General features: G+C 35.7%; 2 protein-coding genes across 4 annotated transcripts in view; both read right to left on the bottom strand.

The window, feature by feature from the left end:
• The window catches only part of LOC110450241 (axonemal 84 kDa protein-like), a 15,984-nt gene extending 4,784 nt beyond the window's left edge, over positions 1 to 11,200 (bottom strand). Inside the window, exons 1-15 of one of the 3 annotated variants that reach the window (XM_021497632.1) lie at positions 11,120 to 11,200; positions 10,260 to 10,347; positions 9,468 to 9,559; positions 9,004 to 9,108; positions 8,458 to 8,598; positions 7,022 to 7,102; positions 6,409 to 6,578; positions 5,812 to 5,966; positions 5,107 to 5,219; positions 2,184 to 2,304; positions 1,852 to 1,995; positions 1,230 to 1,392; positions 811 to 917; positions 413 to 579; positions 1 to 81 (exon numbers count right to left, since the gene is read on the bottom strand). The exon at positions 1 to 81 is cut by the window's left edge and continues 9 nt beyond it. In XM_021497632.1, coding sequence (XP_021353307.1) covers positions 1 to 81; positions 413 to 579; positions 811 to 917; positions 1,230 to 1,392; positions 1,852 to 1,995; positions 2,184 to 2,304; positions 5,107 to 5,219; positions 5,812 to 5,966; positions 6,409 to 6,578; positions 7,022 to 7,102; positions 8,458 to 8,598; positions 9,004 to 9,108; positions 9,468 to 9,559; positions 10,260 to 10,347; positions 11,120 to 11,122 — 1,731 coding nt within the window. In that variant the 5' untranslated portion in view covers positions 11,123 to 11,200. Of the gene's footprint in view, positions 82 to 412; positions 580 to 810; positions 918 to 1,229; positions 1,393 to 1,851; positions 1,996 to 2,183; positions 2,305 to 5,106; positions 5,220 to 5,811; positions 5,967 to 6,408; positions 6,579 to 7,021; positions 7,103 to 8,457; positions 8,599 to 9,003; positions 9,109 to 9,467; positions 9,560 to 10,259; positions 10,348 to 10,952; positions 10,982 to 11,119 lie in introns of those variants that run through there. The other 2 variants (XM_021497635.1, XM_021497633.1) reach the window with 2 other exon arrangements.
• A 6,163-nt stretch (positions 11,201 to 17,363) lies between these two features.
• LOC110450240 (kinesin-like protein KIF27) lies at positions 17,364 to 63,849 on the bottom strand. The gene is made up of 38 exons (XM_021497631.1): positions 63,698 to 63,849; positions 61,499 to 61,664; positions 60,851 to 60,988; positions 60,476 to 60,562; positions 60,089 to 60,190; positions 56,556 to 56,688; positions 56,106 to 56,252; positions 55,309 to 55,383; positions 54,715 to 54,732; positions 51,419 to 51,514; positions 51,091 to 51,212; positions 50,532 to 50,633; positions 49,778 to 49,858; positions 45,044 to 45,174; positions 44,352 to 44,487; positions 43,991 to 44,074; positions 42,792 to 42,878; positions 41,803 to 41,922; positions 41,080 to 41,085; positions 35,771 to 35,896; positions 33,277 to 33,476; positions 32,766 to 32,887; positions 32,157 to 32,325; positions 30,480 to 30,576; positions 29,990 to 30,093; positions 29,623 to 29,730; positions 28,613 to 28,712; positions 27,556 to 27,698; positions 26,100 to 26,196; positions 25,292 to 25,396; positions 23,706 to 23,920; positions 22,873 to 22,984; positions 21,738 to 21,875; positions 21,302 to 21,492; positions 20,078 to 20,172; positions 19,564 to 19,666; positions 19,171 to 19,352; positions 17,364 to 18,609 (listed from the first exon to the last, which is right to left on the bottom strand). The coding sequence occupies exons 2-38, from the start codon at positions 61,529 to 61,531 to the stop codon at positions 18,569 to 18,571; spliced, it is 4,146 nt and encodes a 1,381-aa protein (XP_021353306.1). The 5' UTR covers positions 61,532 to 61,664; positions 63,698 to 63,849; the 3' UTR covers positions 17,364 to 18,568.
• Between the last annotated feature and the right edge of the window lie 8,240 nt (positions 63,850 to 72,089).

The following is a 72,089-nucleotide window of genomic DNA, read 5'->3' as shown; positions in this document are numbered from 1 at the left end:
TTCCTGTGGTGTGACCCAAACATTCCTGATTTTATCAAGCTCCGGTCGGTCTTCAGGTTTACTCAGACAGCACACCGAATCCTGAAGTCATTATAGAAATAACCCATATGTTAAACATTGCATTTCCAAACAGTCAAAATAGATTCTTTTTATTTTTATCATTTCTACTTCTTTTTATGATTTATGAACACTGTCGAAACCATAATACGCAGTATATAGTGTTCTTTTTAAATTCCTGTTATATGAAGTAATTCCAGACCTCAGGGGTTCATTGTAATGAATATATTAATTACCCTGAAAATCATGTTTTGGATGGTTGATACACCTTCGAATCATAATGATAATATATCTGCTGATTTCTGAATTCTTGAAACAGATTTCTGGACATGGTTGATTGGAGTGACACTGGTACCTTAATTTCAATTTCTATCTCTACGATGGCAGCAATGATGGTGAGGACAGCCGAGTTGGTGTTGTGAGGACGGAGTTCCCAGGACTGGAACGGCATGTTTAAGTGAGAATCCTGCATCAAAGCAAATGTCCCAAAGTAGGCTGTCTTGAAAAAGAACTCTCTCTTGTCTGTAAAGCATTAAAGCAAAAAGAGAATGATATTTGTTTATGATACATGTGTACTGATAATGAAAATGTTCACATTTTTGCAAAAGATTTGAAAGCTGTATAATGGTCAATATAAACCAGAGATTCACCAAGAATTATCCTAAAGTTTAGTTTACAAATTTTCATGCCAATAAAATATTACATAATTAATAAACACAGAATTTATACAAATAGTATAACATGGGTGCAAACCTTCATCATATTTCATGTCGGAGAAGCCATCTTGCTTCCAGTGTTTCTTAGTGTAGTCCCATCTGGCAATGAGGGGCTCCTCGGAGAACAGCACCTCCGACGGGAGTCTGCGGCACAAATCAGGACTATCATACAGCACTTTCAACAGATATCATTGACTCTCTTATAAACGATCAGATGCTGTATTGTTTGAAGTATTACACACAAAGTTAGCAACAGTTCATTATTTTTTTATTAAATCATTCATGGATATACAAAGTGTTAACAATATAGGGAATTTCCATTTTTAATTTTATGGAATTAACATAATGAGATGATGAAGTAATTAGAACAATAAACATTTGATCTTAAGTGATATTCTGATGACAACGCTGAGATCTTTTTGATTACTTAAGACTGATTTTCTCCAGTAAACTTACTTCATAGTGACACCGATTGGCGGCTTTTCATCACGCTTGGTTTCTGGTGCCTGTTCCTTCTCCTTCTTTTCCTGAGTGGGTGTGTCATTCTCTGTGGCAGGGGGTGGGGCCAGAGCAATGTCTGCAATGTAGTCCATGTACTGGATCTCTGGTGGGTCTACCACTGTAAATGTCAAACACATACATCATTACACATTACGGGAAAACAAATGGGAGACTTTTCAATCTTGTCCTGTATTATAGTCATTTTTAATTCACAGTTATTCAATGTATGTTGTAACACCCTTTTAAAGGTTTGATCAGACAGATTGCTACAAACACATCAGGATATAAATTCTACAGATTCCTTCCTTTTACCACATGCTACATTTACATACTTTAATGTTGCTCAGGATCTCTTCACCTTGTTTTACCAAAAATGACAAGTGAGGGTGAATAAGCCAGCTGTTTATTGTTGGATTCACATTCAACGTCCGATACACATTAGTGAAGTACAAGGTAAACCAATCACTGGCTAAAGGCATAGGAAACACTGTTAAAAACTGGTGTATTTTAAGAAATGGTTGCCTGTGAGATCATACTTTTGGGCTGAGGAGACAGGTTAACTTAAATATGTACTTACACAGAGTGGTTGTCCACGAGGCCATACTTTTGGGCTGAGGAGGCAGGTGCATCAGGTCAAAGTGGAACACACCTCCTACGATGTCATTGGCTCTCAGGTCGACAATGTCATCATCCTCAGCAAAATCCTCCCACTCTTGAGGCTCTGTAAGTTACAAAAACAGTTCACAGCATTATTGCAAAAAGTAAAACTGTGGGTAAATTGAATTTATCCCGACAACCAACACAGTTTTCTACATAATGATGGTAAGTGCTTTGTTTATGTAAGCTAAAAAGGTCCAGTCTATAAGGTTTTATACAACTATAGGGCTTCATTTTAACTCAGCCTCTTACCAGGTGTTACTCTTTCCACAACCTCTTCTATTTCTTCTTCTTTTTCCTCCTCCTCCTCTTTTTTCTCCTCTTCATCTTCTTTTGGTCCATCTTCCAACTCCTTTAGAGCAGCCATTAAATCCTGCAAATTTATAAAAGGCAATTATGAAAAACCTATAATTTTTACGAAATCTTAATAATTCTTCTTTTCTTGACATTAGTTATTTAGTTGCTACATGTACTTTTAAGAAAATTGGGCACAACAAAATCCTGTACTAACAATATTTACCATTGAAACATCATTTTGAATTGTTTATATAACTCATCTTTTATTTTTTATCTATAATATTATATGTGATAATCTGAGAACTATATGCATGTTTGTTCATCAATAAATAAGTCTATAAGGTTCAATTAACACAAAAATGGCTAAATGCCAAGCACCCGTTATGACTTTTAATGATAAAGATGGTGATTCTGTTACAATAAAGAGATGAAAATTGTGAAAGTCTGGCAGCTTCATCCCGACTCACAAACTAATGGAGGACTGTTTGGTGGTGTCATACACATACCTGAGATCCATAAAAAATATAACATTTCCTGTGCATCTTGTTTATTATGTTCAATAACTTAATATATTACGTAGCTGGCAGACAAACCATATAATCACACATGTACATTTAGGGATTAAACACGATGTTAAGTTTCATATTAGTTAAAAAACATAATACTTCAAATTGTCAACAAATTAAATGGTTATAATCCTGTTATTATGAATCTATAATTTCCAGTTATACAGTATGAATGACCCAATGGACAATATATAGTCACATGGGAGCTACCCCATCCATGCTATAATTACATCAATATGTGACCTATATTGCATTCTAGCTCGCTCCTTATACTTCCTGAGTGCAGAGCCACTCAAAAGAGCCCCTGTTTAGACGAAGATTGATTTTAGGATCAGAATTGCTAGGTGCCCAGTTAAGACTTCAAATGTGTCATTTAAACTCAACAAACAATAATTTTTCAACAAAAACAGGCAAACCATTAAAAAACCCATATGGTGGCATTGTTTTTATATCCACAGTCAGTAACCCTGTGGAAGTGGATATTATCAGAAAAATGTCTGCCTAGATGTCCATAAAAACAGCTGGTGCACCTTCGGTCCTACTTTTTGTCAGTATGGACAGGTTTCTCTGTACATCCACTTTTTCAATTCCTCTAAATCTTGATTTTTTTTTATAAATCTTACTTTGTGATAAATCTAACTTTGTGAGCATTCCATGAAGTCTTCTGTGCGTAATCATGTTTGCAGACGATAAAAAAAAGGTTCATGGCTGCGTGAGTTTTCATGCTGAATGTACATATTGTGAATTTTTACCCTAATACCATTCTGTTAATAAATGTTACTGATTATATACATTCCAGTTCATATATTGAAGCATTAAACCCTTTCCGCATCAAACATGTACAAGTACTTCATGCTGACGTGTTTCTTCAGAATGTTTTCAATAAAAAGCTGCAAATATGTGTTACGGAGTAAATATAACCAAACTTATAATACCTCAAGTATTACGGTATACCCAGAAAACCTTGCCACAGCACTTCATCAGGATGTGAAATTCACCAAATTACCTAGGTAATGCTTAGCTCATTGTACAGGATATTTTCACTGTGAATGACATTCAACACTGGGAGAATATAGATTCAATGGGCAAGTTTTTCACTGGGTGATAGTTTTCTGGTATACAGTAAACATGCACAAACATTGAACGACATAATTAACATATCCAGTGGATACTTACACAGTTGGTAAACAAACAGGTGTTCATGGAGGAAAAGGTGAACAGTTTGTTAGAGTGAACAGGTAACAACAAAATCACTTCAGAAATAATCAGACTTTAATGCAGGGACCAATCAGTTTCATTCCAAACTTTGTTAACTCCCCCCTAATAACAATTTTCCATAACTTTTTTCATTTTCTGGGGATAAAATTCTTAACAAAAAGACTCACTGTCGTAACAATGTCATTATCATTAAACTAGTATTGACATTTTTTATTTATACTTTTACACAAATTAATGTAAATTTAAGGCAGAAAAATCATTTAGGGCCATGATTCTTACTTTTTTATTTTTCATGTCCATGATAAGAAATATTTCTCTTCGCATATACAAAAATGTATAACAAAAAGTGTGTATTCCCCATTATGCCAGAATAGATTGATCTCGGTAACAGTGTGAAGAATGGTTAAATGAGACTGTAGTGACAGGTAGAATGGGTGATACCTGTCCAGTTTAAAACATTTAAAGTGAAAGATTCAATTAGTAAAACAACAGATTTAGAATATTGAAATTTGATATCAAATACATATTGTATGGAATGATTAGAGGAAAATTTACTGTGTCAATGCAGAAATTTACTTCGGTCTATCATGATTATACTGAAACTAATTTATTTTTATTTATATAAGGTAAATCCAACAAGAAATAATTACAATTTTAGGATTATTTTTGTGTAAATTTTCCTCTGAATCTGAATGACTTTGGGATCCCTTTATTGTTGGTGTCATCAAAAATGATCAATCTTGTGACGTTTTTGGGTCCATCAAAGTAATTCTTATCAGCAACGATCGCTGTCAGGGCATCAAATACAAGTGACTATTTTGGAGACATTGTATTGTTGTGTTGTCAAAAGTTATTTCAAATGTCCCATTAAAAGCTGTGTTACCTTTCAACTGAATTAGAAAAATGCATAATTAAGATTTGATTTTTTCTCAATAATTTGACAAAAAACAGCCACCATCTGACTGTATAAAACTAAAACGATAAAAAAAATGTTTAGAATCAGATAGATTTATTCATTAGCTGTTGACATCTTTAAGATTAAAATCAGACAATTCCATAAAAAGATAGTTTTACTGTATAATTTACTAGCGTACCGTTTCCTCGCGCTCTACTGGTTGTTCCTCCTCCCCCTCCTCTTTCTTCTCCTCCTCTACAGGTGCTGCCTCCTCAGCTTGAGGAGCTTCCTCCTCCGGCACCACCTCTGGTTCTGTGGGGTTTACAATATATCATCAAAGGAAATCCTGGTCACTATTGATCTTGACTTACAGGTCAATCATTATTGATAGTAATATTATAAATAAACAGTTATTTACACTTGTTTTACCTGAATTCATTATTTATTTCCTTTTGGTGAAATTGAAATGACTTTTAACACGAAGATAAATATTTTTTACCTCATTTACAATAAAGAACCCTAAGGATCTTAAATGATCCTTATGGGAACATAATCAACATTATGATTTTCTCTGGTCCTTGTGTGTACAAACATCGAGATATCTGGGGTAAGAAAGAAGCAATATTAGGTGAAAGAAACATATATCTTATCTAGGTTCTGTTGTGTTGTCCTTATTGTGACTTTATAAAATAAAGTCAAGTTCGTGACATCATGATTTACAATTAAATCAAATGTCAATCAAGGAAGCTGGCTGGTAGGTTGACCATTTTCTCATAATAAACTGATGATTTTGTTTGTTTGTTAAGTCTGGATAGGAGAGAAAGTACTCCAAAACAGTCACTAAACTATGCTGAGTTAAAGAATAAAAACACCCTTCATCAAGGTTCTTGGACTTAAGACTTACCTGGCTGTTTCTTTGGTCTGGGGTTGAAGCTTTTACAGGTGGGAGAGTAGTGGTCATACTTAGGGTCCAGGACACGGATAGCACAGTCAGACAGGGTCAATAACCGAGGAATTTCAAACGTCAAACCTTGTTTTGTGAACTCAAAGGACTTAATTCTGACAAAAAATGAAGGTATGTAAGAAACTTTTGTATTTTAAAATTTTACAAGAATTTGTAAGAAATTATTAACGTGTGTTCTTATTTAGATAAAAATATATGAAGTTTCTGATTAGATTTATCAAAGACATGGAATTAAGCAATAGCAAGTTAGTACACCCTATTCTGTATATAAGAAGTCTTGTTCATTAGATTTTCTGAATTAAAAAGTTTATTTCTTGGATTTTGTACATAAGAAGAATTGTTATAGTATTTTGCATACACATTAAAAGTCAATTTGATTTTCTACATTAGAAAGTCTAGTTCATTCATGGATTTTAAATGTTTCAAGGAAGTAAAATCTCTGTTTCAACAGCTCATTTCCTTCACCTCAGTCAGTAAGAAATAAGAAGGATATACTGACTGTAACACATTATGTAATGATGACCTAGTTGTAAATACCTGGGATTTTTACTCAGGTTACCCCACACACTGAGACAGGTATCTTCATTTTTAATGGAGTATTGTAGGTTTAATGTTTCAGGGTCAGCTCGCACAGATGCTTCTTGTAATAGTTTCATCGTCGCAAAATCCAGTTTAGTCTTCATCAATGTCTGCAGGTCTTCCTTGGTCTGAGAAACAGAAAATGGGTGAAACTACACATCAGTCCTGTACAATTGTTGAAATAACAGAGAAATCACAATAAATAACACTGGTTAAGATACATGGTTATATCTTACACAGTATAAATCCAAATGTTCTCGTGAAAATTCAGCCATGTTATCTACACCGCTAATCTGTGTCAGTCAATTATTAAACATATTTCGTTAGATGTGTTTTATCCATTCGACTTATTTTCATCTTGTTTAGATGCGAGTTCAAATGGAGTTAAATCAAACTAGAAAATACTTAGGGATACCAGTCTGATCCTTAAAAAGTATCCATGAAATAAGTTATCAGTCCAGGAAAGAGATCAAAATAATCGTGTTTAAAGATACTTGAATGGATTTTTTTTTATAGGACTGCTGTCCGAGGACAGAAGTTCTCCTGTTTGTTGACTATAGCGTGTACGTACGTCTTTGTACCGCGCCACCTCCTGGTTTGTTAGTTCTCCTGGCGGTGTGTCCTCCATCAAAAAGTCAAGCTCATTACTTAACTGTTGAAAAAAAAAAAACATTTTATTATATAATATTTTTTTTATATACATATTAATAGTGCATATTGAAAATATATGAAAGAAATTGTTAATAGATCATATGAAATCAGATTTTGAGCAGAACTTATGAAGATTAATTTTGTACAAAATTGATAAAACAATATTTGCAAATTTACAGGTATTGATATAGTCCATTACTGTCTGAGGGAACTTAAAAACATATATGATTTTTAAGACATTCATGAGATATTCCTATATTTTCAATTTTTTAGTTCTGAAAATCTGGCCCAGTTCTACAAACAATTCCTCCCAGGCCAGCTGGGTTCTCTTGGGAACTGGGTATGGAACCTGCACCTCCACGAAATGACTCAAAAACAGGTTTTTCCATACTGTTTCACATTTATTTTCATTCTCTGAAATGGCATCTGAGTACGCCTGTGATGATGTAAAGTAATGGATTCAGTGTTTTTCCTTACGCTACAGACATTTAGTAACTGGCTTAATTATAATTCAACACAGAACTGCCTCTGGCAATCACAGGCAGCTGTGATAAGGTCTCCACAATGTCTATATTCAAAGATCAATATTATGCTTTGTATCAATTTTTTTAATGTATTTCCACACATAACAATGGTCATTAATTTGTCAAGAATAGGGTAAGACTCCCAGAACTAGAAGAAAGTACAATATAATGAGTGGCTGTGAACTTTGCCTGGCTAATAAATTAATCTTAGATACAAGTTAGGAGATAAAATTTCTAGGGTCCGCAAGAAATTCTAGGGTAGGTTGTGACACTTGAAACGCATATTTTGTAGGTAAAGAATGAGATAAGGCTGAGGTAGACCAGTGTGTAGAGTCTGTAATAGCCAGACTTAGTGATACTTACAGAATGTCTAGCTTACTGGCCTGTTACAGTGTAGTGTCTGTAATAGTCAAGACTTAGTGGTACTTACAGAAATGTCTAGCTTACCGGCCTGTTACAGTGTAGTGTCTGGAACACCCAGACTTAGTGGTACTTACAGAAATGTCTAGCTTACCGGCCTGTTACAGTGTAGTGTCTGGAACACCCAGACTTAGTGGTACTTACAGAAATGTATAGCTTACCGGCCTGTAACAGTGTAGTGTCTGTAACCCCCAGACTTAGTGGTACTTACAGAAATGTCAAGCTTCCCGGCCTGTAACAGTGTAGTGTCTGTAACACCCAAACTTAGTGGTACTTACAGAAATGTCTAGCTTACCGGCCTGTTACAGGGTAGTGTCTGTAACACCCAGACTTAGGGGTACTTACAGAAATGTCTAGCTTATTGACCTGTAACAGTGTAGTGTCTGTATCAGTCAGACTTAGTGGTACTTACAGAAATGTCTAGCTTACTGGCCTGTAACACAGACTCTACGTCATCATGTTCTCGATCCTCCATACGCAGGTTGATATATGTGTTGATTTCCCCAGCGATTAACGGATCTGGAGAACCATCACACCTCATATATCTGGCCCACTGCAAAATAACCAGGACTTAGAATTAATGATACCTTCCTAACTAGGTTACCATCCTGGAAACAGTAATAAGCTTATCAATGATTAATGGAGGTCATTCAGGATGTCCAGGACAATCATATGACCAGATAGCTTAATTTTAGTTGCAGTTTGAATTTTCAACAGCCTATTTTGTCCTTAAAAAAAGGACTATTCTTTTTTAATTCCAACTGATACTAATGTATCAAATTGATAAATTCTGCATCATTAGCAATCTTTGTGATGACAAGAAAATGCTGATTACTTTCATTTGAATCTTGACTACATTGGATCACTGGTTGAATGGGTTAATTATTTAATTACAGCTGAGTCGGACCTGTGTAGAACTAGATCACACCAGAATTTTACCTACAAGTTTATACCTTACCTTTGCTTTCTTTCTCCTGTTATTGTGTAGTTCGTCCAAAGCACCTTTGTTTCTCTCCAAAATCTGTGTCAATTCTTTCATTTCAATACCTCTGTTTTTCTTCTCCTGAAAATTTGTATGATGAATTAGAATTTTGGTCCAAATGATCCATGTAAGTTGGATTATAAATACAAACTGTGTTTTAAAATCACTTCACACTGAATGTGTGATATCTAACTGCCTGACACAAACTGCTGATTAGCAACACTGTGGTCAAGAAATACTGTTTTTCTGTTGTCAATAATGGGAAAATTTGATTATTTTTATGTTAAAATAGCGTTTCGTTGACGTTATTAAATTGAAAATCAGCATTACTGCTAACCCTGGGATTACAACACAAGTAATTAATAAATGTTTGTATCAGTCATTTGTGATGAAAATATTACAAACTATGTTTGTGTTTGGTAAACTTTGTAATATTTTACCTCATTCTCTAGCTTTTTCTTTTCAGCAGCAACTTGTTTTTCTTTTGCCTTTCGTTCCTTCTCTTCAATTGCAGCTTTCTCACGTGCCTCCTCTACAGAAAAATACAAAAAGGATTTATCATTAAAAAGCTCCACAAAGTCACTCAATATAGCTACATAGAATACCTCAATATCACTACATAAAGTACCTCAATATAGCTACAAAAAGTACCTCAATATATCTACATAAAGTACCTCAATATAGCTACATAGAATACCTAAATATAGCTACATGAAGTATCTCAATATAGCTCCATAAAGTACCTCAATATAGCTACATAAAGTACCTAAATATAGTTACATTAAGTATCTCAATATAGCTACACGAAGTATCTCAATATAGCTACACAAAGTATCTCAATATAGCTACATAGAATACCTAAATATAGCTACATGAAGTATCTCAATATAGCTCCATAAAGTACCTCAATATAACTACATAAAGTACCTAAATATAGTTACATTAAGTATCTCAATATAGCTACATGAAGTATCTCAATATAGCTACACAAAGTATCTCAATATAGCTTAAAAATGTACAGATTGTTTCTTACAAAGTAAACAAGTATGCCATATATAATAAATAAATTACCCAGTAATGATTCTCCTTCATATCTTATCTTTAAATATATGTCATTTGTATCTGATGTTTATATGATTACCTTTATATTTGATTATGTATATTTATTTTGGCCTCATACGTTTGTGTGTATATGGCACTCACAGTTTGGTAATTAAATTCAAAGTTTTTACCATCTTCAAGTGCTTTTCTCTCATCCTCTTCCTGTTGAAGCTTCTCTTTTTCTGCTTTGGACAGTTTAGGTGCTGCCTTCTTGGGAGGCTGCAGAAAAAGACATCTTCACTCAACTTGTAACATAATTTTCTCTTGCAAAATGTGAAATTGCTTTCATGTTAAATCTCATTTAATCGGGGGTCAACATACAGACAACTTGACAAAGACCTTATAAACACTGAGTTGCTATCGCCAATAAATCTGTCAAATAAGATATAGTTGGTTGATTGTGTTGAATGTTTAATGGAAAAATCACTCTTTGTCATGCCGGGCAGGTTGTTCCACAACAATTCTCATGGCTTTAATGCAATTTGTGATCGTTGATATTTCTGCGGTAAACTGTGTTATCTAAGGCTACAAGCACAACTATTCCACTAGTTTGGCAATCATATCAGTGAATCTAGATCAAATATGAAGCACGTTACAGTTTGTGAATGTGCTATGATGCTTGTCAAATGGTCATTTCATGTGAACTTAACAATGCACCAAACTAAAGTACAGCACACTTTCGTTGTAGGCCGATTGAAAATAAGCTAACTTCGATAATAACAAGAGTACGGCGTTAAGAGTATGCTTAACGGGTACCTGACTATCGGTAAGATAAATGTTAAGGAACAGTTTCAAGTTATAAATTAGCAAAAGTGACCATTTACCATGATTTCTCTTTAAGTCGGTGCGTTGTAGGCCGATTGAAAATAAGCTAACTTCAATAATAACAAGAGTACGGCGTTTAGAGTATGCTTAACGGGTACCTGACTATCGGTAAGATAAATGTTAAGGAACAGTTTCAAGTTATAAATTAGCAAAAGTGACCATTTACCATGATTTCTCTTTAAGTCGGTGCGTTGGGCCTTCTGTTGTTTTCTGTAGCAACCAACAATGGCGGCTAACGTAAAGTGGTTCCAAACACAATTACGACATACTATAAATAACAATTTAGATATCAAATACACGAACTCGAAATAAGTTTCAATTATTAAAAATAATACGATAGTTTACAAAGTGTAACAAATATTTTTAATTTTCTTATTAAACACAAAATATTATGACTTAATGCGCACCTACCATTGTGACGTCGAAGCGGTTAGATCAGTTTCGATATAATTTACAGTACAACCATTTATGAATAGATAGTCTCCCTTCTTATATAGTTTATGGTTAGATTATTCGTAATAAGTATTGAGTGTATGAAAAACACCAATACTTAAAAATCAAGAGATAGGAAACAAAATGGAACATTGTTTTAAAACTGTAAGTAAAGCATGTGCAAAACGTTATAACAACCTTATATACTCCACCTCTGGCATAAATCGCGTTTTATATTTTACATGCCCTTAATACGAACCCTAGCTGTTGCAATATAATCCGATCAAATTTATATTATGACCAAGGGATTAGTCCAGAGGCGCATGATCAGACCCTGGAGCTAATTCTGATAGCATGACTAAGTGTTTCTCTTTTTATACCCAGCTATTTAATATATGATTAAATGGTGCAAATTTCAACCATTTCTATGTTGTGATCTAGATCCCCTGAGAGCCAATTCGGATAGTATGATTGTGTTTTTATCCTCATCTTAGCAATTAGATGTATGGTTATGGGGTGAGGATCTCAAAAGTTATGGCCCAGAGACCTAGTCTTCAGGGGTGAGGTTGGACCCCAGAGCCAATCCTGATAGCATTGGTGTAATTTCAGCTCTTCATACTTAGCAATGGTAGCATATATGTATGTTTTTTGTATACCTGACAATTGCATATATGGTTGTAGGATGGGAATATCAACTGTTTTACTGTTGAAAACCAGGGACAAAGTCTCAAACCCAAGTCCTTCTGTTAACATGTTTTTTCATCTGTACATGTCAAACAAATCCTCCATTTGTACAATTTGGAATCTCTGCCACCTGTAGATATTAACAATTAAACAAGGTTGAGGCCAAATCTATAAAGAGGCATCAATCCAAAATTACAGTCAGGNGTAGATAATTAAAAATAATAAAAGGGGGTTAAAATAATAAAAGAGATAACGAATAGATGATATGGAATATGCGATATATATATAACGTCAAAAAGGATAAGGTGGGTTAAAAGACATCAGAGTCTATAAAATAGACCGATGTCTTTCAAATAGTTAAATAATGCCTTCGAATCCACGGAACTGAAAAGTGTTTTCATATCCGGGACTCGGAAGTAGTTATCACGAATGTGTTTAAAATCGGAACATTCTATTAAAAAATGCTCCACTGTAAATGGAGTGTCACATGCGTGGCATGAAGGTATATCTTCTCGTTTTAAAAGGTACGAATGAGTAGGATATGTGTGCCCAGTGCGGAGCCGAGCGAGGACAACTTCCTCTCTACGATCTTTCCGACTGGGAATAGATGTTTTAAGTTTCGGTTGTATCTTAAAAAGTTTGTTGTTGGTCTCCAGAGACCAGCGTTTCTGCCATTCATTTTGAATGGCTGTACGAATAGTAGGTTTAAAATCTGTGTATGGTAGTTTGATATTTGTTTGTTCGAGATTCAATGCTTTTTTTGCTTCCCTGTCAGCAAATTCGTTGTCTTTTATTCCGTCAGGTAATAGTGGTTTTCAAATTTGCCGAGAGATTTCATGAAAACTAACCTTGTCATAAAGTTAAAGAACTTCAAAGTCAACCTGTTGATATTTACTCAAGACATTGCGGTTACACTCTACAAACTATATGAAGGGCAATAACTTCAAATATTTTAGTCAGATATTGGTTATCTTACTTGTTCAAACTTTCGATGGTAATTGACATTCTTATAAAGTTTAAGTAAATCTGTCAATAATTACTCATGGTATTGAGCAGTCACTGTGCCCCCACCTGACCACTATCTCATGTGACAACGTTATATGTCCCCTCTTTAACAGGAACTAAAATTGCTTGGAAATTATAATATAAGTTCTTTCCATGATCATATTTCTTGCAGATAAGTCCATTTAAAAATACAAGCAATAAAAAACAAAAAAACATTTTATAGCTTATCCATTTTATTAATGTTTCCAGACATTTCCTTGGCAGAATCTACAGAAAGAAACAAGCAAGTGACACCTGATGAATAATACTGCTTACACAATGACACTTGTTGTTAAACACCACACAGAGAGTAACAGTCTGATCAGCATGTGACATCCCTATTGTTTCACTGGTACAACCACAACACACTACGTTTAATACTACCAATAGTAGCCAGTAATAACCACAGTAGGTAAACTTTCCATTTATTCCTACAATATTACATGTAACTGTTCCACACTTTTTCTACAACACAAGGTCTAGTAATTTTGATAACACGAGTGAACTAATGAAAATGAAATAAAATCAGGTCCATTTTTATAAGAGACTGTTTGATTGATTGATTTAAAACAGTCAAAAGTTTATCTGTATCAGTGTTAGAGATTTCTGGAATAGGTAGAATGTTTTACAACATACCAATATCTCGACAGACAAACGTGTACAGCGTAAATTTTATTATGTCGTGAATGAATTGAGATACCAAGCTGGATACACACAACTAAAGTTCATCATAGGCTGTAGGAATGACGTTCCTCTGTACAACTAGGTTATACTGACATACTATGTAGTTGTCAATTGCTGAATTTCTTATCACCGTTAATTAATTACCATATGCCTATTACTTACTGGAGGTTGCTAATATTGCCATTTCCTTTCTGCAAATTGTTATTTGCTAATTGACTTGATTGCTTATTGGCTTGCAAATTGTTTATTGTCATATTTGCTTATTGCCGACTGCCTTATAGCTTATGTAATACCAGTTATAACTGATTACAGGTAATCGTAGATCGTATATTTTAATCTTTGCATTTAAAATTTGAACTGAAATTTTACTCAGCTGATTCTTCAGTTCCAGGTCTTGACCTGTTCAGTAGTATAATGCATGAAGCAAGTCTGTTGTTTAATTGTTCCATCATACTCTGCAAGCAGTAAATACACATGGAATGAAAAGCAACTGGTAAATGGCAATAATAGAATAACAATTACCAATTTGAAAAAAGCTGCTGGCATATGGTAATTTACAAATGTATGGCAGTTAGTCAATGACAGTAACTAACTGGGATACTGCAGTCAACAAATACAATACGGCAATAAACAATCGGCAAATGGCAATTATCTCTATCACGTCAGCGCAGGAATTCCATAGTACAACACCAACAAGACAATGAATGATTTCGTAATAATATGACCCTGTTATATAAGCTTACTAGCCGATGAAATGAGTTAATAAATAGAGGTGAATATATTAATGATCACAGCCAAAATCTCAGCAGAGCTGTTCAAAACACATTCGTATCTAATGAAGCAATATTATTGTTTCCATGGACTGTCACATTAACATTGTGACTTTTTCAACCATCATCAATTCGAAATCTTTGAAAAACATCAATATTAACATCTCCTATATAATAGACCTTAATATTTTTGAATAGCTCTGTCCTCATTAACATTTATCAGGTTAGTTATGGATCAATTATTAGACAACGAGGATTTCCTTCTTTAACAGAAATAAACAAATACAGAATACATTTAACAACCTAGCTTACATCTGTAATTGGATTGGTGTATTTGTGTATGTATATATTTAATGACGCTTTGATAAAATAGCAATACGAACAGGTAATATTAAATTTCATTAAAATTCTTTACTTAGAAAGACAGTGATTTTCTCTTTCAATGGTAATATTTTATGAAATAGAGGATCACAAAGACCATTGATGGCAAGTACCTTTTTTATAACTCCAAAATAAGGAAATTACTAAACCATCAACACAACTTTTTGAGTCCAGATTCTGAAATGTAAAGATTTAGCTACACAACTATGAGATTGCCATACGTCAAGTATCACAGAAACCAGTACCTGTTATCAGGTCTAGAACATAAGATGTATAGCTAAGATTTTAGAACTCTGCAACAATGAGATTACACCAGATATTATATATCTACATAGTTGAAACACCAAATAGAAAATGTAGAAAAATAAATATTATGACAAAATGATCACAAATTGTATGCATGAACAGAAACTTTATGTTTTATCATATTTCATAGAATCATTCAACTGAGGTTACATTTGGTCCCGAGAAATAAGTCTATACATGTAGGTCACAATGGTAAATATCACAATGCCTAATTTAGAAAACTTTACATCGGTAACATGTCCGGCAGTTATTCTGGACAGGAATGCTGGTAGTAAAATTCATCTACTTTGGTTTTGTCCGGGTAAATCATTCTGGCGTTTAATCAGCTGATGATGAGACAGACTCCTGAAGCGGCACTACAGAATCATGTAATGTTGAAATAAATCATTCAAATACCTCACAACACTGCTGGTCTGACCATGTGAACCACCTCTTTATTTGTGATTATCTTGCTACCAAACCAAATAGCATACACAACATACTTTTACAATTTTCTTGTCAGTTTCATCTGATTTGAAAATCCAAACAAAAGAACAGTTAAGCACCTGTTTCAAAAGGCAATTTTATCTCAACAAGAAAGGGTCAAAAACCTGTATCAAAAGGACACCTGTATATAACGACCACTTTCAGACACCAGCTTCATTATTTGGTTTAAGGATTCTCCTATTTTTGACTGGAATATTAAGTTTGTTAGTGATTACTAGTGTAACAAGACAGGAATATAAAACAGTGCTCTTACGCCTAGTATGTTAAGGGTTAGTTCTGTCACCATACAACTCCTATTGTGTGGTTAGACATAGGTGCTTACTGGAATGTGTGCATTATATACTTAAATATATATATCTCAGGTGCAACAAACAAACAGGAATAAATAACATAATATGTAACAAAACATGATAAAACTTCTAATAATTAGCCTTGGGTACCACACAGGGGCCTGAAACATAGATATAAAGGTTGTAGAAATAACACTTCTCTCTATGATCACTATGTGTAAGGCTCCTATGGAGTACAATATGTGGCAGGAAAGTACAGAATCTCTATAATTTAAAGAAAATATGAAGTAATTTTCTATCAAGTAGGAGGCCATTTTTCTAGATTATGAGAGATTCTACAATAGAGGTAAAACATCATAAACAGTTTGTGACGGAATAGCAGATCAAAATATATAGACAATAACTCCACATCACTTCTACAGGGGACTGTGACCGCCCAGTGGTATACAGTCTAGAATAACACAACACGTATATATACTCAGGTATACTTCTGATAAATCAAATTATCAACTTGATGAGGCAGTGAACAACATGATACATTACTTCTGTATTACAACATACACATGTGATCACAATAAAGGGATGTTGTGTTGCCTATAACAGCATTATATTTCATTACCGCTGTACAGTACTTTAAATGCAAACATTTTAACAGTCCTTCTGGGAATGGTTTTGAGGAAACTTCTACCCGACAGAGATATGTCTGACACGTGGACGGAAAGTCATGTCATGATACAGTGCCACAACATTTAACTTATACAAACAAACAAATAAATCTATCCAGAAGGGACGGCATAGTGTGATGTTACCATATATAGCTGTATAGCTAAAACAGTCAGATATATCATACGAAAATAACACATGTAATGTGCTGCAGATTGTAATGAAGTACAGTAAAAAAAATGTCGTACATTGTAGTTATTTTTTGTTATATTATAATATACTATTATATAATGTTATATCACACTGTAATATAAATGTACATAATGTTACATATCATTTTACATTATGTACGATAAACAAAGTCATCAACTGTGTAATATACAAAGTTAAAAACAGATCTACAATTTATCGTAGCGTTAAAAAACCACAAACCTAGTTTATAACACACCACAAAATAATGTTTAACATGAACACATATCTCTTGACTGCATCTCCTACTATATGATCAAAATGTTCCCAAATATCACTGTGATACACCTACAATGTACCAAGGCAGTTCACATAGATACCACTCTTCAGTACCACATTGGTGATTCTCTAATTCCCTATATATATATATACCCACATAATCCCCTATATATATATACCCACATACTCCCCTATATATACATATATATATACCCACTCTTAAGTCATTTACAAATAAATGGCAAACATTTACAGCAAAATAAAAATAAAAATTTGATATCACTCTCCAGATACTTAAATGAAAAAGTAAGAATGCATCATCTACATATAATTTTGATTAAAAAGTATTCTATTTCTGTGTAAGTACTTGTTCTGCTGAGTGCGTTGGTGACGATATCAACCCTACTTTCTAAAATTGGTCCAATATACTTCATACAGGGTGCAAAAATCTGTCAGTCTTAAAGAATGGAAAGTTTGATTTAGGAATCTACATGTTATTGTGGGTTTATAGATACAGAACTATTTTTAATGGCAAGAACCAGATCAGCGTATTAATATAACTGGTATACTGTCATCTATAGTTACTACAAAAACTCTTGCATATTCAGACACTTTTAACAGCATTGATGAATAACCAGCAGTTCAAACACTGTGTAGAAGACACAGCTTTCTTTCTTATCAACTCAAATTACTAAGACATGTACCTCAGAATATCAATAAAGGAAGCAAATTGGCAGAATCTGAAACATTTTCAATTGTTTAGGATGTTAGAAAGTGTTATGCATTATACCTAGATATTACAGTCAGATATGGGATTTTCATTAGATGAAAGGTATGACTGTACTTCATATTACTCTAGGTTCATTGATTTACCTGTAAAAATGTCTTTTGTTCTACCTTTTTTCAGTGTGAACTGTTTTCCTATTTCAGACAGACATTTACAGTAGCTGTGTGTTTGGGCTGTATCCATCTGATTTAAAATATCCATAAAATACAGAAATATTGCAACAGTAGCAGGATCATGTATGGAGGTCGGTGATTGTTCCACTGGTAACATTCTCGTGTTATCAATTTGGCTTCCAATAAACTTTGTCCTATTAAAATAATATTAGGAGCATTCTCCTGATTTAATATTATACAATCATATCCAAGACCTCCTTAACGACACAACATCCTTTGTATGTTTTCAATCACAACCATTATTATTCTCATGTCACTCCCATGTTTTGTCCATATATGGATGTGCCATGCCCATTTTTGTCCATATATGGATATGCCATGACCATTTTTGTCCTTATTTGGTAGCACAAGCTGTAAATGGTAGTGTTATGCTTTTTTCTACCACACTGTTGACAGGCAGTATCAGTGGCTGCTGAACACATTGGTTTCCTTGAAGTAATATTTCCCTCAACTCCATGGATTGTTATCAGCATTAGAATCAAGGGAGTCTGAAATTTACAAAACAGGAGACCATGTCAACTTGTTCAGACACATGTGAAGTACATGGACTGTATTTCCTCAGATTTAAACCATACTTTTCAATATCCAAGCCACTGTGTTTTCATTTGTTAATATATTTTGTGGTCACCTTCTTTGTTTTTTTGGGCTAAAAAGACATAACAAAACTAATTTCTTCTGAACAATGTCAGATTTCGCTATCAGCCTATGATGACAGTTTTGTAATATACTGTTGCTACTACTCTGTGCTGTACTGGGTTGTACACTCTAAAAATAAAGTATTAATCATTATGTACTGGTTCAAAGAATATTGATCTTAAATGCTAAGTAAATGATGCTTCCTGATACATTACTACAGAAAAATCAATCATTCAAATATACTTCATTGACTAATAGCAATAAAAAGGATTTTGCACAACTTAATCACATCTTATAAGGCCCTTCCATAAAACCATTATCACTGGGTACCTCTATACCTCTAAGTTGCTGAGATCAAGTTACTACATGACAATACCTCTAAGTGCTGAGATCAAGTTACTACATGACAATACCTCTAAGTTGCTGAGATCCCCCACTGTGGCTAAGATTGGACCTCCGTAGTTTGACTTCGGTCTCAGACATCAGACGCAGGTCTTTTCTAGATATTTTGACAGGGGTTGCATTGGCAGGAATGTGTGGAACAGATCGTGCAGAATTAGGACGCGAACTTGACTTCTCTCCTTGGTGGGAATGGCTACACAAACGATAATAAATAACAACTTTACTTTATCATTATAACAAAATATTAGCATGGATAAACACTGTCTAAATGAACACGTTATCGTGAACTAAGTTTTTACCATTTTATAACCTAAGGAATAAATGCTGTTTTAACCAGTATCTATTCAGATTTATTAAGTCACATTTCTTGAATTTCAATATGTTATGAATATTGCGAGCCCTACCTGACGTTTTCTGTGTTTCTGTTATGTGACTGACTGTGGTTGACTTGTGCATCATCTCCCATGGAACTCTGGACGGAACCATGCACACTCATATGATCATCTCCTGTAATACAGACACTGTCACATCAACACCTAACCCACTGGACACTGCTATCACACACAATGAGATGTCAATGATTACATGTCAGCTACCAGACAGCCTGTCTTTACACAGTTGCAGTAGACATATATTTTACTGAATACCTAACAGTTTAATGTCACATCAACACCTAACCCACTGTACACTGCTATCACACACAATGAGATGTCGATGATTACATGTCAGCGACCAGACAGCCTGTCTTTACACAGTTGCTGTAGACATATATTTTACTGAATACCTAACAGTTTAAAATCATATTTGAATCAGACATTGCAAGATGTAGCAGTATTATTCAGGGAAAAGCACTTGAAAGATATATTGGAATTTTCAGTAAAATATTGATGGTTGAAATTGGAGAACATTGGTACCAACCTAAAGCACCTGAGGCATAAAGCTCCCGTAGCTTCCTCTTCAGATCTCGACTAGTTTTCTTGTAATAATATAATTCTTTTTCCAGCTGTAGATGCCTGTATCATAAAAAACATTGTGACAAAATATCTTCAATATAAAATATAATCAAGTTTCACTTTTGTATAAGTTACATCACCCTGAGACCCATCTCTTACTTGTCCCTCTCCCTTTAGCCATCAACCTCTGTTTATCTTTCTTAAGATTCTGTGTAGATGGCATGAAAACCATTCATCTACCCCACCCCACCTTGGTATAACTTACTTCAATTCTGTCAATCAGTTATAAATTAGAACCCTTTATACCTCTGTATAACTTACTTTGAGTCTTTGTCATCAGCCTGAGGTCCACCTCCAGCCCCACCCATCTCTGTATAACTTACTTGGAGTCTTTCTCATCAGCCTGGGGTCCACTTCCTGCCCCACCCATCTCTGTATAACTTACTTTGAGTCTTTGTCATCAGCCTGAGGTCCACTTCCTGCCCCACCCATCTCTGTATAACTTACTTGGAGTCTTTCTCATCAGCCTGAGGTCCACTTCCTGCCCCACCCATCTCTGTATAACTTACTTGGAGTCTTTGTCATCAGCCTGAGGTCCACCTCCTGCCCCACCCATCTCTGTATAACTTACTTTGAGTCTTTGTCATCAGCCTGAGGTCCACCTCCAGCCCCACCCATCTCTGTATAACTTACTTGGAGTCTTTCTCATCAGCCTGAGGTCCACTTCCTGCCCCACCCATCTCTGTATAACTTACTTTGAGTCTTTGTCATCAGCCTGAGGTCCACCTCCTGCCCCACCCATCTCTGTATAACTTACTTTGAGTCTTTGTCATCAGCCTGAGGTCCACCTCCTGCCCCACCCATCTCTGTATAACTTACTTTGAGTCTTTGTCATCAGCCTGAGGTCCACCTCCTGCCCCACCCATCTCTGTATAACTTACTTTGAGTCTTTGTCATCAGCCTGAGGTCCACCTCCTGCCCCACCCATCTCTGTATAACTTACTTTGAGTCTTTGTCATCAGCCTGAGGTCCACCTCCTGCCCCACCCATCTCTGTATAACTTACTTTGAGTCTTTGTCATCAGCCTGAGGTCCACCTCCTGCCCCACCCATCTCTGTATAACTTACTTTGAGTCTTTGTCATCAGCCTGAGGTCCACCTCCTGCCCCACCCATCTCTGTATAACTTACTTTGAGTCTTTGTCATCAGCCTGAGGTCCACCTCCTGCCCCACCCATCTCTGTGATCTGTCTCATCAGCAGCTGTATTTTCTGTTCATACTCTTTCTGCTGTTTGGTCAGTCTCCGGTCTATGTCTACCTGTGTCCGCTGCAGAGAAGACTCCATTTCCCGGATCAGTCTCTCCTGTTCATCTATCTTCACCTAGAGTTTACATCAGAAAGTCATTTTTCCTTTGTGAATTGCTATTATGGCACTCGTTATCAAACACAAATCATGCAGAATGTGTGAAAGCCATTCAATATGAAATTTATATTTTAATATTCCGTGATTAAAAAAGGGGGGCAATTTCACTTTGTCATTTTATTGAGCATTTACTAATTCCTAAAACAAATCCTGCTATAAATCTGAGACCATTGACTAAGCACTGTTGAATGTCCCACACTTACCTCCTGCTCACTGCTGTGAAGATTCATTTTGCGTTCCATTTCCCTCAGCTTGATGACCTTATCAAAGTAGCGAGACAGAAGTGTCCTTGTCTCTGCTGTAGACAGGGAGTTCAGACGGTTTATCATATTGTCTTCACTCTGCAAATACAGATACCGTATTTATCAGGCAATAAGCCCATGTCCAGTACTAAGCCCACCCATATCTATTGCAGTTCAGTAGAAATGTCAACAAATAATATTTCATTGTCCTGTAAAATGTACACTACAAACTCTGAAGTCTGAGATATGTGTCTATGCTTTCCAATAACATGCCTTAAATGAAGCTACAAATACTAAAAAGTTCACTTCCATGTGCAACTTTCAAGTTCTGTACTGAAAAAATAACCCTTCAAATTATAGTAAACATGAGGAATGAAATGAAAATGGCTATTCCAAAGCTAAATACATGAGGAGGGGGGTCCTGAAACTCACTATACAAATGTGAACAATTACTCAACAATCACAAGCCCCTTTATATCTAGAATAGCAGGTAGTCATTATTGTGATGGTAATGTAACAGTCAGACCGGGCTTCGAACCTGGGACCCTCAGAACTCTAGACAGATGCTCTAACAATTGAGCTACATGGTCTCAGACAATTGACCCAGTCAAGTTCCGCTAATAATAATAATAATAATTTGAGGTTCTTATATACCGCTTTATCACAACCTAGTTTGTAGGTCGTCTCAAAGCGTTACACAAATTATGATACATGGTTATAGGGCCCTTGCAACCAGCCAATAACTTTCTCAATTCCCTGGGGAGCATACAGCCAGTGCTGCCATTTCGGCGCTCACAGCTAGCATTCAACAATTCTAGCACTGCCCAACCATGTACACATTTACGGCTGAGTAGACTGGAACAAGCAGAGTAAAGTATCTTGCTCAAAGATACAACGCAGTGCCGTGCCGTGGCGTCCTACCACTAGACTTCTGTGCCTAACTACAGTAATACACCCTACAATCCACATGTATACAAATGGTAATGCTGTCCTGAGAATGTCTACCAATCCGTCTATTCAGAGATCAACCTATCAGAATTTCGATGAAAACATGTGGCAAGGATAACATTTTTGTTTTCAGATGTTGGTAGTGTACCTGTGATAACATCTGCGAGTGTCGGATCTCCAGCTGTTTGCTATTGATGTTCTCGTTTTTATAATCTATAGCTGCATCCAAGGCATCTATAGCCTCATCCAGCTCTATCATCCTACAACACAAAGAAGAGGAATTAATCAGAGGAACTTCTTAAAATGTCTCCAACATCAAAACACCAGTTACACCAATATAAAACATACCATTAAAATTTCAGTGTTACTGACACACAGCACTCCCACTGTCTGGCTGACAAAACACTTCACATTGATACTGACACACAGCACTCCCACCGTCTAGCTGACAAAACATTTCACATTGATACTGACACACAGCACTCCCACTGTCTAGCTGACAAAACACTTCACATTGATACTGACACACAGCACTCCCACCGTCTGGCTGACAAAACACTTCACATTGATACTGACACATACCACTCCCACTGTCTGGCTGACAAAACATTTCACATTGATACTGACACACGTTATTTTATCTACTGTTAGTAAATATATACCAATGTATGTCTAACTGAATTTAAAACAAAATCTCTGATTTACCTGGATACTGTTTAAACATAATTATCTTGTTTGAGTTTGAGTCTGTTGAGCTGTATACATAATTTTGCATGTGTTCTAATATTCATTATTCCACTATGACTACAAAATATGAGAAAAGAAACACGCAGCACGTTTCATGTTTTATAAGTATCACGCTAAAGTCAGATTTTGAAAAATGATTGAACAACTGAGATGACTATCTAGGGACCAGATATTTTATTAGATGACATTTGTAATAAAACACTTTTATCATAACCAGCTGGCTCTATAACAAACCTCCTCTCCTCCTGGCCTGACAGGATCCGTCCATCATGCAGTTTCTTCTCCAGTACAAGTCGCTGTTTGTTAAGTTTCTCACGACTATCCGACAACTTTTGGATTTCCTCCTTAACATGAGCCTGGTGTTCCTCGGGAGTCTGTGCCAGCTCCTTACTTTTCTCCTCTAACTTTTTGTCCATGGAATCCAGCTTGGTTGACATTGTCAGAAGGCTCTACCAATACCAAAAACAAATCATCTTTCTAATTGTTTTACAAATTCAATTGTAATTGTCAGTATGAAGTTGTCTTTACTTATGGAAACAATATCATAGACCATATAATGGTGCAATTCAAGTAATACTATTTATATCCTAAACACTCTGGAGTCATGCTACTGTGAGGGGGTAGCCTTGTTAGTGGAGAGCTACCTTATTGATGACTTGTTAGTGGAGAGCTCCCTTATTGATGATATGTTATAGGAGAGCTAACTTATAGATGGCATATGTTAGTGGAGAGCTAACTTATTGATGACATATGTTAGAGGAGAGCTACCTTATTGATGTCTTGTTAGTGGAGAGCTACCTTAATGATGACTTGTTAGTGGAGAGCTACCTCATTAATGACATATGTTAGTGGAAAACCACCTTATTGATGACATATGTTAGTGGAGAGCTACCTTATTGATGATATGTTAGTGGAGAGCTAACTTATTGATGACATATGTTAGTGGAGAGCTACCTTATTGATGACTTGTTAGTGGAGAGCTACCTTATTGATGACATATGTTAGTGGAGAGCTACCTTATTGATGACTTGTTAGTGGAGAGCTAACTTATTGATGACATATGTTAGTGGAGAGCTACCTTATTGATGACTTGTTAGTGGAGAGCTAACTTATTGATGACATATGTTAGTGGAGAGCTACCTTATTGATGACTTGTTAGTGGAGAGCTAACTTATTGATGACATATGTTAGTGGAGAGCTACCTTATTGATGACTTGTTAGTGGAGAGCTAACTTATTGATGACATATGTTAGTGGAGAGCTACCTTATTGATGACTTGTTAGTGGAGAGCTAACTTATTGATGACATATGTTAGTGGAGAGCTACCTTATTGATGACTTGTTAGTGGAGAGCTACCTTATTGATGACATATGTTAGTGGAGAGCTACCTTATTGATGACTTGTTAGTGGAGAGCTACCTTATTGATGACATATGTTAGTGGAGAGCTACCTTATTGATGACTTGTTAGTGGAGAGCTACCTTATTGATGACATATGTTAGTGGAGAGCTACCTTATTGATGACTTGTTAGTGGAGAGCTACCTTATTGATGACATATGTTAGTGGAGAGCTACCTTATTGATGACTTGTAAGTGGAGAGCTACCTTATTGATGACTTGTTAGTGGAGAGCTACCTTATTGATGACATATGTTAGTGGAGAGCTACCTTATTGATGACTTGTTAGTGGAGAGCTACCTTATTGATGACATATGTTAGTGGAGAGATACCTTATTGATGACTTGTAAGTGGAGAGCTACCTTATTAATGACTTGTTAGTGGACAGCTAACTTATTGATGACATATGTTAGTGGAGAGCTACCTTATTGATGACTTGACTCGACCGTAGTTTCTTCATCTCTAACTCGCTCTTCTCAGCAAAGATATTCTCCTTCTTGGCGACGATGGCCTCCCTTTTCTTCAGCTCCTGTTTGTTGAAAAAAAAAGAACCAAAACATGGATCACAAGTCAATAATACAATCACCAAACCTTAATTCTGATGGTACTTCTCACTACTGATCTGTGAATGTCATTATCAGCCTATATTACTTCACACTCTATACTCTGCAAACTGTTTTAGTAGCCACGTCGTATTTTTAGTAGCCAATTAAGAAAATAGACCTTTGGCTACCGACAGCGTGTGCCCTGTTAACGTACAGGACCTATTGACGTATTGACCCCTCACCTCTACACTCTCCATCAGACTGTTGAGTGGGAGACAAAGATATCACTGAAAATAAACATACAGGACCTACTGACCCCCCACCTCTACACTCTCCATCATACTGTTGAGTGGGTGACAAAGATATCACTGAAATTAAACATACAGGACCTATTGACGTGTTGACCCCTCACCTCTACACTCTCCATCAGACTGTTGAGTGGGTGACAAAGATATCACTGAAATTAAACATATAGGACCTTTTGACCTATTGACCCCTCACCTCTACACTCTCCATCAGACTGTTGAGTGGGTGACAAAGAGATATAATTTGTTGATTGATTGATTCACTATTGAGGATAAATACATGTCTAGCTATGGGCTAATCTTCTACATGGTCCTCTTGAATGATGGGGCTTTATGTCCTTGTTCTGGTTATAACTGAGCCTAGGACTTATTAACCACTCACCTCCTGTAGAGCCTCCATCTGACGTCTCTGTTCCACAACCTTCTCCACCTCGTTGTCAAGCCAACGTTTCTGTTCCTCAGTCTTGTCATGGTCCTCACTGACAACCAATCAAATTAAAACTAGAGTTAAGATGTGTACACTGTATTGTATATCCAATGTACCATTTGATCCATTTATATAAAGACATTATTGCTTCTGATATAATACAAAATACTTTTTATTTTTTTTATTTTTTTATTTTGTGCCCTCGAATAAGAGAGTAAATTGATCAGATGATGAACAATATTATGTAGATAGTTAGTAGTAGATACATTCTGGTGGTGCATGTTAGCTTTAGCTAGGTAAATTTGGATCAATTGAACACTGGGTAGAATTCTTTTAATGACACAAGAGGATAAACCTTTGGTAAAGTGCCCACATTTCAGTAATAACAGCAGCTTAGCAAAGGAAATCTAGGGATAATCAATAATACTGTGACAGAAAGTCTTATTAATATTGTGACAGACTTACATATTGATAGGGGGAAGGGAGCCACTCCTCAACTTTCTTTGTGACAGACTTACATATTGATAGGGTAAGGGAGCCACTCATTAACTTTCTTTGTGACAGACTTACATATTGATAGGTGGAAGGGAGCCACTCCTCAACTTTCTTTGTCACAGACTTACATATTGATAGGGGGAGGGAGCCACTCCTTAACTTTCTTTGTGACAGACTTACATATTGATAGGGGGAGGGAGCCATTCCTCAACTTTCTTTGTGACAGACTTACATATTGATAGGGGAAGGGAGCCACTCATTAACTTTCTTTGTGACAGACTTACATATTGATAGGGGGAAGGGAGCCGCTCCTCAACTTTCTTTGTGACAGACTTACATATTGATAGGAGGAAGGGAGCCACTCCTCAACTTTCTTTGTGACAGAGTTACATATTGATAGGGGGAGGGAGCCACTCCTCAACTTTCTTTGTGACAGACTTACATATTGAAAGGGGGAGGGAGCCACTCCTCAACTTTCTTTGTGACAGTCTTACATATTGATAGGGGGAAGGGAGCCACTCCTTAACTTTCTTTGTGACAGACTTACATATTGATAGGGGGGAGGGAGCCACTCCTTAACTTTCTTTGTGACAGAGTTACATATTGATAGGAGGAAGGGAGCCACTCCTCAACTTTCTTTGTGACAGAGTTACATATTGATAGGGGGAAGGGAGCCACTCCTTAACTTTCTTTGTGACAGAGTTACATATTGATAGGGGGAGGGAGCCACTCCTCAATTTTCTTTGTGACAGACTTACATATTGATAGGGGGAGGGAGCCACTCCTCAATTTTCTTTGTGACAGACTTACATATTGATAGGGGGGAGGGAGCCACTCCTTAACTTTCTTTGTGACAGACTTACATATTGATAGGGGGAAGGGAGCCACTCCTTAACTTTCTTTGTGACAGACTTACATATTGATAGGGGGAAGGGAGCCACTCCTCAACTTTCTTTGAGCTGCTGCTATCTCTTCATTTTTGCGCTTCAGAATTTTCTGCTGTTGTTCATTTTTTAACTGCAATTCCTTCACTCTATGAACTTCTTTCTGCATTTCTCTCTAAAATGGAACAGAAGTAAATGATCAGTTTGCATGCAGTACACATTTGTCGGGATATATCATTTTAGAAATATTATTGATAATATAATTGATATCATTCAAAGAAATTTTTCCATTTTTTTTTTTTTTTTTAAATTCAAAGTTTCAAAGCACAGCAATTTATTGAAATATTATACTGAAGATAAAATAATATGAACAACTTAATATATATGTAATAATAGTTTTGTACGGCAGAATGCACCAACATGCCATCCTACATAAAAAAAAATACAATTACAGGGAAATGTTAAATAAAGGAAAACAACAACGACAACAAACATGTATGTTGAAATTAATGTTCCAGATAGTTAATATCAAACCAGTGGTACAATGTTTTGTTTGTTTTTATAACTATGGCATGTGATAGCAGAACTTAGGTTTCCAATGGTTTGTTTGTTTTTATAACTATGGCATGTGATAGCAGAACTTAGGTTTCCATTTCAAGCTAGCCCCAACGGAATGTTAGCTGTGAATCAGAGGCAAAAACTCTTCAAAAACATATTTGCAGACATGTTAGATGATAGAACAACAAGAGGGTGACAATCAGGCACAGATTTCCACATACCTCATGGTGCAACCCCATCACCTTTAACACAGGCAATGTTCTTACTTTTTTATTTATCTAAATATAAAAACATCTTCCACACACTCTTTTAATTTCTAGAATTATTGGTAATCAAGTTTGATAAAATGATTATAAAACTTTTTCATCTCATATTTTATTTCTTTTTACTTACCGGTAATCATTAACACTACATTTACATGAATTAAAACACACAGTTTGACAGTTTAATTATGAAATATCCCTAAAGACTCAAAAACTTCCAGGCTCTTCTGTAAATATCCTACAGCTAAACTGAGACAAAACTACTGACCTCCAATTTGCTCTTCCTCTCCGTTTCCTCCTTGAGACGTTTATTCAGAGATTCCTGTTGTTGTTTCATCCTGTCTACATTCAGCTCCAGGTCCTGGATCCTGTTATTTATAGAAAACTTACTGTTAGCAACAATAGTATATACTTAATTTGCAGAAAACTGTTAGCTACAAAACCATGTACTTAATTTGCATAAAACTGTTAGCTACAAAACCATGTACTTAATTCACAGAAAACTGTTAGCTACAAAACCATGTACTTAATTCACAGAAAAGAAAAGTGTTAGCTACAAAACCATATACTTAATTCGAAGAAAACTGTTAGCTACAAAACCATATACTTAATTTGCAGAAAACTGTTAGCTACAAAACCATATACTTGATTCACAGAAAACTGTTAGCTACAAAACCATATACTTGATTCACAGAAAACTGTTAGCTACAAAACCATGTACTTAATTCACAGAAAACTGTTAGCTACAAAACCATATACTTGATTCACAGAAAACTGTTAGCTACAAAACCATGTACTTAATTCACAGAAAAGAAAAGTATTAGCTACAAAACCATATACTTAATTCGAAGAAAACTGTTAGCTACAAAACCATATACTTAATTTGCAGAAAACTGTTAGCTACAAAACCATGTACTTAATTTGCATAAAACTGTTAGCTACAAAACCATGTACTTAATTCACAGAAAACTGTTAGCTACAAAACCATGTACTTAATTTGCATAAAACTGTTAGCTACAAAACCATGTACTTAATTTGCATAAAACTGTTAGCTACAAAACCATGTACTTAATTCACAGAAAACTGTTAGCTACAAAACCATATACTTAATTCGGAGAAAAGTGTTAGCAACAAAACCATATACTTAATTATCAGAGTTGTAGAGTAGACACAATTGTGTCTACAAACAGATAGAACCTAGTTCTGTATTCCCCTTCCCAAACTTTGATGCAGATGGAGGTATAAAAAGTGTCTAGCACTGCCACAAGTAACCCTTACTTTTTATCGTTCTGCATTGTAAAGTTGGCAATTTTCTCTGTGTCTTTCTGTCGTTTATGCAGGGTTGATATCCTTGCTTTAGCACTTTCTATTTTTTTCCTGTATTCACTGCAATACAATAAGATCACAATCATAATATCAGACGAGTTCAATTTAGTTTTTTCTAGCAATGCTTTTGCAAAAAACACAACTTGCTGTTACACAATTGTCTCCTTACTTTATCAAAGCAAACAAATTATTGCAGAAGATAATAAAACGAACTTGTAACGAGGAAAAAAAAAAATAGTGGTTCTTTTCAAATATATCTCAGTCTTATCTAGAAACTAGCATGATGAATTTTATATAACCCAAAATAAAAGCTACATACGACTGTAGCTTTTGTTTTTCTGAGGATTCTTGTTGACCTTTGGCCTCAATTTCTGACAGAACCTTCTGTGTCTCTGACAGATCGCCCTTCACTTTTTCTTTTTCCTGGAAAATGGAAAATAAAAGATGTAAACAAATTCTCTCTAGTGACCCACAGAGTCAAAGCATGTCACAATTTCTGTTCTTTTATGCATGTTTCTCTATCGGTTTCAACATAATTATGCACGTTAACATGAACAAAATTTGACCAAACTAACCTGGAATACTTAACAGTAGGCCTATGTTGTACATTGGAAATAAAAGCAAGACATATGTAAACACATACATTTAACTTCATAATATCAAATCAAGAAAACACCAGTTAAGATCATCCTAATGTCACGGCCATTTTATCACTGTTATGTAAGTAACATGTTTTTGTTTACAAAATATGAAATCATGTCTCAAGATTTAGTCTAATATCAGATAAATATTATTATCCTTATGCAGACCTTTTCCAAGGCTCGGATTTTTTCAGCATATTGTTTATTCATGGTCTCAGAGTCTTTCCCAGTCTTCACTAGCTCTTTGATGAGTTGCTCCTTCATCCTGTCAAATTGAAAATATATCATTATTTTATTTCATGAAATATAGTAACGAATATGCATGGGACTGGTAGACCAGTAAATAATGATGAGCCTGTTGATTGGCTAGCATCACATTATCTACCCCAAAGTCCTAGTCTCCTCAGTGTTTTAATGACTGATTCACTCATTTATTCTTTGCTGCTGCTCAACACAAAAAACGTCAAGACAACTTGAATTCTTTTTAAAAGTGTTGGATATTTTACTGACAAGGGCGACCCACAAATTGTGCTTAACAGGTTACAAAGTCATGATAACAAGAGATCCCAGAGGGATCTTGGTGCCCACCTTTGTTACATCTTCATAAGTTCTTTGTCAGTTCGATCTTTTCTCTTCTTTCCTCTAATCTGTTTGATCGAGTCATGTTAACAGTAAATGCACCTTGAGGTAACTTTTGATCTGAACTTAATTCTGATGTGTATGAAAGCCAACCTTCAAAGAGAGTTTGTCATTTCACATATTTACTAGTACAGTACTTAATGTGAAAGAAATAGAATCGATCATTGCAATATGAGAAAGATCTGTTTAATTCTTCTTTTAATCCATTTTGTTCTTATGATCAGTCTCAAAATATAACATACACAACGAGGGATCAAGGGGAACCTACATTTAAAATTTGAGAAAGATCCCTCCCATACTTCCCGAGAAATAGCGATAACAAACTTTCACTATCAAAATCCAAGATGGCTGCCTATCGGCCATGTTGTTTATCCGATCAGTCTCTAAAATTGCCCTGCACAGCTAGGACCAAGGGGAACCTACATATAAAATTTAAGAAAGATCCCTCTGGTACTTCTTCAGAAATAGTGATAACAAACTTTCAATATCAAAATCCAAGATGGCTGCCTGTCCGCCATGTTGTTTATCCGATCAGTCTCAAAAGTTGCCCTGCACAGCTAAGGACCAAGGGGAACCTACATATAAAATTTGAGAAAGATCCCTCTGGTACTTCTTGAGAAATAGCGATAACAAACTTTCACTATCAAAATCCAAGATGGCTGCCTGTCGGCCATGTTGTTTATCCGATCAGTCTCAAAAGTTGCCCTGCAAAGCTAAGGACCAAGGGGAACCTACATATACAATTGAAGAAAGATCCCTTTGATACTTCCCGAGAAATAGCGATAACAAACTTTCAATATCAAAATCCAAGATGGCTGCCTGTCAGCCATGTTGTTTATCCGATCAGTCTCAAAAGTTGCCCTGCACAGCTAAGGACCAAGGGGAACCTACATATAAAATTGGAAAAAGACCCCTTTGATACTTCCCAAGATATAGCGATAACAAACTTTCAATATCAAAATCCAAGATGGCTGCCTGTCAGCCATGTTGTTTATCCGATCAGTCTCAAAAGTTGCCCTGCACAGCTCAGGACCAAGGGGAACCTACATATAAAATTTGAGAAAGATACCTCTGGTACTTCTTGAGAAATAGCGTTAACAAAGAATTGTTTACGGACGGACGACGGACGACAGACCACGGACGCAGGGTGATTTGAATAGCCCACCATCAGATGATGGTGGGCTAAAAACACCGGTAGATGCATACTTAATGTTGATGGAGAGATCCCTCATTTTCTGCTGGGACTCGACCATCTTCAGCTGCGATTCCTTAATCTGTCGCTGAGTGTTGGTGCTTTTTCTTACTTCTTCACTATGTCTGAGTAAATGGCCGTCCAGGTCTCCAGCTGATGAAGACAAGCTTGATCTTGCGGAATCTGACCATAGATACATACAAAAAAATCAAAACAAGGTAAAAAAAACTTATAGCAAAACCAATCAAAATACAAGTATTTTAAAACAGACTAGAGCATGAGAGAACAGAGCAACACTTAGATAATATGAAGACGTATTTTGAAAACAAAATTTTACGTGTTTGTTACCACTTTTTCCATTTCCTTTCCCTCAATGATTGCAAACCTATGGCTGACACATTACTCTATTAAGATTTTGTTGGCATTTAAAGGGATTTTAAAACAATGACTTCTATTAAATGTCAAGCGTCCAATCCTGGTTCCTGCTTCTGATTTAGTTTGAAATTAAAATGTGACAATCACTTAATTTGGAATTAAAATACGAAAGTCATTTAACAGTGTCAAATTAAAATGTGAGTGTCATTATACCTAAATCTTTAAGTTATAGAACCAACATGCATTACCTCCCCTGCTGAATCGGATCTCGGGAATGTTGACACTACTGGCATTGTTCTCTTTGTTCTCCTCCGTTTTCTTCTCCTTTCCAACTTTGAATGTCCCCCTTCTTGTGAGCCTTGTCCCAGACCTAGAAACACATACAAATCATAAATATTTCAATCTTATCGGAAATATTACACATGATTGAATTTTACAACATTATCTTATAGATCTCTAAATGTTGATTACAATAAATCTCTAAGACCTTTCACACAAATGTCATTACAATACATTTCATTACAACACATGCTATATAACTTGACCCAGTACATTTCTACCATAAATATAGGATAACTGTAGATCTAGCTTCCATCTAGAATTTCCATTAAGAACGCTGACTCTTACAAGGACTGTCTTTAGCTGGATAAACAAAGCAGCCTTGGTAAATGTGAAAAACATTTCATCTCATTATGACAGCAAGAGATCATTAACTTTTCACTCCATCTGCACCATACATATATCCTTGTATTTACTTACCTTGCGGATGCTCGTTCACTTTCGTTATTTCCCCCAGCAGCTGCCTCACCATATGTCGGGTGTAGGACCTCATCATTGTCCTCCAGGCGGCTCACCAACAGCTGACTCCGCGCCCGGAAACTCTTCATTACTCGCTCAAGTGTGAACAGGGCAGGACTTGTCTTGATATTTCTTGACGGCGGTCGGAGACCAGAGTTTGTCTGGATCAAACGTTATGTACATTATTTTATCTGCTCAGTGTTAACAATCACATCAAACCATAAATATCAGTGCTCAGTTGCTGGCTGGGAAACTATAATTTGATACTGCAATTATATAAGATGCCTGGCACTGTAACGGGACAAAAACATATATATTTTATACGAAAGGTTTTAGTACAGATGTATGTGTTTCTGAAATGTTTCGTACTACATATCCCACAGTAGTATACACCACCGCGTAAGGATACAGATTTATATAGTTCTATATAATGATAAGGTATATCCCACAGTAGTATACACCACCGCGTAAAGATACAGGTTTATATACTTTTATATAATGATAAGGTATATCCCCCAGTAGTATACAACACCGCGTAAGGATACAGATTTATATAGTTCTATATAATGATACGGTATATCCCACAGTAGTATACAACTCCGCGTAAGTATACAGATTTACATACGTCTATATAATGATAAGGCATATCCCAAAGTAGTATACACAACCGCGTAAGGATACAGGTTTACATACTTCTATAAAATGATAAGGTATATCCCACAGTACTATACACCACCGCGTAAAGATACAGATTTCCATACTTCTATATAATGATAAGGAGTAGTATACACCACCGCGTAAGGATACAGATTTATATAGTTCTATATAATGATACGGTATATCCCACAGTAGTATACAACACCGCGTAAGGATACAGATTTATATAGTTCTATATAATGATACGGTATATCCCACAGTAGTATACATCACCGCGTAAAGATACAGATTTCCATACTTCTATATAATGATAAGGAGTAGTATACACCACCGCGTATAGATACAGGTTTACATACTTCTATAAAATGATAAGGTATATCCCACAGTAGCATACACCACCGCGTAAAGATAAAGGTTTATATACTTCTATATAATGATAAGGGATATCCCACAGTAGTATACACCACTTGGTAAAGATACAGGTTTATATACTTTTATATAATGATAAGGTATATCCCAAAGTAGTATACACAACCGCGTAAGGATACAGGTTTACATACTTCTATAAAATGATAAGGTATATCCCACAAAGTATACACCACCGGGTAAAGATACAGATTTACATACGTCTATATAATGATAAGGTATATCCAACAGTAGTATACAACACCGCGTAAGGATACAGATTTATATAGTTCTATATAATGATACGGTATATCCCACAGTAGTATATACCACCGCGTAAAGATACAGGTTTATATAATTCTATATAATGATAAGGGATATCCCAAAGTAGTATACACCACCGCGTAAGGATACAGATTTATATAGTTCTATATAATGATACGGTATATCCCACAGTAGTATACATCACCGCGTAAAGATACAGATTTCCATACTTCTATATAATGATAAGGTAAATCCCACAGTAGTATACACCACTGGGTAAAGATACAGGTTTATATAATTCTATATAATGATAAGGTATATCCCAAAGTAGTATACACCACCGCGTAAGGATACAGGTTTACATACTTCTATATAATGATAAGGTATATCCCACAGTAGTATACACCACTGGGTAAAGATACAGATTTACATACTTCTATATAATGATAAGGTATATCCCACGGTAGTATACACCACCGGGTAAAGATACAGGTTTATATACTTCTATATAATGATAAGGTATATCCCACAGTAGTATACACCACTGGGTAAAGGTACAGATTTACATACTTCTATATAATGATAAGGAATATCCCACAGTAGTATACACCACTGGGTAAAGATACAGATTTATATACTTCTATATAATGATAAGGTATATCCAACAGTAGTATACACCACCGCGTAAAGATACAGATTTATATTCTTCTATATAATGATAAGGTATATCCCACAGGAGTATACACCTCCGCGTAAGGATACAGATTTACATAATTCTATATAATGATAAGGTATATCCCACAGTAGTATACACCTCCGCGTAAGGATACAGATTTACATACTTCTATATAATGATAAGGTATATCCCACAGTAGTATACACCACCGCGTAAGGATACAGGTTTATATACTTCTATATAATGATAAGGTATATCCCACAGTAGTATACACCACTGGGTAAAGATACAGGTTTACATACTTCTATATAATGATAAGGGGAGGTAATCAGCTAGCTGTTACACTAGACAGACTTTCAAGGCCCTCCATCATTTTGATTGTCCAAATACTCTGGCATTATAAGACACTACATCTGTATAACTAAACCCCTGTAATATATTCTATATACTTACTGTATCTGGCCGCCGATGCATGTGGGCAGGAACAGATTTTGGCCGCCTACTTGAGAAGGGGGCAGGTGGTGCACTGGCCGACACTGCATCATCATCCAATACACTGCTCTCACTGAGGAAGGTGTCCTGTGTACAAACATTGTAGCGCTCAAATATCAGGTATTGTATTAACTTACACTCTCATCTGTTTAGTAAATAAAAATTGTTCAATATTCTGTCCATATAATGAACTGGTTAATAGAAGTACATGAAGAAACAAACTTCTAATATTTCAAACCTTTCGACATTTCAAAGATCAATCTTACTTCTGTCATACAAGTACCATCATAAAATGAGCATGTATTTTTTTTTTTTAAATTTCATGTTTTTACACTAAAATCTTCCAATACATATCCAAAAGAGTTATCTTAAAATTATCATCCCCAGACTCATTTTATACAAATGTTTCATTTTCAATACTACAAATTAATCATGTATAGCTCCATTAAAATTAATTAAATTACAAGGAATTAAGAAATGTGAACAATTGCAAGTCAAACATATTTCTGTGAATAAAAAAACCCATTATTGTAACAGGTGTAAACAAAATACCAGCAATAAACAGTTAATTTCATTGTAAAAAAATAAACCATCTCCAAAGACTTCCCACATCAGGAGTGTTAACTGTACAAAAGTAGGACTGTACAAAGTAAAATGTACACTGTACAAAAGTAGGACTGTACACTGTACAAAGTAAGGACTGTGCACTGTACAAAGTAAGGACTGTGAACAAAAATAGGACTGTACACTGTACACAAGTAAGGACTGTACACTACAAAAGTAAGGACTGTTAACTGTACAAAAGTAGGACTGTACAAAGTTAGGACTGTGCACTGTACAAAAATAGAACTGTACACGGTACAAAAGCAAGGACTGTGCACTGTACAAAAGTAGCACTGCACACTGTACAAATGTAGGACTGTACAAACGTAAGACTGTACTCCAACAACTTTCTGTTTGGTGACAGTACATTATACTGTTTCCCTTTATATCAGGCACCAATTGCCAGAAGAAAATGTGATATAAAGTGAAATGTTAAACAGAAACATTGTCTTTTTGTGAAATAAATGATTTTTTTTTGTTTGTTTGTTTGATTTTGTTTAACGTCCTATTAACAGCTAAGGTCATTTAAGGACGGCCTCCCCTGTGTGCAAGATGCATGCGTGTAGTGTATGTGTGTGTATTTTGGGAGGCTGCGATATGTTCGTGTTTGTCTTCTTGTAATAGCGCGGAACTGATGCCGACTTTATAGTGCTACCTCACTGAAACATACTGCCGAAGACACCCAGCAGGACGCCCCACCCGGTCACATTATACTGACAACGGGCGAACCAGTCGTCCCACTCCCAATTTGCTGAGCGTTAAGCAGGAGTAGAAACTGCCATTTTTAAAGACTTTGGTATGTCTCGGCCAGGGGACAGAACCCAAAGCCTTCCTCACAGGGGCGAACGCTCAACAAATGGCCAAAAGTGAGGCATTGTCAAGGGAGACATTAGGAAAAAGAAAGTTATTTAGAAAGGAGAGAAGAGATAAGGTCCCAAATTTAGTCCCCTCTTACGATCATGCAATTGGGGGCAGCAGGTACAATTCTTACACCCTACCTGCAGAGTGAGCACTGCACACTACAAAAGTAGGACTATATAATGTACAAATTTAGGACTGTGCACTGTACAATAGTAGGATTGTACACTGTACAAACGTAGGACTGTACTCTGTACAAAAGTAGGACTGTACACTGTACAAAGTAAGGACTGTGCCCTGTAAAGTAGGACTGTAAACTGGACAGCAGTAGGACTGTGAACTGTAGAAAAGAAGGACTGTACACTGTACAAAAGTAGGACTGTACACTGTACAAACATAGGACTGTACACTGTACAAACATAGGACTGTACACTGTACAAACATAGGACTGTACACTGTACAAATGTAGTACTGTACACTGTACAAAAGTAGGACTGTACACTGTACAAATGTAGGACTGTACAAACGTAAGACTGTACTCCAACAACTTTCTGTTTGGTGACAGTACATTATACTGTTTCCCTTTATATCAGGCACCAATTGCCAGAAGAAAATGTGATATAAAGTGAAATGTTAAACAGAAACATTGTCTTTTTGTGAAATAAATGATGTCTAGTATAAAGTTAAGAACATGTACAAAGTCATACTTAACATTTTACATAAAAATGTGCCCTGTCATTACATAGCACACCTAGTTTACTGAAGACACCTCTGTTTAATCTCTGATTTTAGCTAAACAGTGGCCTTTGAATAAGATTTTTTTACATGTGATGTGTTAGGCAACTGGATATGTCAATGCTCACCGATATGATACAAAACAGCTAAATTACACAGAAAATTACAGCGTAAAATTATCATATCAACTGAAAATACAATGCATACGAGGAGTTTTAAGTGGAATCCAATTTACTCCAAAACTTTCAGTAAGTGTGTGTGAAACTGTGCAGCATACTTAATTAGGAAAGCAAATAGTACTATATAAATAAAGAAAACAGTACTATATAAATATAGAAAATTGCTGTAGAATGTAATTTTTAATTTTCATGGTGTCCTTCCAAATCTATATTTGAAACATCAGCTTTACAAAGCAGGATTTGATATAGAGAAAGTCAGGCATCTTAACTATCCTTAAACAACAATGTGTTTTTCACTAGCTTTACAAACAAGGATCTCATCTTTACTCTCCTAAAATGATGTCTCTTTAACTAGCTCTACAAAATCAAGGCTGCTGAGTGTATTACACAGAGATAAAGGTTCTAAAACAGGTAGTGGCAGAAGCAAGTTAAAGGCATATTAATGTCTAGATAACATACGTTAATCTTCTCATCATGGAATTATCAACATTTAATTTACAAATCATGAAATCATTACTATCTCCATCTTATAATTCAAATATTGAAAAAAAAATATGATTTAGAGAAAAAAATAATTCATACAGTGTTCAACAAAATTGATTGTCCACTGATGAAACTAGAACACTGACAGGTCAGTAAGGGCCCCGCCTTGTGGCAATATACCCCCCATAACCATCAAGAAGCAATCTGTCCTGTGTGAATTCACGTCAACTAGCAGATTAAATATAGGGAGTCAATATTAGACCTGTGTGAGTTCACGTCAACTAGCTGATTTAATATAGGGAGTCTATATTAGTCCTGTGTGAATTCACGTCAAGTAACAGATTAAATATAGGGAGTCTATATGAGACCTGTGTGAGTTCACGTCAACTAGCAGATTTAATATAGGGAGTCTATATTAGACCTGTGTGAGTTCACGTCAACTAGCAGATTTAATATAGGGAGTCTATATTAGACCTGTGTGAGTTCACGTCAACTAGCTGATTTAATATAGGGAGTCTATATTAGTCCTGTGTGAATTCACGTCAAGTAGCAGATTAAATATAGGGAGTCTATATGAGACCTGTGTGAGTTCACGTCAACTAGCAGATTTAATATAGGGAGTCTATATTAGACCTGTGTGAGTTCACGTCAACTAGCAGATTTAATATAGGGAGTCTATATTAGACCTGTGTGAGTTCACGTCAACTAGCTGATTTAATATAGGGAGTCTATATTAGTCCTGTGTGAATTCACGTCAAGTAGCAGATTAAATATAGGGAGTCTATATTAGACCTGTGTGAGTTCACGTCAACTAGCAGATTTAATATAGGGAGTCTATATTAGACCTGTGTGAGTTCACGTCAACTAGCTGATTTAATATAGGGAGTCTATATTAGTCCTGTGTGAATTCACGTCAAGTAGCAGATTAAATATAGGGAGTCTATATTAGACCTGTGTGAGTTCACGTCAACTAGCAGATTTAATATAGGGAGTCTATATTAGACCTGTGTGAGTTCACGTCAACTAGCTGATTTAATATAGGGAGTCTATATTAGTCCTGTGTGAATTCACGTCAAGTAGCAGATTAAATATAGGGAGTCTATATGAGACCTGTGTGAGTTCACGTCAACTAGCAGATTTAATATAGGGAGTCTATATTAGACCTGTGTGAGTTCACGTCAACTAGCTGATTTAATATAGGGAGTCTATATTAGTCCTGTGTGAATTCACGTCAAGTAGCAGATTAAATATAGGGAGTCTATATGAGACCTGTGTGAGTTCACGTCAACTAGCAGATTTAATATAGGGAGTCTATATTAGACCTGTGTGAGTTCACGTCAACTAGCTGATTTAATATAGGGAGTCTATATTAGTCCTGTGTGAATTCACGTCAAGTAGCAGATTAAATATAGGGAGTCTATATTAGACCTGTGTGAGTTCACGTCAACTAGCAGATTTAATATAGGGAGTCTATATTAGACCTGTGTGAGTTCACGTCAACTAGCTGATTTAATATAGGGAGTCTATATTAGTCCTGTGTGAGTTCACGTCAACTAGTAGATTTAATATAGGGAGTCAATATTAGACCTGTGTGAGTTCACGTCAACTAGCTGGTTGAATATAGGGAGTCTATATTAGTCCTGTGTGAGTTCACGTCAACTAGCAGATTAAATATAGGGAGTCTATATTAGATCTGTGTGAGTTCACGTCAACTAGCAGATTAAATATAGGGAGTCTATATTAGACCTGTGTGAGTTCACGTCAACTAGCAGTTTTAATATAGGGAGTCTATATGAGACCTGTGTGAGTTCACGTTAACAATATGGCTCTAAGAATATAGTCAACTAGCAGATTGAATATAGGGAGTCTATATGAGACCTATTTGAGTTCACGTCAACTAGCAGAATAAATATAGGGAGTCTATATGAGACCTGTGTGACGTTACGTTATCAATAAGGCTCTAATATGTTTGCACTAATCCATGCGCAATATCTATCCTAGTTTATAATTTACAATATCAGGACATATAATTGTGGTTATACATTTCGAAAAATGATAAAACAGGCTATTTTTTTATAAAACAGGTTATTTTTTTCCATGAGATGTTATATATATATCTTCTAATATAATGGTGTAGTTGTGGTAAGAAGTACAGAATATAAGATGACAAATACCTTATCAATAAATCAGACAAGTTAAAATAACTACTCTGATTTAACTCTAATAATTTAACTGATAATTCAGTTTAATTTAGGTCCACAGAATAACTTGTATTTGATAAGTGATGTAAAATATCACTTTTAGTTCATAAAATTAGAAACTAGCTAAAAACTACTTAGAAAAATTAGTCAGAAAATTGATTTGTGTCAGAACTACATAGGGTGATTAAAGTATATTTGGTTTTTTTTTTACCTCTGTCTGAAAAATAAAATTGAAATAAAAAGCAAAAATAAATGTCAGTAATATATACATGTGTGCTGAAAAGTATATCTACGAAAAATGCTGTCGATTAGTGTTACCACAAGCAATAAAGTTCAATTTCTAATGTTCAATCAGCGTTACACAAAACTTTTTATTTTCGTTTATTAGAGGACATATTTTAAGAGCTTTTTGAGTTCTTAAGGAATATCATGATGGGGTTTTTTTTAAAGTTAAACCAAAAATGATAGGAGTTGTGGATTTTTCTTTTTAGTATAGGACAATATGATAATTATCATTAATTGAACCATGGATGTTATTGACTTCCGGAGAAGGTGAATATTTGTGCTGCATTGGAAAAAAATAAATTCTTTCGATAGATTTTAACAAGTTAAAACTGTGATGGGTAAAATCCTGTGGGAAGTTGGGGGAAGACTGTTAATTAATGGATTGTTCCAAATGAAATATGTTTTCCAGAAAAGGTCAGCGATAGAGTAACAGAGAGACATGATGAGTAATTTAGTTTCTTTCTCATGCATTCAATAATAATTATACAATTGATATTTTTTTCACATATTTTTATCTATGTAAAAAAGTTGTTGGTGTTCCAATCTTTCTGAGTAGACAAGTTAGTAGTTTTCTACTTTGTTCAGTGTTGGCTATACTGTTACACGAGATAAGTTTTGCCACACAGACTGGTGTTTGACTAAGGTTTACCTTGAGAGCACGTTGAAGTTCCTCTATCCTCATCTGCTGCTCCAGTAATTGTTCTCCCTGCAGTTTGATGCGATCATCTGCCTGCACAAGTTCCTGGTCCCGTTGCTCCAGGAGAGTCTCCTGTAAAATACACAGTAACAGCGTAATAATATAGATTATTATATGCTTAAAATTTCTCGCAATCACATTGGCCGGGTCCTATACAGGTGACCAGCCCTCTTAAACTCATGCAGATTGGTTATCCGGTGAATATCGATTTCTAAATATAACCTCTATGGAAATTCCCCTCAACCTCTCCTAGCACATGAGCAGTTAGACAGGTGCGCAGTCTGTCAGATGCCAACAGTAGATGGCTACTGGTAAACATTTCGCCTCCCTAACATCTGAACATTTCATAAAAACTGCTTGACGATAACTTCACAAGCTACAATGTTGAATTGTTGGATTCAACCCTTGCTAAATTTTATAGAGAACTGATTTTTTTTTTTAATGTTGAAGCATATAATAAAACAGTTCTGGGCTTTTGTGCTGGTAAATATGATGTATTGTGATATGAACCTGAAGAAGTGATATTAACATTGGGTTTGCCACGGTCAATATAACTTTTTCAGGTTCATATCACATCATATTCACCAGCATGAAAGTCCATAATTGTATAATGTAACATTTAACTGTGACATATATAGTTGATACAGGGACTGTAAGATATAACAGTAACAGTACAGGTGTAGACCAGGATCTGCGTTTAGGACTTTTTAACTTATTGAAGCATAGAAATTGAAAAGGCCCCAATTTCCAGGAATCCTGTTTAAAACTATGCAGAAGGACCCCATTCAACCTGAAAAGGACCCTTTTTATAAAATAACCCTGAGGACTGTAAAATACACAGTAACAGGACAAATATAGACTGTAAATTATTGAAGTGTAAATGTGTAGACTATAGGATACACAATAATAACATAAATAAAAAGATGTAGAGGCATACGTACCAGCTCCTCTAATCTGTCTATCATCTGACTATGGTCTCGACTTTTCTCAGCAAAGATTTCCTCGTCACTCTTCAGGTCTTCCTTACACTACACATAAACAATTCAATACATTGTATAATGGTTTATCCTTTCAATTCACAAGCAAACTCATTCGATGAACTGGTTAATCCTCATACTTTAACAACATATAATTGGATAGCCTTTAGTCTGGGCTCCCCTTAGACAGTTAAGTCTGATCAGTTGAACTTTGGGCTCAAATTAGAGAGTTGTGTTTAAGTGTAAGACTCACCTTAAATAGTTGTGACTGTACGTCTTTGATGGTTTTAGAGAGTTGTGTTTAAGTGTAAGACTTACCTTAAATAGTTGTGACTGTAAGTCTTTGATGGTTTTAGAGCGTTGTGTTTAAGTGTAACACTCACCTTAAATAGTTGTGACTGTAGGTCTTTGATGGTTTTAGAGAGATGTGTTTAAGTGTAAGACTCACCTTAAATAGTTGTGACTGTACGTCTTTGATGGTTTTAGAGAGTTGTGTTTAAGTGTAAGACTTACCTTAAATAGTTGTGACTGTAAGTCTTTGATGGTTTTAGAGAGTTGTGTTTAATTGTAAGACTTACCTTAAATAGTTGTGACTGTAAGTCTTTGATGGTTTTAGAGTGTTGTGTTTAAGTGTAAGACTCACCTTAAATAGTTGTGACTGTAATTCTTTGATGGTTTTAGAGAGTTGTGTTTAAGTGTAAGACTTACCTTAAATAGTTGTGACTGTAAGTCTTTGATGGTTTTAGAGCGTTGTGTTTAAGTGTAACACTCACCTTAAATAGTTGTGATTGTAAGTCTTTGATGGTTTTAGAGAGTTGTGTTTAATTGTAAGACTCCCCTTAAATAGTTGTGACTGTAAGTCTTTGATGGTTTTAGAGAGTTGTGTTTAGGTGTAATACTCACCTTAAATAGTTGTGACTGTAAGTCTTTGATGGTTTTAGAGAGTTGCGCTTAAGTGTAACACTCACCTTAAATAGTTGTGACTGTAGGTCTTTGATGGTTTTAGAGAGATGTGTTTAAGTGTAAGACTCACCTTAAATAGTTGTGACTGTAATTCTTTGATGGTTTTAGAGAGTTGGGTTTAAGTGTAAGACTCACCTTAAATAGTTGTGACTGTACGTCTTTGATGGTTTTAGAGAGTTGTGTTTAAGTGTAACACTCACCTTAAATAGTTGTGACTGTAAGTCTTTGATGGTTTCGTTATCCACTTCCTCCCTTGTCAATGTGGACGGCACTTTATTTTTTATCTGGTAACATAATCACACACAAGATGATGTAAATCACAGTCTATTTAATAATCTTCAATCAAATTGCCTCTCATCACCATGGCTTCAGGCTTTGGGCCTCTATCTTTCACTTTCAGCTTTTCTGTCGGCTTTTAATGAACACATTTTGAAAGAAGAAAAATTTGTGGATATAAAGAACAATGATAATTGGTGAAATACAATAATTACCCATATAAATCACAGGTGATTATTTTAGGACATGAACCCATTTTAAACATACATATAATGTTTTACATACCTCCTCCATCAAGTCTAGCCAGTCTTTAAGACGGAAGTCTTGGCTCTGAGACAAAATGTCACGGTCCTGGATCTCCATCAACTGTTTGTAAGCTTCGTCGGCTATCATCTTGTAGTGTGAACACTCCGTCTGTAGCCTGACAAAAGATTCCTAAACTATAGACACAGCAAACACGCTTCCTTGTATTTCAGACAAGGATATCACATGTGTATCCAGTCCTTAATTTTTCTAATGGAGTTTGTGTGCTTCCTCTACATTACATACGACACCAGAACATCCTGTTGTGATCTGCTATGACTTTTACCCAAGCTAAGTGTGTCAGTGACAGGATGAGTGACTGTAACATCCTAGTCACAGCTAACACGCCGATAAGGATTCAGTATATCACAGCTGGACTGATTTTAAATTGTTTCTAAAGTTTAACAGTGAACAAATAACATTTCTTTTTGTAATCTATGATTCAAGTCTTCAAAGATTGCAATCAGCATATACCGGTACTTCATCTTCCTTCAAAATAACAATCTCCTACTTTAAATATTACCTTAAATTGTCCCTTTTTATTTCATATGACATAATCTTCACCTGTTGATGTTGGTCATAACTAGGTAAAAGATTCATATATCTTTAATAATCCAATGAATAAAAGTAAGCCACATTTGTACTTTAAACTGCGAGAAACTTTCTTCAAATACCTGCTGGCTTGATCTTCCAGGTGTTTCATGTTTGCTGCCTCCTGTATTGCCCTCTCTGCATTAACCATGTCCCCAGCCCCGCCGTTACTCAGTATCGACGTCCTCTGACGCACAAGTTCCTCACGTAGGGCCTAACAATGAAAACAGCAATTTCATGGGCTGCACAAATTTCAATAATAAATGCCATCCCTACGATCAGCCTGAACATTTAGTGGTCATCATGGGTCCTACAGAATGAACATGTAGTAAACAGCAGAAGGTAGCATCCTCTGAGGTGAGAATACAGAGATGGGGAAATGAATGGAAAAGAAATGCAAGGAGATGTCACTCTTGGCACATTTTATCAACACAAGAAGTTGAAAGCAATCAGGCTGTCAGAACTCGAGTTATCACCTGGATAGGAAATGTGTGTCTCCCCCTTGAAGAAGTGTTAAGATCATTGTGAGACTACAGTGTGGCAGTGTTGTACTACTGTTGTGTGATTGTTGTGATGTCCTGTGTGACATTGTTGTATGGTAGTTATGTATGACATTGTTGTATGACAGTCCTGTGTGACATTGTTGTGTGTTAGTTCTGTATGACATTGTTGTTTGTTAGTTCTGTATGACATTGTTGTGTGATAGTTCTGTTTATTATACCTCTACTTTATTTACTCTATATAAAAGTAATTGGTTAAATCGAATATATCCCCACTTTTGCCTGACTGTGTTTTAGTCCTGTGTGTTAGTCTGGGAACTAAAACACACCTACACTCGGGTGTTTCCGCCGAGCCAATCAGGCGGGAGGCGGGCGGAGCTTGTTGCCGAACTCGGAACCGATGCACGAGGTGGGCGGAGCTTGCTACCGAACTCGGAAGCGACGCGCGAGGTGGGCGGGGCTTGCTACAGAACTCGGAAGCATGTTTGGCTCTACTGTGATCAAGGGTAGATAGGACGTGAAGCTATACAGCTTATGGTTTACAAATGATTTCTAGTTAAAACTATCTCTCCAGTGTGTATCGGTATAATAAAACGGTGAAAGTATGGGGTTGAGGGATATGGCAAGTTTCTGGTGTCCCTTGACCATGCCTATTTCCCGAGGCGACGCCTCGGGAAATAGACCTGGTCTCGGGAAACCAGAAACTTGCTATATCCCTCAACCCCATACTTTAACTGTATAATAACATTGTTGTGTGATAGTTCTGTATGACATTGTTGTGTTAGTTTTGTATGACATTGTTGTTTGATAGTTCTGTATGACATTGTTGTGTGTTAGTGCTGTATGACATTGTTGTGTGATAGTTCTGTATGACATTGTTGTAAGACAGTCCTGTTTAACTAGAAAATATCTGTAAACCATAAGCTGTATAGCTTGACAGCGTCATAATCAAACACCTTGCACGCCGCTTCCGGGTTTGGTAGCAAGCTCTGCCCATCTTGCGTGTCACACCGAGTTCGGTTACAAGTTCTGCCCACCTCTCGCCTAATTGGCTTGGCGGAAACACCCAAGTGTAGGTGTGTTTTAGTTCAGAAGGTGTGTTTTAGTTCCCTGCAGACTAACACACAGGACTAAAACACAGTCAGGCAAAAGTGGGGATATATATTCGATTTAACCAATTACTTTTATAGAGAGTAAATAAAGTAGAGGTTTATTAATTCTGTATGACATTGTTGTGTGACATTGTTGTATGACAGTCCTGTGTGGCATTGTTGTATGACAGTCCTGTGTGTCATTGTTGTATGACAGTCCTGTGTGACAGTCCTGCATGACAATCCTACATGACAGTCCTGCATGACATTGTTGTATGAGTTCTGTATGACATTGTTGTATGACAGTCCTGTATGACATAGTTGTATGACAGTCCTGTGTGACATTGTTGTATGACAGTCCTGTGTGACACTGTATATAAATGGTGGTACCTTAATCTCACACTGCATCTCCTCAAACCTCAGTGCCTGTACATCTCTGTTTACGATCGGCTTGTTCTTGATGTTCCGTGCCTGTAAGTAATAGATGAGAAATATTTAGCTTATTCTGCTGTAAGTATAGGACTAGATATAAGGTTACTCTGCTGTAAGTATAGAACTAGATATAAGTTTACTCTGCTGTAAATATAGGACTAGATATAAGTTTACTCTGCTGTAAGTATAGAACTAGATATAAGTTCACTCTGCTGTAAGTATAAGACTAGATATAAGCTTATTCTGCTGTAAGTATAGGCCTCGATATAAGGTTACTCTGCTGTAAGTGTAGGACTAGATATAAGTTCGCTCTGCTGTAAGTATAGGACCAGATATAAGGTTACTCTGCTTTAAGTATAAGACTAGATATAAGCTTATTCTGCGGTAAGTATAGGACTAGATATAAGCTTACTCTGCTGTAAGGATAGGCCTAGATATAAGGTAACGCTGCTGTAAGTATAGGACTCTGTAAGTATAAGACTAGATATAAGCTTCTTCTGCTGTAAGTATAGGACCAGATATAAGGTTACTCTGCTTTAAGTATAAGACTAGATATAAGCTTCTTCTGCTGTAAGTATAGGACTTGATATAAGTTCACTCTGCTGTGAGTATAGGACTAGATATAAGATCACTCTGCTGTAAGTATAAGACTAGATATAAGCTTACTCTTTGCCATAATATAGTCTGTAGTATAGGCCTAGATATAAGGTAACGCTGCTGTAAGTATAGGCCTCGATATAAGGTTACTCTGCTGTTAGTATAGGCCTAGATATAAGGTAACGCTGCTGTAAGTATAGGCCTCGATATAAGGTTACTCTGCTGTAATTATAGGACTAGATATAAGTTCGCTCTGCTGTAAGTATAGGACTAGTTATAAGTTCACTCTGCTGTAAGTATGGGCCTAGATGTAAGGTTACTCTGCTGTAAGTTTAGGCCTAGATATAAGCTTACTCTTTGCCATAATATAGTCTGTAGTATAGGCCTAGATATAAGTTTACTCTGCTGTAAGTATAGGTCTAGATATAAGGTTACTCTACTGTAAGTATAGGACTAGATCTAAGTTCACTCTGCTGTAAGTATGGGCCTAGATGTAAGGTTACTCTGCTGTAAGCATAGGACTAGATATAAGTTTTCTCTGCTGTAAGTATAGGACTTGATATAAGTTCACTCTGCTGTGAGTATAGGACTAGATATAAGGTGACTCTGCTGTAAGTATAGGCCTCGATATAAGGTTACTCTGCTGTAAGCATAGAACTAGATATAAGTTTACTCTACTGTAAGTATAGGACTAGATATAAGCTTACGCTGCTGTAAGTATAGGCCTCGATATAAGGTTACTCTGCTGTGAGTATAGGACTAGATATAAGGTCACTCTGCTGTAAGTATAAGACTAGATACAAGTTCACTCTGCTGTAAGTATGGGCCTAGATGTAAGGTTACTCTGCTGTAAGCATAGAACTAGATATAAGTTCACTCTGCTGTAAGTATGGGCCTAGATGTAAGGTTACTCTGCTGTAAGCATAGGACTAGATATAAGTTTTCTCTGCTGTAAGTATAGGACCAGATATAAGGTTACTCTGCTGTTAGTATAGGCCTAGATATAAGGTCACCCTGCTGTAAGTATAGAACTAGATATAAGTTTACTCTGCTGTAATTATAGAACTAGATATAAGTTTACTCTGCTGTAATTATAGAACTAGATATAAGTTTACTCTGGTGGAAGTATAGAACTAGATATAAGCTCACTCTGCTGTAAGTATAGGGTTAGATATAAGGTTACTCTGCTTTAAGTATAGGCCTAGATATAAGGTAACGCTGCTGTAAGTATAGGCCTCGATATAAGGTTACTCTGCTTTAAGTATAGGCCTAGATATAAGGTCACCCTGCTGTAAGTATAGAACTAGATATAAGGTTACTCTACTGTAAGTATAGGACTAGAGATAAGCTTACTCTGCTGTAAGGATAGGCCTAGATATAAGGTAACGCTGCTGTAAGTATAGGACTAGTTATAAGTTCACTCTGCTGTAAGTATGGGCCTAGATGTAAGGTTACTCTGCTGTAAGCATAGGCCTAGATATAAGTTTACTCTACTGTAAGTATAGGACTAGATCTAAGTTCACTCTGCTGTAAGGTCCTGTGTGACATTGTTGTATGACAGTCCTGTATGACATAGTTGTATGACAGTCCTGTGTGACACTGTATATAAATGGTGGTACCTTAATCTCACACTGCATCTCCTCAAACCTCAGTGCCTGTACATCTCTGTTTACGATCGGCTTGTTCTTGATGTTCCGTGCCTGTAAGTAATAGATGAGAAATATTTAGCCTATTCTGCTGTAAGTATAGGCCTCGATATAAGGTTACTCTGCTGTTAGTATAGGCCTAGATATAAGGTAACGCTGCTGTAAGTATAGGACTTGATATAAGTTCACTCTGCTGTGAGTATAGGACTAGATATAAGGTTTCTCTGCTGTAAGTATAGGACCAGATATAAGGTTACTCTGCCATCTCTGTTTACGATCGGCTTGTTCTTGATGTTCCGTGCCTGTAAGTAATAGATGAGAAATATTTAGCCTATTCTGCTGTAAGTATAGGCCTCGATATAAGGTTACTCTGCTTTAAGTATAGGACTAGATATTATATATTCGATTTAACCAATTACTTTTATAGAGAGTAAATAAAGTAGAGGTTTATTAATTCTGTATGACATTGTTGTGTGACATTGTTGTATGACAGGTCTGTGTGGCATTGTTGTATGACAGTCCTGTGTGACACTGTATATAAATGGTGGTACCTTAATCTCACACTGCATCTCCTCAAACCTCAGTGCCTGTACATCTCTGTTTACGATCGGCTTGTTCTTGATGTTCCGTGCCTGTAAGTAATAGATGAGATATATTTAGCTTATTCTGCTGTAAGTATAGGTCTAGATATAAGGTTACTCTACAGTAAGTATAGACCTAGATATAAGGTTACTCTACAGTAAGTATAGACCTAGATATAAGGTTACTCTGCTTTAAGCATAGGACTAGATATAAGTTTTCTCTGCTGTAAGTATAGGCCTAGATATAAGCTTACTCTTTGCCATATCAACCATACTCAGTCGTCTGTTGAATTGTTTACATTTTTTCTGAGTGTGAGGTAAGTGGCAAATCAACTTTCCTGTTTGCTTCACCCAGAAGATGTGATTTGTTAAAAGGAAAAAAACACTTCCATTTACCTCAAAAAAGGAAACTAAACATTTAAACTGTATTCTAACACGACACCCCTGGGACAAGATAATTTGGCCTGTTCACAGAGTTGTTCATATACAAATATTTTGATATATATTTTCTACAGAGAAGTACAAACAATTTGTTCATCAGTGTAGCAACTGTTTTTGTGTCATTAACAACGAAACATCATGAATTTAAGAGACACGACAGAACATTATACAGGTAGATATGATACTGATATAAAACTACCCCGAGTACTCATTATTGAAACTATATGCCGATATTCACTGTAAAAGGAACAATATCCTAATATCTATCATCGGCTTCACTTACCCTATTGGCATACTTGAGGGCATTTAGGGATTCATCAAAGTTGGCTGTAGCAGGACTGATACAACACACCATAAGGGTCTGTGCGTTACCCCCTAGGGAGTCCTGGAACATAAATCAACAAAAAAGGTCACTTCACCAAAAAAACCTTTAAGTGAAACATGTCCTAACTGCCACTTTTGTTAAATGAAATTGTCTTTGTCTAATTAAATAAGCAGTGCCTATATGTATCTCCGAAAATATTTTATCTTCCGTTTGTGCAGGTTTCTTTTCATTTTTGTAGAAAGATGATTAAGTGAGTTTGAGACCCGGCGCCGGCCCTACACCATTAATATTAGCATGATATATTGATAAAAGATTTTAACACTGAAATATATATAACGCAGAACTTCAGGTTCCCAACAGGTACCTTCTGCAAAAACTGCTCTGCGAGCTCAAATGTATCTATTTTTCACTATACCCTGGTAATTTGTTCCTAACCATAAAACATTTTCTAGACTATTGACTTCCTATCTATCACTGTTCCAGAAGAACCTCTTTGTGGCGCCATAGTTACACACACCTTGAGGAGCCTGGTGATCTTTGATTCTCGGTAGGGAATGTGGGTTGATTTCTTCTTAGGATCTCCCAAGGCACTTATCACATTGCCGAGGGCCAGAAGTCCTGAGTTGATGTGCACAGACTCTGCAGCAATAGATTTATAATAAATAATAATATGAAATGTACAATATTTATAAAGCATCCAATATAATTCATAAAATCATTCTATGATACATGAAAAGAACTCCACAGAAGTGCATGCAGCCAGGATGTGTCGCCTGCCCCTACTGGGGGTCAGGTCGTTTTTCTGATTTTGGTCAAAATTAAACTTGAGTGGGTAAGAACTGTACCTTTGAATCTGTCCCCTACATTTCCGGTCCTGTGTGCTCGTTCAGATCCCGCAAGATCCACAAAATGGAATTTTCCTGACATGAAGTGAGTAATATCTGAAAAGATTGAAAGAATTTCTTTTAATTTTCTTTCCATATTAATCCACCACTGATGTCCTTATTGTTAGAATCTGTTTCTTGGACAGTAGTCACTGATTTTAGAATCTGTTTCTTGGACAGTAGTCACTTATTTTAGAATCTGTTTCTTGGACAGTAGGCACTGATTTTAGAATCTGTTTCTTGGCCAGTAGTCACTGATTTTAGAATCTGTTTCTTGGACAGTAGTCACTAATTTTAGAATATGTTTCTAGCACAGAGGTTCCTACTGCATCCTCGATACCCAGGGGATACACTCACTTTCGCTCTCTACACCCATGGAATATGTCATAGCAAAATTGAAGGCACGCGGCTAGCTATTTGATTGGTGTCAGGTAAAATAATCCTGACCAATCACTAGGCTGATGCTTAATCTTGTTGGAGATTCAGAGGAGCGACGACAGACTTCAAAGCCAGAACGTTTTACCCTTAGATTACTGCAGGATTCCTTTGATGTACATGAAAGGATCAAACTAGTCATCACTTCTCATGCACATGGCGGTTCACAAAGAGCCTTCAATTTTGGTATGACATATATCAGGGGTGCAGAGAGCGAAAGTGAGCATAACCCCTGGATATCGAGGATGATCCTACGTAGAATATACTTCTACGACAGTACTTCCTTTTGTTAGAATACGTTTCTAAGAAAGCAGTTCCTCTAGTTAGAAAGTAGAAGAGTAGTTCACTGAATCTGTATGTATCCCGGTGTTGTTAAAGAGGTGCCACTGCCGTTCCCTCAATGTGTCACTCAATGTCACGGTGTTCATATTTATATCCATAGTCAATCAAACACATTGCTTAGATTTCATATCTCGATTGTCACTCTTTTAAATTCAAAGAAAAAACAAGGACACAAGAAAATTGTTACCGGTATATTCCATCTTTACGTATTGCAGAGTTATCTTCTCTTGTGAGCAGGTATTGATTGTTCCGTCATTGGTTTGTGTAAGAAAATTAGGTTGCTTTCTCAAAAATGTTCAAAAAACGTTAGTCTCACAAACAAATGACGTAACAATCGTTACCTGCTCAAAAGAGCAGATAACTCTGCAATACGAAATGACGGAATTGAAATGACCAAATGTGTGCTCTCAAAATGTTAATTTATTTCAGTTAGTTCAAAGTCAAAGGGTAAAAAAATAATTTTACTTGTGCAGAATAGGATCAGTTTAAGGTTACAAACTCAGTGTATTCTTATATGAACAAAAGTGAATGGTAAACAACAACGATAAACGTGTGTGTCCTATATTATGTTAATGGGGTTGTCTGGCTTTTGAAGTCGCTGTAATAAAGCTGTAGTATCTTTATGTACATGTCACCAAATAGAACGTTCACAGAGTATGATTCTAAAATCAGGGTCACATGACTGAATTTTCTGTGTTTATCTATCAACAAAAATTAGTAAAAGAAAAGAAAATATGTAAAAGCAGTATTTATCGAAACTAAAGACAGTACATGTACCTAATCTAACACTGATGTTAACAACAAAATTCTACAAAAATCTAGTTGTTAATGACTTAACATCTACAGGTTGCCGACATATTCTCCCCAACAACCCGTTCTGGTCACTGGATCTATATTGTGTACATTTTCCCCCGAACATAACGTACAGAGGCTGTTTGTTTCTGTAACCACAATTACCTCATGATTAAGACATACACAAATGTATGTGCTATATATTGTGAGGACAGGACCCGGTGAAATTAAATCAACAACTAGTATAAAAATCATCAACAACTGTAGATACATTTGAATCTAAAATACAGCATACCATTTTACACGTACATTGAACAATCAACTACTCAACCCTTTCACCCCTAGGTAACTTAAGTAGACTCTACCATACATTTATCTGGATGAGTCCATTCTGGTCTACAGTGGTGAAAGGGTTAATACAGTGTACAGAGAAAAAAAATGGTCCAGACAAATCATTTTCTGAGGCAGTAATAATGCTGAAAGCACAGATTATATCTAATAATCTTTATTTCAAACACAAAAAGAGTTAAAGGGTAACAGATTTTATTCTCTGTTTTATTTAAGCCAGTATTGAAGTACATGTACTTGAATCAGTATCAGTGTTCTGAAAAAATATTGTGTGGTGATCGGGAAGCAATGGTCAGTTTAATTTTTGTCAGACCTCTGACCCTGATTGACTTGTTTCAGACTATGGACCCAGAGTCTACATATGTCATACCTAAAGGCTGATAATATAGTAAGGTAGACCTCAGACCAATATAAAAACGGTTTGTGTCAGACCTCAAGACTCATATTAAAAGTGGCGCCAGGCAGCGTAGGGTGGTGTGGAGTTGGTGTATGAGTTTCCGGGGAGTAGATAAAGACAAAAACGGTGAAGAGGAGACAAAGTATCAGATAAGTAGACAGTGTATGGCAAGAAAAGGTTTGGGTTAAAATGAAATAGGTAAGTCTTAATATACTATCATAAAATACCAGTCCTGTATTTTACACTCATTTGTTTATACTATGGACAGTTTCAACTGTTCTTTATTTCTATGTTTTTCTTTATTTATCAAAAAAGAATTCTCATGAAAGATTTTGACATTAACATTGCCCCTATCTTTATGTTTAGAAGCCTACATCTCTAAAATTGTCAGAAATACAGTAGACTTAAACTAAAACAAACATGCTAACAGGAGACTTCATGTCCAGAATCACTTGGGTACAGATGAACCATCAGAATGATTGGTACAGATGAACCATCAGAATGATTGGTACAGATGAACCATCAGAATGATTGGTACAGATGAACCATCAGATTGATTGGTACAGATGAACCATCAGAATGATTGGTACAGATGAACCATCAGTACAGATGAACCATCAGAATGATTGGTACAGATGAACCATCCGAATGATTGGTACAGATGAACCATCAGAATGATGTTCAATATTGCAAATAGCTTGTTTTTGTAAAGTTTTGTAGCCCATTGACAATTCAAGCCATTTAAGGACTTTGCCAATGTGATGCAGAACACCTAATACAAGAGGAGGACCTGGTTTTAGCCACCTATCGAAAATTTGCTAACACGCTGTTAATCTTTCAAGCGAGAAATAATCTAAAGAAACAACATTAGCATTAATTATGCAACATACTTATTATACCAAAGTGCAACACAAATCAAAATGGAGGCAACTAATACACAAACCTTGTGGTAGTTTGGCAGCTGAAATACAGACGGCCATGCAATCCAAGTTAAAGGAATAAACATTAACAAAACTGAGTTTCCTATTATACATGCAATAATCTTAATTAATTTTATTTTCCTTTGCTCTTATCCAACAAATAACAATAACTTAGTCAAAATCAGCTTATTTACCTTAAAAATGAATATAAACATTTCATAAATTAAGTGTTCAATCACAAAATCAAGGAAACTGATTTTTGTTTTATATTGAATACTGTAAGCATTCATTGATTACCACACAGACATCTACTCATCAGCAACAATTTTCTAATTAAACACATTATGGTATAGCACTATAGCTTTCTAGTAGAAAGGATAGGTGATTTCATATTTGAAATTAATTTAGCACTTTCAAATTAGCACAAAAACTGCTTAAATATGATTACTGCTGACAAGGATTGTCATGAATTCCTCAATTGTAGCAAATTAAATAAATATATGTCTCAGTTCATTTGGAAAAATGTTCCCTAGTAAACATCTAAAATTGAAGTAATTTATATAACAACAAACAGAACTGGAACATAATCAGATTACTACGTACAATGTACCACTTACCTTCGTCAATAACCTCAGAACTATCACTTGGTTTTCTCTTTCCAGCCATGACGTCAGTCTCTGTCCACTTTTGTTCTGTTCATAAAGCAATAAGAACAACATGTTCACTAGTGACCATCAATGTACGGAGAGACACGAATCCAAAACCATACTACGGACAGCTTTCATACTGGTAATTTTTATGCAAAGTTGACTTGAAAAAAAGTTCTTTAAATTACAAGATTGGACCTTTTCAGCTAAAACAAATTTACTCAAGTATATCAGGTAAATATAATAACAGTTGATCTTCATTCGTACATTTACAACTCACGACTGGACTGATGAAACTAACTAGAAATCAGGTAGCAATTTGTGCCTACAATGTATTATTTTGCTTTACCATATGAATACTGTGTTATGCAGTGTCAACAAGCCATCCCATAAGTTATGTTTATGTAACATGTGTAATATCACTCCGGAAATGACGTCACAATCAAATAGGAACAATCAATGTGACATCACATCATTGTGAAGTGGATGCAATTTTCATCGTTTTAGAGGCTGTCTAATGCAAAATATTTGTTTCTGTTCACAATTATACAGTTTACTTTGTATTTAATGATAAAAAGAATCTGTCATTCGTTTCCCTTCATATTAGATTTATGATACTCGTTTTGGATTTTTCATATTTGATCACCAGAGGCTCACAGTCATGAAAAATCTAAAACTTTATCATAAATCTAATATAAAGGGAAACGAATGACAGATCCTTTATGTATGCAGCTGTAAAGAGTGTATCATATGACTTTGACATGTACCTATAACAACGGTAAATATGGAATGTGAGCGACTTGACTGTTCATTCATCTGTGTCGACCCTGTCTGTCTGACAGCAGACCCTGCCTCCAGTAACGTCATCACATCATCCAGGGACTCGCAGTCCACTTCACGGGCTCCAATAATCACTGCAATTATATATAACTTTGTTGATTAAATTTAACAGTTACCATAATAACTATTGTGTTTTAAGATTCAACTCCAACATAACTGTTTGGTTGCTTAAGTGAGAAGACTTGAGGAGTTATCAACAGTTAAAATTTCACAACAATACACAAAAATGTATAAGAGTTTACAATTGTTTGGTTATAAATCACCTTATTTGAAAAATCTTGAAGTTAAAAGTTGACTTCAAGGACAACATTCACTGATAATAAGACTGATTCTCTGCGCTTTGAGAAACTTATCATTGTATCATGTAGGATGGTTACCTGTGTTGCCTTTGTCATCCTCACGGACATGGAGATCCTTGTAGGATGTTTCTGTGTCTAGCAGATCCTGCAGCTCCTCCTTGTAAATCTCTATATAGGAAACCTTCACTAGGAACTCTTGCTCTTTCCTCGTCTGATACAAGAAAGATGTTTGATTTATGAGGAATATTTTGGAAATCAATACAGGTGTGTCTTTGTATACTTAACTATCTTCTGCCTACATTGAACTAAATGAAAGTAGACTTAGTTATTGTCACTGAAATGGTTTTCTTGATTGCCATATGGGGAACATTTTGTAGTGTTAATAAGCTTGTCACCTGTTTCCTTTCAAGGAAGAAAATGAACAGGAGTACCAGAAATCAGTACATCAATCTGATATATGCTTGCTAATCATAAATGATTTGGGAGTCAGATTTGTACAAGAAGTAGAACACAAACCAATCAGGAAGGGCCCAGCCAGGAACCAAGCATCACAGACAAATACATCCATCTTATCAGGGTAAGATAATATGGTACTTCAATTAATCAAAAAGAATTTACCTCTATAGTGTCGAAAATTACCTCTACAGTGTCAAATATTACCTCTATAGTATCAAATAGTACCTCTATAGTGTCAAATAGTACCTCTATGGTGTCAAATAGTACCTCTATGGTGTCAAATAGTACCTCTATAGTATCAAATAGTACCACTATAGTGTCAAATATTACCTCTATAGTGTCAAATATCACCTATATAGTGTCAACTATCTCCTCTATAGTGTCAAATATCACCTCTATAGTGTCAAATATTACCTCCAGTGTCAAATATTGCCTCGATAGTGTCAAATAGTACCACTATAGTATCAAATAGTACCTCTATAGTATCAAATATCACCTATATAGTGTCAAATATTACCTCTATAGTGTCAAATATCACCTATATAGTGTCAACAATCTCCTCTATAATGTCAAATATCACCTCTATAGTGTCAAATATTACCTCTATAGTGTCAAATAGTACCTCTATAGTATCAAATAGTACCTCTATAGTATCAAAGAGTACCTCTATAGTGTCAAATAGTACCTCTATAGTGTCAAATATCACCTATATAGTGTCAACTATCTCCTCTATAGTGTCAAATATCACCTCTATAGTGTCAAAAATTACCTCCAGTGTCAAATATTACCTCTATAGTGTCAAATAGTACCTCTATAGTATCAAATAGTACCTCTATAGTATCAAATAGTACCTCTATAGTGTCAAATAGAACATCTATGGTGTCAAATAGTACCTCTATAGTATCAAATATTACCTCTATAGTGTCAAATAGTACCTCATAGTACCTCTATATTGTCAAATATCACCTCTATAGTATCAAATAGTACCTCCATAGTATCAAATAGTACCTCTATAGTGTCAAATAGTACCTCATAGTACCAACTATCTCCTCTATAGTGTCAAATATCACCTCTATAGTGTCAAATAGTACCTCTATAGTATCAAATATTACCGCTATAGTGTCAAATAGTACCTCATAGTACCTCTACAGTGTCAAATATCACCTCTATAGTATCAAATAGTACCTCCATAGTATCAAATAGTACCTCTATAGTGTCAAATAGAACATCTATGGTGACAAATAGAACCTCTATAGTATCAAATATTACCTCTATAGTGTCAAATATCACCTATATAGTGTCAACTATCTCCTCTATAGTGTCAAATATTACCTCCAGTGTCAAATATTACCACTATGGTGTCAAATAGTACCTCTATAGTATCAAATAGTACCTCTATATTGTCAAATAGTACCTCATAGTACCTCTATAGTGTCAAATATAACCTCTATAGTGACAAATATTACCTCTATAGTGTCAAATAGTACCTCATAGTACCTCTAAAGTGTCAAATATCACCTCTATAGTATCAAATAGTACCTCCATAGTATCAAATAGTACCTCTATAGTGTCAAATATCACCTAAATAGTGTCAAATATTACCTCCAGTGTCAAATATTACCTCTATGGTGTCAAATAGTGCCTCTATAGTATCAAATAGTACCTCTATAGTATCAAATAGTACCTCCATAGTATCAAATAGTACCTCTATAGTGTCAAATATCACCTAAATAGTGTCAAATATTACCTCCAGTGTCAAATATTACCTCTATGGTGTCAAATAGTGCCTCTATAGTATCAAATAGTACCTCTATAGTATCAAATAGTACCTCCATAGTGTCAAATAGTACCTCATAGTACCTCTATAGTGTCAAATATAACCTCTATAGTGACAAATATTACCTCTATAGTGTCAAATAGTACCTCATAGTACCTCTATATTGTCAAATATCACCTCTATAGTATCAAATAGTACCTCCATAGTATCAAATAGTACCTCTATAGTGTCAAATATCACCTATATAGTGTCAAATATTACCTCCAGTGTCAAATATTACCACTATGGTGTCAAATAGTACCTCTATAGTATCAAATAGTACCTCCATAGTGTCAAATAGTACCTCATAGTACCTCTATATTGTCAAATATCACCTCTATAGTGTCAAATATTACCTCGATAGTGTCAAATATTAGCTCTATAGTGTCAACTATCACCTATATAGTGTCAACTATCGCCTCTATGGTGTCAAATATCACCTATATAGTGTCAACTATCTCCTCTATAGTGTCATCTATAGTGTCAAATATTACCTCCAGTGTCAAATATTACCTCTATGGTGTCAAATAGTGCCTCTATAGTATCAAATAGTACCTCTATAGTATCAAATAGTAGCTCTATAGTGTCAAATAGAACATCTATGGTGTTAAATAGTACCTCTATAGTATCAAATATTACCGCTATAGTGTCAAATAGTACCTCATAGTACCTCCATAGTGTCAAATATCACCTCTATAGTATCAAATAGTACCTCTATATTATCAAATAGTACCTCTATAGTGTCAAATAGAACATCTATGGTGTTAAATAGTACCTCTATAGTATCAAATATTACCGCTATAGTGTCAAATAGTACCTCATAGTACCTCCATAGTGTCAAATATCACCTCTATAGTATCAAATATTACCTCTATAGTGTCAAATAGTACCTCTATGGTGTCAAATAGTACCTCTATAGTATCAAATATTACCGCTATAGTGTCAAATAGTACCTCATAGTACCTCTACAGTGTCAAATATCACCTCTATAGTATCAAATATTACCTCTATAGTGTCAAATATTGCCTCTATAGTGTCAAATAGTACCTCTATAGTATCAAATATTACCGCTATAGTGTCAAATAGTACCTCATAGTACCTCTATATTGTCAAATATCACCTCTATAGTATCAAATAGTACCTCCATAGTGTCAAATAGTACCTCATAGTACCTCTATAGTGTCAAATATAACCTCTATAGTGACAAATATTACCTCTATAGTGTCAAATAGTACCTCATAGTACCTCTATATTGTCAAATATCACCTCTATAGTGTCAAATATTACCTCTATAGTGTCAAATAGTTCCTCATAGTACCTCTATAGTGTCAAATATTACCTCTATAGTGTCAAATATTTCCTTAAGAGCTCGAGGTATTATCCCATATTCTTCTTCACATGAAATATTTCCCCCTCCAACAGTGAACGTCTTCCCTGATCCCTGAAATCAGAGAAAAAAATGGAAAACTGAAGAAAAAAACATCCAAGACATGACTACACATTTTAGCTCTATCATACATGGAATACTGGGTAGGTGTATGGATCCGAAAAAAATTATGGGAATACACATACAGAAATGCTTGAAAAGCAAGATTAATATTTCTTGCTTTTGTGATAATTTTAAAAACTGCTATTAAAAAATTTGTTACATAATTACATTTTCATCATACTATATGAAAGGTTATTTGTCATCATATATAAACCAGTATTTATACGAATATCTTACCGTCTGACCGTACGCAAATACTGTGGCGTTGTAGCCATCAAAGGTACTCTTAACCAGCGACTCCACACAAGACTTGTAAACTTCCTCCTGTACAGATAAAAACAGACCAAACTGTAAAACTAAATTGGGCAACAGAAAAACCTGAAGGACCTACAGGTTTCCATTAGGACCTTCAGGTATCCACTAGAAAGATTTTCATAAAAACATAAATTTTGTGAGGTTGAAAAGATGCTGACTCCTTCATCCCAGTTCTCTGAAGAATACATGAACACTGTTAGGGTTATGAATTATGTGGGGATCCCTATACTGCAGTCTGTAGTCATACAGCTCTTAAAACAAATATGATCAACTTATGACAACAAGTTTAACACAAACCTGATCAGTCTTGGAGGACAACACATAATCAAAGGTGAAGGCCCGATCCTTGCCAACAACCACCTGCTTTGTATTAGGTAAGACTCTCAAACACATTTCCTCTCCAGCTATCTTTTCCTTTGGCAGCAGAGGGCGTACCTGAAAGTTTATTCACATGTTTTACAGCAAAGGCATCATGATCATATCAATGAATTAGTAATGATTTTATCAAGCACTAACTTTACAAAACTACACAATCAGCAACTGGTTTCATAGATTTTTTCTCCTATTTTAATTCGGTTTACATTATAGTCCATTAGAAATAGTCAACTATATGATGAGTTGATACCAGAAATAGTGACATTAGTATTAACAAATGATCAAGATTTTTTGTCATTACATTTATGTGTGCATGAAAAGACAGAGTTGATTTGGAGGTTAAAAAAGATCTCAACTGAGCTTTCTCTGTAGCTGCCCACTATAATCTTACAGCAACCACACTACTGTCTACATTAATAAATACTTGTTAACGAAGAGGACTGTCAAAACAGGATACATCTACAAGCATGCTTAAAGTATGCTATATAACCAATGGAAAACTAGCTGGAGAGCCAAGATACAAACACTGTTATACTTTAAATATCTAAATAACTGGAGATAATTACTTACCCTCACTGCTACTCGTACGTTGACTTCTGTCATTGTGGTGGAGTGTTGGTATAAAATCTCTAATTCCACCTTACCAGACAAATACTAGTAACATAGTAGGACTCTGGTTCCTATTTTAGTCAATTTCTCTTTATTTGAGTCTTGAATCCAAAGGTGTAGCACAGTACTGGAATGATAATTAAAGTGTAACGAACATTACAATGAGCAGGAGATCTATTTGATCATGTTTTTGTTACAGTAATCATTGTTTCTTGTGTACTACCTTATGGTTTGTAACCATTTTTTGTGTAATGTAGCCAATGGCTCTTAAAAGGTTCCAATATTTAAATTGGATTTGAAGCATGAACTTGTCCATTTAATATTAAATCTATATATAGAAATTGCAGCTGGAATCACTTAGAAACCTTGGATATGTATACTTTCTTTTTCTGTGATGATTATTACTGTTTTATTATTAATATATGTGAGTATCTCCCTTTACTTGTAATATAATATGTTATTGTTATTTTTACATATGTTTGTCGCAATAATAGCTCTCAAGAGCTAATGTTCCTTGTTTATCTGTATGCGACGTTAGATAAAGTTTCTTGTATCTTGTCTTGTNATAGCTCTCAAGAGCTAATGTTCCTTGTTTACCTGTATGCAACGTTGAATAAAATTTCTTGTATCTTGTTGGAACATATACATTTAGAATTACTACAAAAAACTCATTATTATGAATGAGCACTGAATATACTTTTTTCCCAGATAATGTGCAGCACATTTGGAACCATACACAGAGCTGAAATAAGACTTTGTTATATCGACTACAGTGTCCCCCCCCCCCCCCCCCCCCCCCCAATTTAAAACAAAAAACACATACACAAAAACAACTACTTAAGTCTATGTCCGACAAAAACTTTGGTACAAACATCCATAATTAGGATCACTTAATGATAAATTGATAGATAGTTTTGATAACAGATACAAACACAGCTTCAGTTGCTTATGTTGGAGAAATCTGCTTGCTGATAGATGTGTAAAAGACGCTCATTGATTAGGTTACCTTACATGCGTCAGCTGTAGGGCATTTCCCTTTAGCTCAGCGGTAGAGCATCAGACTGGAGAGCCAAGGGTCACAGGTTCAAGCCCCAGCAATGGCACTATCTTATCACTATTCCTTGTCCTACTATAGCAGCAGCACAATACTCAAGGACTTTAAGGCACACATACCCTATGCAGCCCTTGAAGCCCTTATCACATGCTAGTACATACACCAGCTTTTACCTTTCGGTCGTATACCATAGGAGCCTGAAGTTCTGGCAATAATTAATAATAACAGTAATACAACAAAAAAATACCTATAATATGCTTAAAAAATAGAAGCATATTATAGTGGGTTTTTTTGTATTACTATTATTATTAATTATTGACAGAACTTGTGTTACTTCAGGCTCCTGTGTTTATACCCTGCACACAAAAAAATCACAGTAAATAATCCCCTTTTCCACGCCTCTTCACAGGTTACCAAAGACATAAACATCACTATTGATGGAGCCCTTGTACATTTAAGAAGAAGCAGTGATCTGAAGTTGAGTGCTTATCATTTTTGTATCCCAGGCATGGGCTTAACAAAACATATCCTATGTATGAAGCATGCATATGTTTTAAAAGTTGTTCATGGGTTCAGACAGTTAATGGAACAATGGTCTGTGTTTCTAACTGCTCTTTACTACTTCAATATTGCTAACTCAGCTAAGATCGTAAAACCACAGGTGTTCAAAATTCTTACTGTAAATTGAGATAAAAATCATCTAAATAAATAAGGGTATTACTATAAAAAAGTAGTAATACCCTTCATTTTTATATGATTTTTATCTAATTTAAAGTCAGAATTTCAAACACCTGTGGTAAAACACTTGACCCAGGCTGACCTAGGATATTCTAGGTGCACAAGCCATTACATTACACGGTCGACAATTACTTGAATACCAAGTGATACAGTAAACAGTTTTGGATATAAAACATAACACTATGAATCATTTGCATTGTGCAATATACCTTCATAAATATTGTATTACCTGTACAAAGACCCTCCCAATTTTAGACCCAAACGGTAGCTCTGTACCGTAAAACTGTTAGTTCTCAACGATTCACCTCTATAGAAATATACTGCTTCCAATCAGCTTGAGTAACACATCAATATATAGGATAACATACATTACATGCGCTTTATGATGATGACACGATTATATGATAATCTTTTCTACTGGAAAACATTCTCTTTCGGTAGCTCCTCAGCAGGGAAACCGATGTAAACAACACTGCAACATTTTTGTAAGAGGAGCATTCCCCGCATGCGCAGCGTAGATTTTCCGTTTAGTAAAAATACGAAACTAACTACAGGCGTTTATAAAATACCGTAAACCATTTATATTTATAAAGGCATCTATTGTATATCGAATAATAAATACGATGTACAAATGACAATTCAAATAATATGTTAAATCTATGTCAAACCATTTTTTCGGATTATAAACGCAAATTTGATACACGCCTTTAAAACCATAAATAAAGATAACCAATGTCTTCAAATAGGTTCAAGGAAAGAACCAATCAGATAACTGCAGAGTAATTACCCCTCTTTATGTACGAAAGTTTGTTTACGATAATAATATAACCACGGAATTAGATTATCCACGGACTTAGATAATCTAATTCCGTGGATTATCTAAGTCCGTGCGATAACTTAGTAAGTTACAACTTAATCATTTTATCGTTTTCTTCAACTTTCTTATATATATATATATATGTGTGTGTGTGAAATTACGTGTGTGAAGACTCCGCATTAAAACATTATAGTAACTTAGGTGGTAGTCGGTTTATACCTTATCTAGGTACTTTGACTAGTAATGTTAGCTGAGGTTTAATATAATTAAGGGAATAAAAAAGCACTGAATAGGAGTGGCCTACGTGTAAAAACCCAAGGAGATATAGCTGCTTTGATAGATAGTGGTGGGAGTTTTACTGTATAGTATAAAGGACTGGGGTATCGATCCGGCAGAGCACGCTTGAGCCAATGATTGATAGAAGCACACACATACCACTCAGTTGTCGCCAACCTTCCATCACTACATGTATATTGTCCTTGAACATAAAGCAGTGTTAGTTTAACAGTACGCTTCTGCTATTATGGAGCGCAAAACACAGATTTCTAGCTGGGAGGTATTATCATCTGTAGTAGAGGTCGACAGTCACCCAGTATAGTTGCCGACATGACTTCGTCACAGCGGTCCAATATAATTTTGTTGATTTGTGCTATGTAGGGGAGTCTGGTGCATTCCAGGGACACACAGCGTAATTTAAAATGTTCAATATCCTCGTTCCAATCCTTACAAATTAAGCAGGTTAATTGGTCTGATTATTATTTCTTTATTTCCTCTAAATTGAAGAGTTACAAAAATGTACAGTGTAGCCAAAATACAAATCAAATATTATTGATTGATACTTAAATGCACATAAAAACATCANAAATCTGAATCGTTGTTCATTCTATCGTACATCATTAATTCTTCCCAATTATAAACTGCTTTATAGGAAATTGACTTCCATGATGAACTACTTGGAAAAACTGTATCTGATATATACTGCAACAGATAATTAAACAAATCATACTTGCGAAGTATTCTCACAATATCAGGAATAAAACCAGTTTGACAGGACTCCTTCAAAATATGCATGAATAGGCGTTTGAGAAATATAGTATGAGTTAAGTATTTACTGTCCAGTCTACAAAGACGACCGAGAAACAAATGTTTTCTTATATCAATGTAACCTTCTATGGAGGTCCATCCAATTAAGGAGTTGACCATATCAGTTCTAGTTCTAACGTTTAACCCTTGAATGGATTTTACGATAAAATTTTGAGCGCGCTCTAATTTGATTAATTCAGTTCTAGACAGTTGCCATAGTTCACACCCGTACAGGGCAGACGGGAAAACTTTAGCCTTAATCACCTTTGCAACTGTTAAAGGATTGATAGTCCTAAGATGAGCACCAGATCGAATAAGAGCCATGGTTCCACTTTTTAGTTTTTTGCATGCAGACTCAGTTCTGTCCGATGTACATAATTCAAAATTCAAAACAACACCGCCGTGCGTAATGTTTTCAACAACTGGTAATGCTTTACCATATAAATTCACATCTTTTTCCAAGACTTGTCTTCTGCCTTTTGTAAAAACAACAATTTTACTTTTATCAACAGAGAATGAAAATCCCTATTTACGACTATAGTTTTCGCAAATTGTAACCATATCTTGTAAATCAATACTTGTGTTACTGATCAAACATATGTCATTTGCTTGTGTGGGGATATTAACCCTAGTATCAATACACAACTATGTTGATGGGGGATTGAAAATGGTTAATTTAGAGGCTTTTATTACTTTTCTGAAACTGAGTTGGGTCAAAAGACTTTTCCTTAGTGAAGGTAAATGGCAGCATATTATTAAGTCTATTGTGGATATTAACCTACTTGCTCATGTTATAATAGATGCAATAACCAGTTCTGGAAATATATTCTGAAGGCATGGGAAAGACTAAGAAAGGCTGAGAAGGAAAACCCATATAGAAAAGGGAAAGAGGTCATGAAAACTCCAATATGGTTTAATAGACAAATATGTGTTGGTAGAAGGTCAGTATTTCACAGAGAATGGTATAACTAATCAGTGATTTATTCAAGAAGGATAACTCTTTCCTCAATTTTCCGGATTTTATAGATTTATTCCAAATAAACACAGATTTTCTAACTTTCCATGGTGTTATGGCTACAGTAAGACAGTTGTTAGCAGGTAATGAGATGCCATTTTTAAAAATTTCTTTTCCATATATTCCAGTTAATCTGGAAAGTTTAATTTTCTCTGCTAAAGGCTCAAAACATTTTTACAACACACTGGTAAATAGAAAAATAATTCCGACTGGGCAGGTTGAATGGAATGCTGAACTTGACATCAATGACCAAAACTGGAAACGAATACATCTAATCCCTTTCAAAGTTACTTCTAATACAAAGCTACAATGGCTTCAGTTTCGAATTTCGCATCATATACTGACAACAAATTCTTTTTTTTTTTAAAGTAGGTATCTCAGATAATCCTCTATGTACTTTTTGTAATCAAGTTGAAGAAACTATAGTGCACTTATTATGGGAATGCCAAGAAGTTCAGTCTTTTTTGCAAAGTTTTGAATCTATCCTAGATGCATTGCTAATTCCTTTCCAATACAATAAAATCACTTTCATATTAGGATTGTTTACACAAACAGAACGGTTTAATAAGAGCGATAACGAAATACTTTTAATAATTAAGCAATACATTTACAGTTCTAGATGTAACAATAGAATGTTGAATAACAACTCTTTAATTCTTAAAATCAAGGACCATTACACTGTACAAAGTTATATTGCAACTGCTAAAGGTGAATGCTATATGCAGAAATTTACTGCATACTGGGAAAAATGGATGCGGCTAATAGAGCTTGTGGACTAATTTTTTTTGAATATATGTTAATTATGAATTAATTCTATTGAAACTGCCCTGTACTCTGGCAATATATTTTGCTGGTTCTGGTAATATATTTTTAAGTACTATATGAGTATAGTTTGACATCCCTGTCTCTGGTATCTATCCCTAGAATTCATCAATATGATATTTTTTGCAACAAAATATCTATGCCTATTCATTCCTTTTCTTTTTCCTCTCTTCTTTTTTATTTCTCTTTCCTTCCTTTTCGACAATATTATACACATATCAGATAAAGCAATTACAGGAGTTTTATCTTTTTGTAGATAGAGTGCATGTGAGTGTGTGTGAGTGAAAGCGTATAGGAGTGGGTTTATCTGTTCATGCTTTTTATTGAAGTGAAGTACATGATTTGGTTCTGAAATAAAATATAACATGATGTGGATTATGTTGTCTGTCATAAAAATGTGTATACATGTAATAATATATTAAAAAGAAAAAGTGTTATGCTGATCTTCCTCTTTATGAATGAGTTAATCATGATTGTTGAGTATGTTGATGTCAAATATTGAATGTACCAATTAAAAAAATGATGTTGCAGTTTGGTTCAGTGGCTGTCTGTTGAGGTGTGTTGCTGATGACACACATTGTATGGATGATGGCAATGACGTTGAGGATGATGATGATGGCTATGAGGAACGATAGTTTGAACGTTTAGTATCAGGATGCTGATGAGATAGTGATGCTGATGATGATGTTGATGATGATGATGATGATTGTGAGGATGATGATGATGATGGTGATGATGTTGATGATTCTGAGAATGAGGAAGATGATAATGGTGATGATGATGATGATGAATGTGAGGATGATGACGACAACATTCAGGATGATGTTGATGATGAGTGAATTAAGTGTCAAAATGTGTGTTAGAGAGTGTGAAAATGAAAATACCTGTTCTGTACCTATATTATGAAAAACTGTTGGAAAAATAAATTGATAAAAAAACAAAACAACAAAAAGCTCCTTTTCCTGACGATTCGACATCATTTAGTAAATCGTTAATAAAAACCAGGTACATTTTTGCAGATAATGACCCCCCTTGTAAGATCCCTCTCTTCATGAGGACAGGTGATGACTGGTGACCCTTAAAGGCGACATGACTTACAAAACCGTTATACATATTTTTTAATATAGTCAAAATGTTGCCCTTAAATCCTATTTTGTACAGTTTGAGAAGTAACCCTTCGTGCCAAACAGTATCAAAAGCTTTCTTGCTATTTAAAAATGCAACGAAAGAATCAGAGTCATTTTCTAGATTGTATCTCACACATTCCTGTAAATTAAAGGAAGTGCATAGACTACATAATTTTTTCATATAAGCCGATTGCTGTCTGTTTGGAAACGTTTCTGAATCTAGTAAAAAATCCATTCTGAGAGACAAAATTGACTCGAATATTTTTGAAAAAGACGGGTATAAGGGTGATACCACTATAGCTGTTTTGGTCATCTTTGGGTTTTCCATTGCCCTTGTACAAAGTAAAAGTTGTTCCTTTTTTCCAGTCGTCAGGTATATGCTCATATTTTACAATGAGGTTGAACAATTTGGTAATGAGGCTTAATAATCTATCACCTCCATACTTAATGTGTTCATAGACCAGGCTATCATACAGCGTGTTTTAAAATGTTCAATATCCTCGTTCCCATCCTTACAAATTAAGCAGGTTAATTGGTTTGATGTTTTTTTGATATTTTGCTCTGGTGTATTGGAGGGGATAAACTCCGACTGCAATTTTGGCTTTCGTGAGCGCTTTCCTAACTGTCAGTGTATCCAGTAGCGCCGATTCAAGGATGTGATGTACCTTTGAAATTGTCATTGAATTTGGAATGGGGAAGGCGTATGTAGATTTCCCTTTGTGTAACTCATGAATGCGATTCATCCAAAATTGTTTTATGGCACTCTCAACCTGTATTTTCCACATGTTTCTTTTGGGAATGTTTTTGAGAAGTTCATGTGCAGACGGTATAGGTGTCAGTTGAATTTCTCCAAAGTATTTTGGACATATATGTTGATAGCCAACTGTCTTTCTGCAATGTCTTTTTCAACTGGTGATATACGTATACCATTACCAAACATGAGAATGGTCTGTTTATCAATGAAGGCTTCTATAGGAAGCTGGCCTGAAATAATATACACTGCTGCATCAGCCATATATATTGGTAGCCCCATGAGATGTTTTAGGGTTTGTTTGTGATAGATGTTAAGACAGTCCGTATCGTTGGTTTTTTTATTGACAGTGTTACATCTGCCAGTTCACATAGCATTCTTGGTCTGACATAACAATTCCACACTTGGAGGAGTACTTTTGGATTGACACCGCTGTAACCATGGAGTCCGTCACCCGTAATCCAGTAGGTGGTTTTGCGTCCAGAGTGGATCCTTTCTTCGGCAATTTTGTCAACTTGGTTTTTTTTTATCAGTTGACGTCCTGTTAATCTCTAAATGCTTGTACTTGGTAATTGTCTCCATTGGAGAATCCTTGATTTCTATACCCGGATGTTGATGTCCTTCTTTAGGTGACACATTGAAGCATAGAATTTTGCTGTTCTCTGCGCTGATGACATATTGCTCTTTTTCAGCATAATAAGTTTTGATGTCCATCATCACTTGTAGATCGACTGGATCATCCGCTAGTAGTAGCACATGTTGACATTAATACACGACATCTCAAGGCATCCCTACCAAATTGTTGCCTAATAGTATGATAAGTTAGTATACTCCAGGCGTTAATGTTAGAACTTTCCTTTTCTCAGAAGTAATATGCCAGAGTAGAGCTTAAAGGTTCATATAGACGATGTGACTTTTGTACATCAGACACCCTGTTCCGTATGAAACGCCAAATTAACATATATTCAATTAATTGTACCTATCTTTAAATAATTGAAAATAAGTACAATTAATTGAAGATAGTGTAATGAATATTGTGATAAAAGGGAAGTAACTCTTACATATTGTGTCATTATTAATAAGGAGTCGTGTTGTACATATAAGTGCCAAGACAGATTCCAACGACTCCACTTCTTTTTAGACTTAAGTCAGTAACAAAGTGCCCACTTAACAATTATAAGGGTGTTCAAAAAGTGTCAGAAGATGCCCACTTTGGTGTCATTTCTGACATTATCATCTCGTTAAGAAATATGAGTAAACAAGTTGGATATAGATCTAAAAGAGCGTGATCGTGGGTGAGAGGAGGAGTCTGACGTGAGCTTGGGTCTGAGTGCGGTGTGGACTATACTTTTGTGTAACTGTTTTCTTATGTGATTTTGGACTTAATACACTTGTGAACTTTACCAACTTTGTTGTTTCTTTACTCTGGAGATAGTCCAATCAAGACAGCCTACATTATATTATTGTGACGGATAAGTACCCTACGAGGTCATTTCGAACACGGAGCTCTTGAATTGACTCCGCGCAAAATTGATATCGTGAAACGAACGAAACGTCACAATAGGTTCAATTCATGTACATATCTTTAAATAATTTAACACATGTACACTTATTTGTACCTATCTCCAATTGGTGTGTTCAATGTTGTGTGATGCGTCTAGTGTGGAGGTATTGTAGCGTCAGTACGCCTGTCATCTTTCGCTTTCAGACTTCACCGCTGGCTAGCAGCAGTGTGAAAAGATAGCCAAAATATCCTCTCCACAGCAAGTCCTATGTAGTGTCTCCACGCGACAACACACGGTAACTGGGCACTGCAAGGCCCCAGGCTGAGCGACAAGAGTAATAGGTAGATGGTACTCATGAGCCATGGTTGGCAGCTCACCTAGGAGAAGGACAACTCTGATTGTAACACCCGTCTGGTGGTTGACCGCTAGTCACTCGAGACAAACTACCATGGTCCTCCAGATTAGGGGTTGGGCGCAGGGTTAACAACCCTGTCCCATAACAAAATTGTTATAGAAACCAGAAACGCAAATATAAAAACAAATGAATTGAGGTCGTCAGTGTATTTCCACTTTATAGACTTTGAGAAAGCGTTCGACTCTGTGCATAGGGAAAGTCTATTGAGGATAATGAGAAGTTATGGAATACCAGAGAAGATAGTGGGAACCATCATGGGGATATATAAGGACTTTAAATGTGCTATTGTAGATGAGAATGAAACATCGGAGTCATTTGACATAAGATCACGGGTGAAACAAGGATGTGTTATGTCAGGATTTTGTTCCTTTTGGCCCAGGGACTGGATTATGAAGAAAACAATTGCAGACATACTGTGAGGTATACGGTGGAAATTCAACACCTCCCTGGAAGTCCTGGGCATGAAACCGTTCTCATGCTCAAGCATGGATTCTGTGCTCAAGCCAGCTTTCTTTTAACACACCGAAATCATGTCAACGATCACAAAGTCAAATTTTAAATATTGAAAACAGTATTCGGCTTCAAGTTTCTTCAATTTTTGTCCAAAACTTTAACAAAATAAGATTTTAAAATAATTTATAACTGGAACAAGAAATAAGACTTGAGCACAAAATCCATGCTTGAGCATGAGAACGGTTTCATGAATACGGGCCCAGGACTTTGCCGACGACATTGCTCTTTTGTCATCAAAGCTAAGTGATCTTAGTGAAAAGACAGAAAGAGTATACGAGAAAGCTTAATGCTAAAAAATACAAGACAGTCAGGAGCGAACAAGCAAGAAAGGATGAAAATATCCTCTTATACAACGAGATAATAGAAGATGTTGACAAATGTGTATAAAGGAGGTAGTAGTGATATCAAGAACTGGCTACAGAAGGCAAGAGAAGAGCATATTCCACCGACTCCGAAATATCTGGGAACACAAGCTATTGGTAGAAAGACAAAGATACATCAGTTTAAGTCGCTTGTTAAACCTGTATTACTTTATGGAGACATCGAAAATTACAAAAGCAGAAGAAAAGAAACTGAACACCTTCCAATACCAATGACTAAGAAGGATGTTGAGAGCAAGATGGCAGCCAAGAACACCAAAATGCTGAAATTCAGCTGTGACATAAGGAGAAGAAGGTGGAACTGGATTGGTCACATCTTGAGGAGAGAAGGA

This window comes from Mizuhopecten yessoensis, unplaced genomic scaffold (assembly GCF_002113885.1).
Source record: "Mizuhopecten yessoensis strain PY_sf001 unplaced genomic scaffold, ASM211388v2 scaffold5141, whole genome shotgun sequence".
Taxonomy (NCBI): Eukaryota; Metazoa; Mollusca; class Bivalvia; order Pectinida; family Pectinidae; genus Mizuhopecten; species Mizuhopecten yessoensis.
Note: the sequence above shows the minus strand (reverse complement) of the source record. Positions and strands in the feature narration are given on the sequence as shown.

Coding starts and splice junctions, on each gene's coding strand:
- LOC110450240 (XM_021497631.1), bottom strand. CDS start 61,531: ATGACAGAAGTCAACGTACGAGTAGCAGTGAGG. Junction 32,888..33,276: donor AGTGAACGAGCATCCGCAAG/GTAAGTAAATAC, acceptor ATGTGTTTCTAG/GTCTGGGACAAGGCTCACAA. Junction 19,353..19,563: donor AGAAACACAGAAAACGTCAG/GTAGGGCTCGCA, acceptor TCGTTTGTGTAG/CCATTCCCACCAAGGAGAGA.